We start from the raw sequence: 68,945 nt of genomic DNA, 5'->3' as shown, positions 1-68,945 counted from the left end.
TCTCATGATCATATTTCTCATCTATCTGTTACTTTTGAAATTTTGCGAAAATTTAATATGAAACTCAACCCAGAAAAATGTGCATTTGGAGTTGCATCAGGTAAGTTTTTGGGTTTTCTTGTTTCTAATCGTGGTATTGAAGTGAATCCTTCTCAGATCAAAGCAATAGAAGAAATCCCGGATATACTTACTAATAAAAAGGAAGTACAAAGATTAACGGGAAGAATTGCAGCTTTGGGGAGATTTATTTCCAAATCCTCGGAAAGGTGTTTTAAGTTTTTCTCTGCACTTAAAAAGCAAGATCATTTTGAATGGAATGAAGATTGTCAACAAGCCCTTAGAAATTTGAAAGCTTATTTGTCAAAACCACCGTTGTTGGCAAAACCGAAGGTGGGGGAAAAACTTCTCATTTATCTGGCCGTATCTGAAGTCGCAGTAAGTGCTGTTTTAGTCCGCGAGGACCAAGGTAAACAATCTCCTATTTATTATGTAAGTAAGTCCTTATTGGAAGCTGAGACACGATACCCACAGCTAGAAAAATTAGCATTAGCTTTGATCATGGCATCTAGAAAGTTAAGACCTTATTTTCAATGTCATCCCATTGTAGTAGTTACTGCTTTTCCACTTCGAAATATTTTGCATAAACACGAACTTTCAGGAAGATTAGCAAAATGGGCTATAGAACTAAGTGAGTATGAAGTTATTTATCAACCCAGGACCGCTATAAAGTCTCAAGTACTAGCTGATTTCGTGGCTGATTTTAGCCAGGGGATGCATTTAGAAGCAGAAAAAGAATTATTAGTTTTTAATGGTGCGAACCCGGGGACTTGGGTTTTATACACTGACGGTTCATCTAATGTAAAAGGGGCAGGCTTAGGAATAGTCCTCGTACCACCTGCGGGTGAGACCATTAGACAGGCTATAAAATGTCATTCTATAACTAACAATGAAGCAGAGTATGAGGCTGTAATTGCAGGTTTAGAATTGGCACGAGAACTCGGCATAACACAGATTATAATCAAGAGTGATTCTCAACTCGTGGTTAATCAGATGCTGGGGACTTATACAGCCAGAGAGTCACGAATGCAAGAATACCTCGCAAAGGTACGGGAGTTAATAAAGCAATTCCAAACTTGGAAAGTAGTGCAGATCCCAAGAGATGAGAATGTAGAGGCAGATGCTTTAGCAAACCTTGCATCCGCAGCAGACGTGGCAAACAATACAGATGCTTCAGTCATACATCTATTTCATTCCGTTCTTGAATCTGATAAAAACGAGGTAAATTTTAATCATCTAACATGGGATTGGAGAAATGAAATTGTTGCCTTTTTACAGCACGGAACCGTGCCTAATGACAAAGGAAAGGCTTACGCGCTTCGCAAAAAAGCTGCACGATATTGTTTATATCAAGGAAATCTTTATCGAAAGATGTTCGGCGGACCACTAGTAAGTTGTCTCGGACCCTCTCAAACCGAATATGTCATGAGAGAAGTACATGAAGGACATTGTGGAAATCACGCAGGAGGACGGTCACTGGTAAGAACGTTAATTCGCACAAGATATTATTGGCCTAAGATGGAAGAAGAGGCAACCAGTTTCGTGTCCAAATGTGATAAATGTCTACGGCAATAATATGCACAGACCAGCTGAGTTACTATATCCTGTTTTATCCCCATGGCCCTTTATGAAATGGGGAATGGATATCGTAGGTCCACTTCCACAAGCAAAAGGTCAGGTAAAATTTCTACTTGTACTTACAGATTATTTCACTAAATGGGTAGAAGCAGGGGCATTTAAACAGGTACGAGAAAAAGAAGTTAAAGACTTCATATGGCGAAATATAATATGCCGCTTTGGAGTACCAAAGGAGATCGTGTGTGACAATGGACCACAATTTATTGGAGCACAAGTTACAGAATTTCTTCGAAGTTGGCAGATCAAAAGAATAACGTCTACGCCATATCATCCAGTGGGGAATGGACAAGCAGAATCAACTAACAAAGTTATTATCAATAACTTGAAAAAGAGGTTACAAGATTCAAAAGGTAATTGGCCTGAGGTGTTACCTGGAGTACTATGGGCTTATCGTACAACGACCAAAACAGGCACTGGAGAAACACCATTTTCGATGGTTTATGGTACGGAAGCCTTAATTCCAGTTGAAATAGGTGAGCCAAGCACACGATACGATCAGGCAACGGAGGAATCTAATAATGAAGAGATGCGGGTTAGCCTAGATTTACTTGAAGGAAGAAGAGAAGCTGCTTTGATAAGGATGGCAGCACAAAAGCAAGTAATAGAACGATATTACAATAGGAAAGCACGCCTCAGATTTTTCAAAATTGGGGACTTCGTGCTTAAAAAGGTGTTCCAATTTGCAAAAGCTGCTAACTCAGGAAAGCTAAGTCCAACATGGGAAGGACCATACAAAGTCCGTGGCATTGCGGGAAAAGGAGCATACCAGTTGGAAACAATGGATGGTAAAGTTTTACCCTCACATTGGAATGCTGTCCACTTAAAAAGATATTACTTTTAAGAAAGTACCTACGGTCAGGTATCATCATGTTAAAATTTCTCTCTTGGTTTATTAATATTTTACTAACGATTTTAGATGCTAGGCAAAATATCCTAACTCGTGCCAAATGATGAGTCATAACCTGCAAGGCAAAATGGAGTATTCTTAAATTCCTAGCCCAGGGTTACAATTAATCTGATGGAAATACACACGAGTTAGGCAGTCTTCATCTATAATCGCACCGTCGAGTCCCGTATATCTTTCTGTTTCAGGAAAAGGGCCAAAGTAAAAGAAATAAACAAGTGCTCGAGGCTTCATACTTCACCGCTCAAACACTTGGGAGACTACATATTATACACAGATATGTGTAGAGAAAGATACGAGTATCGAACAAAAATCGGCCACAAAGAGGCAAGTGTTGAGAAAAAGTTACGAAGTCTTCAGCATTCATGAGAACAACAGAGTCATATCTCAAACTCATAAACAAAGTCACCTCTCAAACCCTTCTTAATATGTAAAGATAGGGTCATGACTATGTACTGAAACAGGTTATGAAGAAAAACCTTGTTTATTTTATGTTATTCACAAATCTGTTACAAGAAAAACAGTTACGAGAAAGTTGTAGATGTATTGTAATACATGTAACAGTCAAACACTTGTTAAAAGTTTATAAAAAAACTTGTCAAAGTTGTTTCATACAAAACGTGTGTATTCCTATTTCTTTCATCGTATTATAACACCATTATGAAGTTGAGACGTCTTCTTCATTTAGTGTTGATAAAATAAAAGGGCCCTCTTTTATAAGCTTCATGTTAATAAGTCATGAGAAGAATCATAAAGCATTTTCAAAGGATAAAAATGCTAAACTACTCTATAAGTCCTAAATAAGTAAGGAAAAGGCAAGAATCGAACACATTGAAGTACTAACGAAACTTCTTAATATAATTAAAATGATTAAGTAGAAACTTAGTCAATAAAGGTTTATACAAGTGCTCCATTATGATAACCGGGGACTTTCACCAAAAAATCCCTTAAAAACTAAGGGATAAAACCATCATCCAATTGAAGGGGTTAGCACATCCGAAGTTGCAATATTAATTTCACTTTCAGCCACAGGCACGGTGGCAACTTCTGAAGAAGCGGCAACATGAATTTTCAGCTGAAGCAGGAATTGTAATCCCAATTGCTGCAGTATTCACTTCTTCATTTAAAAGTTCTTCTGTTCCAGGAACTTCAAGTGCAGGAGAAGGAGTATCAGTAGACTGTTGGCTTTTCTCGATGGTATCTACGACTTTGGCCAGTTCAGACTGCAAGTCAAAACCTTCTTGAGCAGCTTTTGTCAAAGCATCACGACGAGATTTCAGGAAAGCCCAACTCACTTCTATGTTAAAATTTTCCTCTAGAAGTCCATATTCCTTTTCCCACATAGCAAGATCGTTTTTTAAGATTTGATATTCAGCTAAATGGGAATCAAGGGAAGCTTCAAGAGAAGCATGAGAACTCTTCAAGGCATGAATCTCGTCAGAAGAAGTCTGTAAGTCAGCCTGAGCTTGAGTCAAGCTTTGCACTAACTCTCCTGCATATTCTTCCTTCCTAGCCAAAAGTGCCTTCAGCTCCCTAACTTCTTCACTAGCCCTGGATAATTGTTCTGACAAAGAGCATTCCAAAAGCTCTTTGTCTCTTTTCAATTGGCTTGAAGAGGCTTTGACAGTTGCCAGTTCAGAAGTTAAACCACGGTTTTGCTGCTCCAGGAGATTTTTATCTTCTTGCAACTCCTCTATGGTCCCTTGAGCATTCTCGAACTGCTCCTTCCAATTGGTTGCTTCAAGCTGGGCTCCCTAGCTATTTCTTCAGCCTCGTGGACAGTCTTTTCAGACTCACGGGCTTTTCTTTCCAATAGGGAAATTCTTCCCATTAATTCCGTGCCAATAAGGTTAGCCTACAGAGATAACTCATAGAAATGAGAGATTGAAGATAATTAAAAAAAACTTGTTGGTAAGAAGAAAAAATACCTTCAAAGTAGAATGAACTACGTCATTCATCAAAGTTAAGCAGCTATGGCTCTCCATCTTCTTCTTCTTGATATCTCCAATTAGAGGTTCGAGCCAAACATCGGCTCTACCGGTCTTTCTCAAGAGGCTATGATTGGCAGGAACCTCCAAAGTAACACTTCTCATAGTCATACTTCCACTGCTAGAACCCGTCTCTGTACGATGAACAGAGGGAAGAGGAGCAATGGAAGGAATGGAAGGAGAAGATGTAGAAACAGGAATAGAAGGAAAAGATGTAGAAACAGCCAAGGGAACGGATATAGGAGCGATAGAAACTGGCAAAAGAACGGAAGTCGTCAAAACTGGTAAAGAAATACTTACGGTTGGCAGAGGAATGGAGGAAATAGGAACAAATGAGGAAAGATGAGCTTCATCAAAAATAGGGTCGCGCTCGCCACTCCCGAAACCACTGTCAAAAAGATGCTGAATTGACTCATTATTATCTCTTGATTCGGCGTCCTCGTCAGAATGAATTAAAACAGGCTCGGTGGTGGAGGTTCGAGCAGGAGTGTTTTCAATTTCATCATCAATAATTATTCGTCTTCTGACCCTTGGCCTGGTAATTAGGGAGGTACCCTCCTCTTCTTCTTCAGAACTTTCCTTTGTAGCTTTCCTTTTAGGCAACAAGGCTCGAGCCTTATCCAAATCAAGAGCAGCATTCGCAGACATGCGAATGGCCATAGCTACTTCAGCCGTCATTCCTCTAATGCCAAATCCTGATTAAAGAATGGATATACATGATTAAAGTTGAGGAAAAAGTGCTTAACATGTAAAAAAAAAATTATACCATGTGTTTTGACCTTCCAACCATGTAAGGAAGAAATTGATTTCCAAGTTCTCTGCTCCTTAGAAGCAATCTTCAAAAGTGAGTCTACCCAACCACAGAAGTTGGGAATAGGTTCCACATCTCCCATGGTTGCTACAAAAAACCAAGAAGGGACGAGGTTAAAAACAACTTTCTTTTGAAATTCTCAAAAGTAGGTACGGTAAATAAAAGGAAACCTACGTTCAAAATTCCACTTCTCAGGGAAGGGAATATTTGTTTCGCCAATCAAGTCCACCGTACGAACAGCAACGTAACGGATATACCATCCACGATCTTTGTCATCCTCAGGATTTACCAAAACTTTTTTGCTCCTTGCAGTTAAGGTAAAAACCCTATGGCGTATTAAGTTAGGATGGTATAGATGAATGAGGTGAGAAAAGGTGAAATTGACATTGGCCTTGGAGGATAAATATCTCAAACAAGCCACTATTCTCCACACTAATGGACCGATTTGGGCCAAACAAATTGTAAAGAAACGACAAAAATCGAGGATAACTGGGTCAATCGGAGGATTAAAACCTAAAGTGAAGGGGTAAGTGTAAACAGAAGAATACCCACTTCTAAAAGAGGAAATTCTTTGATTTGGGGAAGGAATTGACATTCGGAGACTATCCTTCCAGTTACAATCTCTTCTTATGGTGGGGATTGTAAGCTCGGTTACTATTGTTGGGTAAGTATCGGCTCTTTCTAAATTTTTAATTTGTTTTTGAAGAGACGTTTTGTCACTTTCAAAAGACAAATCGCTGGGAACTATATCATCAACTGAGGGTTCTTGAGAAGAATCAAGAATTTCCCTACTTTTAGAAGAAGGGGCTTTTGGGATAGAACTCCTTGAAGAAGAACCAGAGGAGCCGCCTCGCGTAGATTCTAACCCTGTTCGAAGCCTACCTCCTCCGCCTCTTCTGTGTCTAACAGGGGCGTTGAGGAATTGATCTAGAATTGGAAATTTTTTACGGTTAGGGTTTGAAGAAGACATTGTTAAGAAGGAAGTATGTGCTGAAGATTTGTGAAGAAGACAAAGGAAGAAGAAATTATGTGTAAAATGGGAACCGTCAACTTTGGAAGTGTAATGATGAAAAGCCTATAATAAAGGCATGTTATCACTTCGTAAATAGTGAGAATGAAGAAGTCTCGAAAAAGGGTATGAATAGCGGAATCAATTAGATAATGACACATGGACAGAACATTAAATGGAAAAGACTGCTGAGGCGTTAATACTGTCATGAGCATTAATTGTGGCAAAAATTCCTTTTACATGAAGATCCACTTCCCAATTATTTAATTGATAAAAAAATGGAAAGTGGGGGGACTATCTGTATTGGGAAACTGAGTTTATATTAAAAGATGATGTGGCATGACACGTGGATTAGTTAAATGGTCAAAGCGCAACAATTGACTAAGAGGCACGGATGGAAACAGCCACGGGAAGAAGAATTTGAATAGGCACGAGACGACGTATAGATACGAGTCTCGTACCAATTTAAATTATTTACAGCCAACGGATAGAAGGCATTGAAAGCAAAGATCTGATGACAGAAAGGAGTCCAAATTCATTATTAAATACTTGATACGTTACAAAATTGGTATTTAATAGGAATGATTGTATAACGGCTTATTTAATGTCATTTATTACTCATGATTATATCATTAAAGCTGAGGCTTCATTCCTTTACCTAGAATTATCTATAAAAGGAAGAAGTATCATCATTTGTAAGGACACGGAATACTATTGAGAATTTATTGAAATACACATCTATTTGTTTTTACCATCGTTCTCAAAAGTATTTTATTTTTGTCTCCTAATTATCAGTAACCCGAATTTCTTTTTAGTTTTGACCAAAGACTCAGATTTTTGGTTGAACAATAATATTATACTTCAATAAAAATATAATATAATTGAGTTATACCATGTATATTACCTTTTCCCCTATATTATTACAATAGTATAAATAGAATTCCTCTAAAAAGTTATACCAAATATATGTATAATGAATAATTGGACATGTAGTATTAGTTTCATAATGATTAAATGTGTGTAACAGTTAAAAAATGGAATGAAAAATACGAAAACATAACTGAATCCCTAAATTAAAATAGGAGAGAGAGTGTGAAAAGACAAATACCCTATAATTTGTGCGTTTTGGCTGCTCATTAATTATGTGCATAATCTCTATCTGCCATTAATGTAAAAAAATTGCCATTTATGGAATAAACAAAGAGTAGTATTATTTTCTTAAATATTTTTTAAAAAAGTGATCAGCTGTGTATTTTATCCTAATAACTAGGGTAAACGTGGGCTGCCGCATGAAGTTTGAGAATAACAAAAGACTAATCACGAGAGAAATTCAAAAATAGCCAGATTTACAACAGGTCGTTCAAAAATAGTCCAGTTTTAAAAGTAATTGAAATTTAGCCACTTTTCATGTAAAGATAAATCTGAGCGAAAATACTGTTCAAAACCCGAAAAATACGCCAATAAATTATACTGGAGTTCCAGCATAAGTATGCTTGAACTCCAGCATATTATACTGGAGTTCCAGGATAAGTATGCTGGAACTCCAACATAATATGATGGAGTTCCAGCATAAGTACACTAGAACTCCAGCATAATATACTAGAGTTCCAGCAAGTATAATTGTCTAGTATTATATACTGGATTTTGGAGCACCGGTGCTCCAGTCTCCAGTATATTATACTGGAGTCAGCAAAGTATACAGGTCCAGCATAATATGCTGGAGTTCATATACATGTGCACTGAACTCCAGTATATTATGCTGGACCGGTCTTTATTACAGCAAAATAGTGGCTATTTTTCATTGACTTCGTAAACGCTGACTATTTTTGAATGACCAGTCTGAAAACTGATTATACCGCGCTATTTTTACACCAATCATGGTCCAAGTATTACAAATCTAGCTCTACTCCGGACTGAGCTGGGTGATTTGCACAAATAGGACACTTTGGGTGTTACTTTTAATTTTTTTACCCTGCTTATCTCATGGGAACTTCAAATTTAACAAGTGTTAGTCATCGCTTGTCCCATGAGAAATATTTCTGACTTTTTATCTTAAAAGTTTGTTCATAAGACAAGCAAGGATAAAAAAATAAGACTATCTATTTTCAAAGGTCATTAGGTATAATTTTCTAGACTGGGCTCAGGCAACAAATGGCTTTCAGGATGCCTTATATAACATATTTGTCTTTAGATTTTAGAAACTATAATAATAAAGAGCATGCTATCATCAAAATTTTATTCACTTTTTTTTCCATGATCTAAATTTATACTAGTTTTTTAAAATAAAATAAAAAAGTAAGTGCAAATAAGCTTAGTATAAACTAATGGAAAAATGATATTGTATAGCTGCTCTTAAAAAAATAGCCGAATAAATATATATTTTTTGTATATAACATACAGAAAAAAAAATATACAAATTTTATATACTTTTTTCGGATTCAAATATAAGTAGTCTCTGATGCGAGGTAAAAATAAAAAAGTCCTAAACCAAACAGGTAAATGACTAGAAGCCCACACTAAAACCCAGTGAACGGGTATAAAGAAGTCAAAATTTAGTATTTTGATCCAGGAAACCTTTTCTTATTACGGTTTTTGAAACTCTAAGTCACTAATGCAATAGGTAAAAAATTACACGGGGTGTCCTAATTGGTCTCCCCATTTAACCCATGCCTATATTTTTAAAATTATTTAATCTATACCTTAATTTTGACAACTTAAGACGCCTACTCTTCTTCCTCCTAACCTATGCGCTCATTTTCTTCCTCCTCTTCTTTTCTGATGAGGCCGAGAGCAGTTCAGTTTAGGATATGACCAAACCCATTTTTTCCCCTTTTTAAAGAAGTTGTGCTTTTGAGATAAATAGTGTAAAAGGATGCCAGTGATTTTGAGCTGACCGTTTTCCCTTGACCAACCAAAAGTAAAGATCGCAGTTGTGCAATTTCATCACTGAAAATTATGCATAGAATTGTCCTTCAACTGCTGCCAAAATCTCAAAACATCATTGATGTGGAAATTTGCATTACAAATTTTCTGAAGTTTACACTTCAGGCAAAAAAAATCTCAAGTTCAAACTTTAGACATACCCAATTGAACTGAAGTTTTTCCTTGCTATGAACTGAAGTTTGTCAGATTGTCTTTGCAAGTCAGGCCAAACTTCATGCAAAAATATCTGAAGTTTTGCCTTGATAAGGCTACACTTCAGGCAAAAAAATTTTGAAGTTCAAATTTCAGACATACACAATTGAACTGAAGCTTGCCCTTGCACTATGAACTGAAGTTTGCCGTTGCACTATGAATTGAAGTTTATATGATTGCCTTTGCAAGTCAGGCCAAAATTTAGGCAAAAATATTTGAAGTTTTGCACACTTCAGGTAAAAAATTCTGAAGTTCAAACTTCAGATATAAATTTTTGCTACTTCAGACCCGTATATGTGAGGTTACCCGAAAAGTGGGTACACCTGCAATTTTTTGTGCAAAGCGGATATAAGTTAAATGGTGACCCAAAAACTGGGTATAGATGCAAATGCCTCATGCAATGATACATTAAATAAATAAGTATTAGGAAACAACTGCTAAATTAAAAATTGAGTTTTATCATAGGGTATTTAAGTGATAGAATTAAGGATGATAACTTCAATTCATGTGATTGTTAATTATAAGAACCCGAAAAGTGGGTACAACATATTGATTTTTGGCAAAATCTCACAAACACTTGTAAACTCACGAAACATCATTGGGCTAATAACACAAAATTATCCATAGAAAATTTCTTCATAAGTGGGACTCTACTTCATCAACATCATGATCAGAGGTTCTAATTTCAACAGCATTTGCCAACAAACTATCAAGATACTGCTGATACAAATATGATGTAAAACCCCATAACCCTAAAACCAAAGAAACTAACTTCAAACCACTTACACTATCATGCAATAGTACAACAGCTGATATTTGAGTAAGAGGAGCCCCTAGTATTAAAATCACATTGCTGAATAAGGAAGATACCTTGAAAATCAATCCAATAGAACCTAGAGTTTGTGCTTGAGAATAAATAGTTCCTAAACTCAAGTACAAAATATATGACACTTTCCCTAATTTAAACTCTTCCATTTCTTTCTCCAAATTCCTCCAATCCCCACTAGCAAAAAGCCCTGTTAAACCAACAAGAGTTGCAATAAAGCATTGATAAATTGTCATTTGCATAACAACTTTAAAAGATCCATTCTTTAATATCTTTTGAAATGTTAATTCTGTTAAAGAACCAAGTAAGCCAAAGCCAGCAGCTCCAATAATTGTGGCCAAAAAACCTATCAAAAATCCATGTAAAGATATTTCTTTGTCGTAAGTAGACGACTCATTTTGGAAAATAATGAGCACTGAAGATAAAGTAAGAAGCACGACGGAATTTAGTATAGGTGGTGTAATTTTTTGGCCATTGAAATGGAAAGAAAATATGGCGTTGAACGCCAATTGAGTGGAAGAAATTAAGGAATAAGTTGAAGCTGGTAGGTATTGTAAACCAACAGAATATAGCAAGCTGTTTGCTGCTAGAAGTAAACCAAGAAAGGCACAAATTAATGCACAAACCAAATTATAACTAGAAGAAGACTGCTCTATATAATGAACTTGTTGTGGTTCGTTCTTATTAATATCTGTGTTGGAATAAAAGCAAAGAAGAGGGAGCAGTACAGGAAAACCAGCAAAAGGTACAAGGGTAGCTATCCATTTGCTCTGACCACCGTAGTCGTAATAAACTTTACCCAGCAGCGTTACAACTATCTGGCCCGAGAGGACCAAGAATGTAAAGATAGATATTTGGAGCCATAATTTCAGCTTATAACTTGAGTCAGGACGTGGACATGTCTCTGTTTTTTCACACATTGACTCTATATCTTCTGCTTCCTGGCCTGTTTGATTAAGTGAAAATATTAAATAATATACAAGAAAAGGACTGAAAAAGAAAAAAAGGGTGGAGGAATTTACTAGTGAAATGCAGCAGTTTTTGGTGAGGTGATCCTTCCATAGAAGCACCTTGCATTTAATTTTCCGGCTAAAGATGCTATAAAGTATAGGTTGTTTCTTACTATTTTATTTCTTGAAGCTTAATCAGGCTACAAATAACTGGGAAAGATGTTGGAAATCTCTGGGAAGGAAATTCCGAGGCTTAGGATTGTCAAAGAAATAGATAAGATTATTTATTGGAATTTATTACTACCTTGAAATTGCTCAACGTACTAGCTAGTATTCACAAAAGCAATAGATATTCCTAACGAGTTATGCATTGTATTAGGGGGTTCCACCAAAAACTGTCGGCACTAGATATTTTTTATGCTTTAATTAGATCATCCAGAAAAAGAAAATGACCACCATCAACTCTCCTCTAAAGATACTTGAAGGGGTCTTTTGGTCAGTGGGATAAGGATAATAATCCCAAAATAAAATCTGGAATTAACTTTATTTCATATTTTGGTTTGGCATATTAACTAATTTAGGAATAACTTTTATATTAAAATAATAGGATTAGTTATCCCATATAGAAGGTGGGATAGCTAATCTCATTGAATATCCCACCAATGGGATATCATGAGAAATCCCACCTTGTACCAAAGGACCCCTAAGTATTAAATCTGAGTTTTGCTTATTAAAAGTACTGTAGTTAAGACAATTTAAAAATTGTTGGAAACTGATGCTAATATTTTATGAACTTGAATAGGTTTCTCAAATTGTTGAGCTATCTAGTAATCCGCCTTATCATGCTTCTGTTTCGATAATTAGGAAGATCAATATTGCCAGAGACATATCCAATACATAAATCAGCAAAACAGGCAAGTAAAAAAGCACATAACCTTACACTAATGGCAATTTTCTTCAAGTTTTGCGTTTTCACATGGTATAAAAACAAAGATGAAGCATCCGTTTGTCTGACACTTTCAATAGACATGGCGACAGACACACACTGATATTCAGATTAAAAAATAGATGAAGCATATGACTTTTGATGCTTTTGTATGATGAATATGATCATTAATATTGCCAGATGCAAATTCAATATATAAACAGCAGTGCACGTGCAACCACTGTCTATGAACAAGTTATATATGAACAGTTAATTAGTGACTAAACCTTCTCTATTATAGCTTAGAACTATACCTTTCCATTCATCAGAAAGAATACACAATATACATATATATAGAGTAATATTCATGAATAGCTAATTCCAACAGTTGTTAACAATATTACAGATTGAACTAACATAGATTAAACTATCATCCTAAATAAGGGAGGCCTCAAAATCATCATCCTCAACTGATGAGGATTTAGTTTCATCTCCTGCTTTTGCCTCTAAATCATCAAGATAGTGTTGATAGATATATGATGCATATCCCCACAATCCCAATAGCAGCGAAAACACCTTCAAACCACTCATCCTATCTTTCAAGAACACCATAGCGAAAATTGGCACAACTGAAGATCCTAAATTGATGATCACATTAGAGAACAAAGACGACGCCTTGAAAACCAATCCAATTGAACCAACAGCATACATCTGCCAAGAAATGGCCGTAAAAACCAAGTTCATAACATATGACAATTTCCCTGATCTGTACTCTTCCATTTCCTTCCCCAAATCCTTCCAATTGCCACTGGCAAAAAGCCCTGCTGTAGAAGCGAGTGTTACGAAAAGACCAATAAAAAACGACATTTTCATGACGACTTTTAACGAGCCACTCTTGAAAACCTTTTGAAACGCGAGTTCTGTTAGAGAGAACTGCAACGCATAACCAAGAGACCCTATAGTGGTAGCTGCAAAACCTATTAAGAGGGATGCCTGAGATACTTCTCCGCTGTCACTCGACTCGTTTTGGAACATAATGACCGAGGATGAAAAGGAGAGAAGCACGACAGAGTTCAATATAAGTGGCGTGATCTTTTGCCCGTTGAGGAGGAACGAGGTGAGTGCGTTAAACGCCAATTGAGAACCGGAAATTAGAGAATATGTAGAGGCCGGAAGGTACTGTACTCCAACTGTAAATAACATAGAGTTTGCAACTTGAAATAAACCAAGGAAGATGTAAACCGAAGCACGAACAAATATAGAAGGCTGGTGAATGATAAGTTGTTGTTCATTGTGATTTGTGGCTGAAGGATAGCAAATGATAGGTAGAAGAATAGGGAAGCCAGCAGTTTGTACCAATGTAGCAACCCATCTGCTTTGGCCACCTTGCTCATAGTATACTCTGCCCAAGAGAGTTCCAACTGCTTGACCAGCTAGAGCGAAGAACGTGAAGATAAATATTTGGAGCCACAATATGAATTTACTTGATTGAAGCCTGCTGGTCTTTTCAGATGTCTCTATTCCTTCCGCTTCCTCAACTGTCATATGAAACAGGCCAGCAGAAAGATGTCAATCAAACAAATTGGCTACCCATTCTTGTATAGTCTTGAATCTTGATATTGAATAACTTCAAGTCCAGAAAAGGACAACCTAATGGTCACAATCTGAGTAAAAATATCAGGGGTTCGAATTCTAGTGCATTACTTAATTGGAAGTCTTCTCTGTACCTCTATTAACCATTAGACATTTGAAGATTCAAACAGTGTCATAATATTAAGAGAAAGAGAGTAGTAACATGAAATGATTCAGAATCATATTGCATCAAGCATCTACCCATATTTCAAGTGCTGCTCCCTAGACATCAACCTCTTACAAGATCCCCACAAAATGTTATCGTAGGTCATTAAATCCAAACTTGATTCAAACATATAATGGAATTTACAGGACATGTTATATAAAATATTTATCCTTATGTGAATATCTTAATCATGGCCAACCCTTTTTTTTGTTTTTTCCACCTTTTTTCTGGTGGGAGGGATTCTCTAACGTGGTGGCAAAGGAAGAAGAGTGTTTGGTGAATATCAATCGTTTCACCCCCACGACAGCAAGGTTAAAACTTTACTATATTAACTAGTCGTCTTCTTGTCTAAAAAGGAATCAACCCAATATGGAAGTGATAGACAGACCAAAGATTCAACTAAACGAATATACTTCCTTCAACTCAGAACAACTTTTTTTTTTGTTTCATTTTCGACCCAAATCAGTTGTCTTTTTCAGTCCTTAACAGTAACTAACTCATACTATTTGACTTATGCTTAACAATTTAACAACTTAGTAGTAAATTCTAGTTTTTAAGAAAGAAAAAGAAAATCTATTCGATATATAGTTTTGAAAATCAAAAATAAATGCCAAGAGTGAAAAGCAAATTTGAATGAATAGATTAAACTTATAGACCATCGATAAAGATGAAGCGATCTATTCAAAAGTTCTCATGCAAGACTTTAGAAAATTGGATCAAAGTTAGAGATGGAAAAATAATTGAATATATACCTTAAGCCGTAACAGAACTAATTAACAGTCAAAACAGAACATTTTTTTGCCATATTTGGAGCAAGAGAAATACCCAGCAGGGTGTGATGGAACAGCGAATCTTGGCTAGCGAATTGTTTTAATCTTTAGTAAATCTTAGCGCGATGCAAATACGAATTAGTCGAACCACCGGAAAAAACAGAAAAAAACATCTTTCCTAAGTCACACTAATCAAATTAGGAACTAACTTTTTCAACTCCAATTTAATGAAAGCAGATATTACTAACTTTTATCATTTCTTTCTTTTGTTGATCTTTAATTACTCTTAATTAACACCCGGAGATGGCGATACAAACATGGAGAAAAAAATTATATGTACAAGGAATTACAACTTCAGATGACAGGATTTTCCCGTAAATTAAAGGCTGAAAGTGGGGAGAAGACAAAAAAGGGTATACAGACATGAAATCTAGCTACTACCCAAAATCATTGAAATTCCAATTTTGTTTAAGTAATATATACAGCCGTACACACCTGATTTGACACAGAGAATTCAGAAGACTAAGAAGAAGAAGAGTAGAGAGTAACTGACAAGTGAGGTGCAGCAGCTTTTCATGAGCTCCTTCCATTGATAGTTGAAACGCCTGAAAAGTTGGAGAAAAGTTTGAGTGAAGTAACGGACAACCAAATAGAAGTACTCGCTTATATATAGAAGCAGACCCACCCGAATATAGGATTTAAGTTTTATGGGTTTAACATATAAAGTTTTTACCGCTAAACCCATTATATTTTTAAAATTATGGATTCATATTGCTATATATTGTAATATTATTAAAATTTTACACATAAAGTTATTGTTTCGCATCAAAAGTACTAGGTTCAGTTGCACCCGATACCAATGCCCTGCATCCGCTTCTCATAAAAGACAAATGTTTTACTATAAGTACACTAACATTTCCTTTTCTACATTTTGCTTCCCTAATATTATGACATTGCTTTTTTTTACACTCTCTTCTTTTCTTTAATTTACAATACAATGATTGCTTCTTGCTATATGCATATTGTTCGATTTTTTCTCCTTTTTTAATTATTTAAATTTTTTATTTTAATGATTGGTTTCTTACTTTATGCATATTGTTTTTATGCGCTATGTCATTTATTCTTTTCCCAATTTCCTCTATAAAATATGCCCTCCTTTATTTGATTTGTATGTACCCTGCGGTTCGTATACTTGTAGAACATTTTATATTAAGGGAATGGATCGGAGTGCACCAAGCTCATCTAATATATTCACTTCGCTTGCTTGCACGACCGCCACACTCCTCTTTGCTTTTATAATAAAATATTTCTTCGCTATCTTTCTTTGTGAATAATAATACTCTCTATTTTATTTTATAGGACGTATTTTGCTTCTCGAAATTCAAATTGTGTGAATTTTGATCAATTTTAAAATATATTTTTTATCATATTGACATGAGAAGAGTACAATTTGTGTTTTTCATATAGTTATGAATATCTAAATTTTAATTTAAAATATCGAATTAAATTAATCCGATTTAACTTCAAAGATTAATCAAATTGACTCTCGATAAGTAAAATGTGTCATGTAAATTTAAACAGATGAAGTATATTATAGAACATTGTAACATTGTAACAACTATGAGATGTCTCTTTATTCACTTTCTATAACATCTTCAACTTTATTTTCTCCTAAATACGTGCTCCGCAACATTTTAGATTTCCCACATTATATTATCTTCTACTTCATATTGCTGACTTCTTCAGCTCCGCAAATCGCGATAAAATTTGCTTTAAAAAATGGCACAAGTTTCTTCAATATTCACAAAATTTCACATGTACATTATGTACTTCTATTCATATGTAAGTAATTTGGACCCAAAAAAAAATTCATATGTAAGTAATCAATCTCCTTAAAGATGAAATTTTATCATAACCTTCAATTAGGAAATCCTTGGATAATACTATATGTTTTTAGGTTAAAAAGAAAGAGTTAAAGAATAATGGTCACAACTTACAAGGACCCCTCCATTTTTTTCGACTGTGACTTCTCATGAATTGTTACTGGTTAGGTAATTAGGTTACGTTCTTGGTTGCAATATTTATGTCGCACCGATTTCTCAGATTAAGGTGCTCATTTCTGGTGTCACACTCATAAGTCATAAGCATAGTTATGGGTGTTCATGGTTCGGTTTGAATCGGTTTTTCCCTATAAAAAAAAATCAAACTAAGTAAGTCGGTTTTTCAAATATTAGAACCAAACCAATTAAGTCGGTTTTTTCTCGATTTGGTTTATGTCGGTTTTTCGGTTTTTTCGGTTATTTATCGGTTTTTTTCTTAAATATAAGACATACACTACCAAACACATATTTCGGCGACCACATTTTTAACGCAACACTATCAAATCAATTGCCCTTTGAGAAATCTATTATTTACCAAGATATATTGATGGTAATTGAATCAAATAATGATGAATAATATAAGGACTCAATTAAAAATATATTATTTTTAACATGAAAAAGATTCTTACACTTAACAAAAGAAAACTACCAATCAAACTAGAATGTAAAGGTAAAGAACCGTACTAAAAGTGCAAACGATTAACATTTACTATAAAATTTTTGAAACTTTGTATAAAAGTATACATATATATAGGTGTAATTTTAAATTTAAAATAGCTACTCCTATATTCGGTTTGGTTCGATTTTTTTATTATTAAAACCAAAACCAAACTAAATTTGATCGGTTTTTAAATTTCAAAACCAAAACCAAACCAAACAAAAAAGTATCAATTTTTTTGGTCGGTTTAATTTGGTTTTCGATTTGGTTCTGTTTTTCGGATTCTTATGAACACCCCTGAGCATAGTTCTTTCAAACAGTGAATGCAGGGACTAAACATTTTCTCTTGTTTTGGCTGGCCGATTATTTTTCTCTTGGACGCCTTAAATTTAAGTGTCTTTTTAAAAAGAAATTCTAACTGTAAAGTAACACAGACCGTATTGATCTCTTTACGATGTACTTGATCCGTTTCATATTATATAAGGTAGTTTGACTCGGCACGGAGTTTTAAAAAAAAAATTGAAACTTGTGGTCTTAAAAGCTTAAGGGGTAAAAAGTTTGTGGGCCATGACATTTGTGTGGCTATAAAAGCTTCTCATTAAGGATAAATGAGTAAAATGAAAGAGTTTAAAGTTAAACTATTTTCAAATTTAGAAATGTGTCATTTGTTTTGAAACAGACTAAAAAGGAAAGTATCTCATTTAATATGAAACGGAGGGAGTAGTAATTTTTTTTCGTACTTTAAAAGTAGCATTGATAATGACGCTTTTAAAATAAATATTAACTGCACAATTAAAAGAAACTCGCACCGGTTGATTGTGCAAATGGAGTGATTTTGGTATATGCATCAGTGGCAAAATAAGTGATTTTTTCACACATTTTTAGCGTTTGGAAGGTGAATAAAAAATTAAAAATATTTAGTTGGCGAGAAAGAAAAATAATTTCCTAACTATTTGTCAAAAAGCGAATTTCAGTATCTCTAATCTTACCCCTAAACCACACCGAAAAACAAGATATGCGTCCATTAAAGATACAACTTGATGAGAAAGAGAAATAATTTGCAGAACTTAGTCTTGCTAATCTGGCAACAAAAATAATTTGCAGAACGTAGCAAGCACAATTAATACTTGGCTAATCCAAATTGCAATCTGGCAGTGGGAATAGTTTGCAAATTATTCTTTATTGTGCAATAGAGCTTTCAACTAAATGAAAATGTTTAATTGATACTTCCAGGTCAGCAATTATTATTTTTCTTCGCCACGTGGTTGTCTCTGAAATGTTCAATCTTGAATGTCAGCAATGCACATGGCAAGTCATGCCAAAGTCAATGAAACAAGGTTGAATATACATGTGATGTGTAGCTATAATTTCATAGTTTCGTACATTATTTGCATTGCATTATACATGCTTTAATGATAAATTACATTTTATTTGTGAGTAATGAAGTCTATTTTATATGTATGTGAATTGGAGATGAAAGTAGAGCTAAAGGGATGCTTTATGATGACCCAAAAGGTCATCACTTGTTTTGGAAATAAATTCTATGTTCCGAGGCCTTAAAACCTCCTTTTTGTCTCACCTCGATTTGCATGTGCAGTCCGGACGTGTATCCAGAAAAGCCATTATATAAAAATATATGAAAAATGGTAAATTTTGCTTTTAAAATAAATTTAAGTTGACTTCGGTCAATATTTTGGGTAAACGGACCCGGACCCGTGATTCGATGGTCCCGTAGGGTCCATAGGAAAATATGGGACTTGGACGTATGTCCGGAATTGAATTCCAAGGTCTCAAGCCCGAGAAATAAATTTTTGAAGAAAATTGTTTAACTGAAATTATAAGAGTTTTTAGAAATTTGAATGTGTTTGCATTTGATGGTATCGGGTCCGTATCTTGGTTTCGGAGCCCGGTATAGGTCTTATATAGCATTAAGTTGAACCTGTAAAATTTGGTAAGAAACGGACTTGATATGACGTGAATCGGACCATCGGTTGTTAAAAATGGAACTTAAGAGTTCATAAGATTTTTCTTTGATTTTGATGCTAAATTCATAGTTATTGATGTTATTTTGATGATTTGATTGCACGAGCAAGTCTGTATGATGTTTTTGGACTTGTGTGCATGTTTGGTTTGGAGCCCCGAGGGCTCGGGTGAGTTTTGGATAGGCAACGAAGTGTTTTAAACTTGGGAAAAATTGTTGTGTGTTGCAGGTTTGCAGACTCCTGGCTCGCAATTGCGAGCTCGCATTTGCGAAGACCCATCGCAATTGCGATGATTGGCTGAGGCAGGAACCTTCACATTTGTGAGGCTTATGTCGCAAATACGACTTCAACAGGGACCGCAAATGCGAACAACAGTTCGCAATTGCGAAGAAAGCAGGATTTGGCTTACCTTCGCATTTGCGAACCTGACTTCGCAAATGCGATATCTGCACCTGTGCAAATTATAATTTAGCCGAAAATCTTTCATTTTTCAAACCCTCTCAAACCTAAAACACCTTTGGGCGATTTTTCATAGACAACTACTCTTCCAAATCGACTGTAAGTCATTTCTAACTCGTTTTCTTTAATCTTTAACATCGTTTCACATGATTTCAACTCAAAATCAAGGGTTTTCATGGGGAAAATTGGTGTTTTGGGTAGAACTTAGGTTTTTCAAATTTTGGGAATTTGGACTTCGATTTGAGGTCCGATTTCAAAATAAATTATATATTTGGGTTAAGTCGTAGGTGAATGAATAATCGGATTTTGGTTCGAACCTCGGGTTTTGACCATGTGGGCCCGGAGTCGATTTTTGACTTTTTGGGAAAAACTTTAGAAAACCTATTTTCATGCATTAGAATTGATTCATTTAGCATTTATTGATATCGTTAAGTAAATTGTGGCTAGATACAAGCGAATTGGTGGTGGAAACACGAAGTAAAGCGGTAGTTGAGGTTTGAATTGTGTTCGTGGCATCGAGGTAAGTGTTTGTTCTAACCTTAGCTTGAGGGATTAGAAGTTGCGTCTTATTTGCTATGTGTTAATTGTGGAGTACGACGTATAGGCATGGTGACGAGTATCTATACGTCGGTGTCAAGCATGCCCGTGAGTCTTGTATTATAATTATTGTGACTCCGTTGTGATTTATTCATGCCCAATTTGATGATTATCATTGTTGGTTTCCTTGTCGGGATGTTATTATTTATGGTATTGTCTCCCTTGTCGGGATGTTATTGTTTATGGTATTGTCTCCCTTGTCGGTATGTTGTTGATATACTCTTGTTCCCTTGCCGGGATTCTTGTGTGATTGATGTTGAATTGTATATGGGATCGGGTGACACACCGCCACGGTAATACACAAATGGGAGCGGTGGCACGACGCCACGGTAATATATGAAATAGAGCGGGTGGCATGCTGCCACGGTAATACATGAAATGGGAGCGGGTGGCATGCCGCCACAGTAATACATGGAATGGGATCGGGTGGCACGCCGCCACGGTAATATATGAAATGGGATCTGGTGGCACGACGCCACAGTAATATACATGAAATGGGAGCAGGTAGCACGCCGCCACGATGACATATGAAATGGGATCGGGTTGCACGCCACAACGGTATCATATAAAATGGGATCGGGTTGCACGCCTGCAACAAGAAAGAAATGAAAGTGAATATTGTGTTTGTTTTCTTAATTCTTGTTGGCAATTGAATTATGGGTTTTCTGTACATTCCTCTATTGGTATTCTGTTGTTATCTGATACTCCCTGCAGCATGTTTTTCCCTCCCATCTTAAACTGTAAATATCTACTTTTATTTTTCCGATGTATATGATATAACTGTATAAGTTTATTTGGAAGTCTGGTCCTAACCTCGTCACTATTTCGCCGAGGTTAGGTTAGGCACTTACCAGCACATGGGGTCGGTTGTGCTGATACTACACTCTGCACTGTGTACAGAGCCCGGTGCTGCAGCTTTTGGACCGCAGTGAGGTTGCTGCCTTCAGTCCATTCAGGCGACCTGAGGTAGTCCTGCAGGCGTCCGCAGGCCTTGGCGTCTCCTCCTATCTTTCCCTTCTATTTTTTTTATGTATTTCAGAGAGTGTTGTATTTATCTTTCGGACCCTTGTTTGTAGTACTCTTAGACAGTCTGTGAAATTGTGACACCAGATCCGGGTAGTTTTTGGTTTATGGATTTTGTTATCAGTATTAATATTAAATTGTTATATTTCATTGTTCCGCCTTATTAATTACGCTGATTGTGCAAATGTTAATTCATAACTGTTTAAAGGATTTAAAAATGAAAAAAGGCAAATAATTGTATTGGTTGGCTTGCCTAGCTTTCACAAGTAAGCATCATCACGACTCCTGATGGTGGAAAATCCGGGTCGTGACATGCTTAAACCTCGAAAGCGCGCTCGAGAATGGTGAAAAGGAAAAGCTGGACAAAAGTCAGATCGACCAGGCTTTAGCCTGGCGAGGCCAGCTTAAAGCCAGGCTGAGGTTGGCATTAGCCAGGCGACGCCGGGCCTAAGGCCAGGCCCAGTCCGAGTTTTGAAGGTTTTATTATTTCCTAGCTTGACTAGGAGTTGAGCTATACGTTTAGGTCTTGTCCTAAACATATAAATAGACCTAAAAACGTCACTTTTGAGGGACTTTAGATAGACGGAGAAGGGGAGATCGAGTTTGGACACACTTGAGACCTACGGAGGCAAGAATACACTAGGAGCAAGGCGGAGAATTCTTCTACGGGTTTTTCACTTTCTTCTTCCTATTTCAATTTTTGGTTATGAATTCTAGTATTGTAGTTATGCATACTAGTATGAATATCTAATTTGTTATCTGGTGTTTTGATGGAACCTCTTGAAGGATGATTTTCCTGTTACGTTAATATAGATTTGCTGTAGTATTTTCTCTATTTGTTCAACTTCATTATTATTGTGGTTGGTTGAAGAGCCCTCAATCGACTGTGCCTATTCAGTGTGTATTACTCAAGAGAGAGTGCATATTTAGGTAGTTATTGAACAACATCACTCCTAACGTATATGAGGGATCAATACGGAGGGTTTAAAAGTATGATTAGGAATAACGAAACCTTGGGTGCAATCGGAGTGAGCCGTACTTAATGCCAGCTAGCGTAATTTGGGAGAATATGTCTAGTAAATTGTGGTAATTACTCGGGAGAGAGTTACGACAGTCAGAGTGCTCATGATTGGTAGAGAATACTTAGGCGAATTTATAGAAAATATAGCGGGAAGGATTCCGACAATTGGAGAAATCATAATTCTAGACCTCCTTAATCTTGTCTCCAACCCTTAGTATCCCTAGTTGTTAATCTACTAATTTAATTTGTTAGTTAATTAGATACCAGAATCTTAATATTTATTACATAGGAATTATTCGAACAACTTGTAAACCGGATTATATTTGTAGCATATTATGCTAGAATTTCCGAAATTTTAAGGTTATTTTTGTTCAGATTTTATCTTTACATAAAAAAAAGTGACTAAATATCAATTATTTTTAAATTGTGACTATTTTTCGATTACAAGTAGTAAATATGGCTATTTTTTATTTTTATACGACGAAATGAGGGGCTAAAAAGGAAATTATTCCTCAATAGTCTATGTTTGTTTTCCCTTTTCTTTTTTTTTTTCATAAAGAATTATTTACTGAAAAATAAAACGAACAAACAAAAAAATCGGGCAAGAGTTATTATCAAACGACACCGTTGTTCGAGTGTTTTTACCCATATGAGAAAGAGATGATAGTGCAGTAACATGTTAATTATTCTAATCAAACATAGAGTACTGCTGCGACGTATTTAATTAACGAAAAGATTTTAAATCAAATAAGTTGACAGTCAGTTTCTTGTGGATAATTAAAGTATTGTTAGGTATCAGAGAAAGAGTTTCATAGAGTGTGGAACTGTGGTTAATATCAGATTATGAGGGTATTTTATTGGTTTAGTGGAATAGATAATGAACAAGTTGGGCACCACTGCTTATTGGGGTGCGGAAAATGATATTTCAACCACCAAATGAGGTAAGCTATTTCATCTGAATGTTTGATAAAAGGGCTTGAGTACTTATTTAAAGGAAAAATAAATTCGATAAATGGATTTTAAGAAGAAAAAAAAAGCTGGACAGAGAGTATAAATATATGGAGTCTTCACCCTTAAAGAAGATTAGATGAATATTTACACTTAATAATTTTTTTATTAATGAATGCCACTTTAATACTTCCAAAAGTGACAATCATTTACAAATATGGCTTTTGCTGAAATTAATTCAGAAAACACCGGACCGTATCATTTTGTTAAAACAAATATGTAGATAAATTAAAAAGTATTTATAAATTAAATCTGATCAATTTATACGCTTTCTCAAATACTTTCAATTACTACTCCCCTGTCTCATATTATGTGTCATATTTCTCTTTCACGCCCCTTAATAAATATTAATTGGGAAAGAAAATGGATTATTCTAATTTTATTTATGTCTTATGATATAATCTCTCTTCATTGAATATTTATTCTATTTATTTGTTATCTCCATCATCAAAAACAATTATTATTAAGGGTAAAATGGGAAAAAACAATCAATTTTGTCTTGAACTTCTAAAATGACAAATAATTTAAGACAACTATTTTTAATAACCACAACTGTTAATATTAGACGGATGGAGTATCAATCTATCAAATTCAAGTCTTTTAAGCAAAAGTTGCAGTCAAATAATAATTAATGTAATTTTATTTAGTTTAAGTTCTCTGCAATGACGACTTAAAACTTACTTGCATTAGATCATTTATAATGTTATTATGTGGAAGTTATTATTGTAATAAATGTTAATCATTAATTTGAAGAAAAAAATGACAACCTACTATTCACATGTACAACACAATATTGTCCCCGCTTCTTTTGTAAAATCAAATATTGTCCCCACTTCCATTCAATGCCAATAAATATATAACATGCCATCTTTACCATTTCCTAAAATTTTAATATCTAACTTGGGGCCTCTAGGTGGGGCAGCCCTTTTGATCCTTTTAGGATTAAAATGCTAATTAATTTGATTCTCATTATGAAATATTAAAAATCAGCCCTAACAAATCAATCCAAATTAATAAATAATATTACTATATGGAGAAGTTGGCAGTTAATGCTAAAGCTTGGGGAAGATTTAGTTTTGATTTGTTTGCTAAATTTAAATTTGTCCCACAAAATTTTAGAAATAGACAAAGGCATGTGACCATACTTAAACCTGATTTTAATATTTTCATGGGCAAAAAATAAAAAGTAAAGAAATTAAGGTCCAATAAATGAAAAAAAGACTTGTAGAGGACAAACTAAGAGGGTGTTTAGCTAAGCTTATAAGCCGGTCAAATTGGCTTATAAACATTTTTTGGCTTATCTACGCATTTGGTAAAATTAAAAGTGCTTATAAGCCAAAAATCATAAGTTTGTCTCCCCCAACTTATCAAATTTCAGCTTATAAGCACTTTAGATTTGACCAAAATATTTACTATTCTATCCCTAAAATACTTTTTTTAAAACAAAACTCTTCATATACCCAATTCTTCAGCTGCTTATTATTTATTTCAGCACTTTTATCCAAACACGTGACTGCTTATTTTTTAAATCAGCTTCAACACTTAAAAGTACTTTTCAACACCTAATGTTTATCAGCTACTCTAAATCAGCTAAGCCAAACGGGCTCTATTTCTTCCATCTAACTTGTAGCCTTTTCTTACCGAAGTTCCTGTTTGCTTATTTATGCTTTCTTTCCGCTAAAGGAAGTTTTTAATTTAATAGGCCTCATGTATTTGCGGAGGTTTAAATTTTAATCACTCAGATCTCAAATATTAAGTGTATTTATTTTTAAATTCTGAATTTTAATTATTTAGATCTTGATCATTAAGTGTGTTTATTTTTTTAACTTCACAATTACTTAATGAGTTTGAATAGATCTATATGATTAAGATCTATAACAAAGATTCAATTTCATTAAGATGTTATCATCCACATTCATTGAATAAACATCTTAATATTTGATTGTGTATTCAGATCCAAATGTCTTAGCTTTAATGCATATCTTGATATTCAGATTCAGACATCTTAATTTTAAAAAAAACAAATGAGGCTATGGTTAATTTTTTCAAATTAACAGACAGCTACATAAAATTTGCTATAAATTAACTTGGTTTAATTCATGAAGGTGGGAAATAATTTTTTTTAACATAAAATAATTATTCCAGTGGTTCAGCTGGACATAGAATAATTCTCTTTTTAAAAATTAAATACAGAGTATTACATTAAAATCGGTATAAAATTAGTATTAAACTTATGCAAATTTATGTCAAGGTTTTATTGGAGAAATCACTTTATTTGACTTCATTGAATACTCGGAAGCACAATTCTTTTTGATGATTTAAACAATGAGAAAATTTCATGGATAGTTACTCAAGTTATATTTTACTATATTAAAATTGCTAAACTATTTTACTTGTAACCAAAAAGTCATTAAATAAATTTTTATAACAAAAAATACACTTAATTTTCATAAATATTGTAGAAAAAATTTCATTTATTTCCTCCAAGTAATTTTTGTGATAAATTATACAAAGTAAATTGATTTTTTTTTTGGTTAAAAAAGAGTTGTGAGAATTTTGCGATACCTAAATATAAGTAAAGTAAAGTAGTAAACTTTTTCAGTACTATCCGAATTGAAGCAGTTAGATATTTTGATTCCTAGAGATATCAACAAAGAAAAGATGTAAGGCTGGAATAGGAGCTGCAGGCCAAGTAAAGAAAAAATCTGAAAAGTACGGTTGCCGTGGGTCCCAAGTAGGAAGGAATCTCAAGGGAGTGTATCTTTGAAAAGATTCTAAAGTTAGTGACAAGTTATAGTCCACACTCCCACAATCTTTTTGGTGATAAGCGACAAACCATCTATGAGTCGCAAATGATCATATACGTCTGATTTTTTTTTTTTTTATCAAAGTCATATAATTTTATTTTCTCACACAAAAATTATATAACTATAACTTTTTTTTTTACCAAAATTATATAATTATGTTTTCTCATATAAAAATTATAAATTTTTTACTAACTCACACAACAATTATAGTGATCGCAAAATACAAATTTTCAGTAGTATTTTCTTATTTTGTAATTTTTATTTTTTATTTTCAGTCTAATAAATAATAATCCAATTAAAATAGGGATGATCCAACCCGACTTGGCCCACCCGATCCAATACTCATATATATAAATTAAAATAATACTAAAAGTGAATAGTAAATTCTTTAAAACATGATACTTCTATCTTTTATTTTATTTTTCAAGATTTTTATTCAAATTGAAAGTATTTTTATTTCAAGTGCTCTCTAATTATACTTTTATTTCTTTATTTTTTGTCAGAATCTCATGCATTTCGAACTACATTTTTTATGGGAAAAGAATCCACTTTTCGTATTATTTTAGCTTGCGTATATGGTTATTGGGTCAGACTAGGTTGGGTCATTCATATTTAAGGGAAAAATATAAAATTAACCGACTAGTCGAAACTAATTGCATTTGCTAGCCAATATATATATATATATGTATATATGTACATAATAAACACATATATAAAATATATTTTGACGGCTATTATTTTTGGGATGGCTAAAAATATACTTATATTTCTCCTATTTTAATTGGGTAACTATTTATTATACTGAAAATAAAAAATAAAAAACGTAAAATTAGAAAATAGCGAAAATTTTGTTTTTCGACCTCTATGTTTTTTATGTGAAAATTTTATGATTTTTGTATGAGAACACAAAGTTATATGACTTTTGTGGGGAAACAAATCGTAATATATGATTTTTGTGTGAGAAAATAAAGTTATATAATTTTAAGAAAAAAAATCATAATTATATGACCATTAGTGAAATTTACCCTAAATGTATAATATGGGTTTTGCACATGAATTTAAGCACTTAACTATGGTGAAATTGTATATATTTTTATTTTATTAAATCAGTTAATTATAATAAATTAATATAAACACCACATACTTATACGTATTTCCCCAATTATATTATTGTGAGGGTTAATTGCGACTTTGTGTCTTGCATAAACGGACAAAGTAAGGCACATTGACACGTGACGTGTGAAAAAGTCCCACTTGGCCCCGCTCCGTTGCTCCTACAGGCTATAGCCACTCATCTAGCCCACTAAAGTTTTATCCTCAAACAGTTTATGCATCACAAAAGATTAATTTATTATGATTAAGTAGCAAATGAATATAAAAAGTAAATAACAATAGTGACTTGATAACCTAATATGAAAAATTATGTCCACTTATTAATTTGGGTGTATAAATTTGCCGCAAGTAGTTTTCTCTGTTCCATCCTTGAGGGGATTAATGACTCTTAGTCTATTTTTTGATGATCTAACAAATTTTTTTGTATAGAATCAGATAAAGGACCTGCATGCCTGGTACAATCACTCAGCAATAAACTCAAGATAATCTGGACAGTGTGCCTTTAGATTCACAAGAACCAGATTAGAGACCTGATTTCTTGGTGTTCCCCTGACAGAAGTATAAGTCAACTATACAGCTGGAAAGCAACTGCATAAAGTGACTGCCTGTAACTGTGCACGCTATAGTACAACAGTCATTTCCCTACCAACCAAGGATAGACATCATCCTTGGGATGTCTTTTGAAGTATAATAACATTGTGTAAGGCATAAGATATTTACTTGAGCATTTAGTGATATTCTCTCAAGCATTGAAGATCTGATCCAGCATTGAAGTCACAAGTGTGCCAAGAACAAGAAGACAACTCCACTACTGACCAGTTTCACTAGGTGTCAATGTATGTCCTTAGTTGAGTTGTAATCTTGTGTTTTGTTCTTCATTGTAACTCCTATCTTGCTTTATTAGAAGTTTTGTTTTAGGAAACTCAAAATCATAAACCGTCTGAGTTTGTGTTGTGACTAGAGTTAGTTATAGATTGAAGTCTTTGTAACTAGTGAGTGACAAAGTGGCTAGTGATAAGTGTATTACAAGTTAGAGTGATTGAAGTCTTTGTAATAGAGTCATTACAAAGTGGCTTGTAATAGTGTATTACAAGTTAGTGAAGTTGAAATCCTACCAGTGTAGGTCGCGGTTTTTGTCCCCTTAAGTTGAAATTTTTCCACGTAAAAATCATGTGTCTTATTTACATATATATTGTTTCAGTAGCGAGCACTGAGGGAATTGATATAGGACTAGGTCTCTATACAGTTGGTGGACTCATATAAACTATCAATCCTAGATTAAAAATAGAATCAGATACACGAATAAAAGAAAGGATATCTAAGAATTATAAATAAATAAAAAACGATATGCTTGTAACCTTGTATTTCTTTTTTACCCTAATATTTTTATTTTTTAAGATTTTCGTTTTGAAAAAATGACATTGTATCTCTCAAAATAATAGCCGAAATATATATATTTTTTGTATATATATACATTATGTATGTTATATACAAAAATTATACAAATTTAAATAGTTTCTGACGCGGGCTAGAGTGATAATACTCCTTGTTTTGTACCTCTTCCTTTACCCTTCCATATGTCATCTTTATCTCATCTTTTTTTTTCTTTCCCTTTTTTCATTTTGTTTCTTTTCTTTTTTCTTTCCTTTTTCTTCAGCTTTTTCTTAAAGAATAGAAACCTGTTTTTTTTTTTTTTTTTTGCCAACTTGAAGTTTAAGTGTATATACGATCGAAATGTATTGTTTATTTTGAGAATCATTGTTATGGATACCTTGGCGGTTAATTGCAACCATTTCATTTTAATTTGATTCAAGTATTTTTGAGGTGCAGTATAATTGTATTCTTAAAGATCCTCTAAAATTTAAGAAAATATTAGATCTGAATGTACAATTTTAAATGAACAGTTAATTTAATGTTAGAAGTTTTAAAATTTAAAGTTATCAAGTTTAATTCTGGATCTATTTCCGATTGATGGAGTTTTCACATAAGGAATTTTCTGTAGTTCCTATTTATTTTTGTAATGAAAGAATATTCATAAGTTTGAAAGAGATGTAGACAAGAGATTCAATGACGAAGGAATCAAGGAGGGACATGTGGGGTATGATGAAGAAATATTCCTAACTCGGACAAAAGAAGGTGAGCGATTTACTAGTGCGATGTGAACTATATGTGATAGGAACGAATCCACAATTGACAAACATATATAGCAAAATATGCAAATTGCACAAGTACACATCACACTTCTTTAGCTGAATCCTTGGATGAATAGCCAGCTCAATGATAGCTTTTGCAAATATATTGGGAAAAATGGACACGCAGAAGGTGACCACAAATTGACCCCTTTTTTTGCATCTTTATCAGTAAAAAAATAAGGATCTATAATACTTTTTATGTAAGTTTTAATTTTATATTCAGATTATGTATCAAAATTATTAAAAAATTACTGTCCAAATTGACGTAAAAATTAAACTAATTTTTAAACATGACTATTCTTTTTGGGATGGGACAGAGTACCATCCAAGCGGATGTGTTGTAATTTTCATGATACTTTTCCTTTACTACCCGATTAATCTCTCTTATTAGTCTCATGGTTAAATATATGATGTAGCAATGGGTGAAGTAACATAAAGCCTTTAAAAAGTCATTTCAAAGCTCTTACATAATTGAGGTGGGAATAATATGTAGTGACTTAATATCATATTAGCAATGATACTAACCTGATTTTGGGAATTCACATGGGAATGATAAAAGCGAGCTTACGATTGTGAAATTAAATGTACGTAGGATTAGTTCTTATACCACATGATTTTTTTAAAAAAAATTCATACAAAATCTTAAGACAGTGACTAAATTAGCTCAATATTTTTATAAACTTCTTTGGAATCCCTTACAGCGGACAACAAAACTGTAATAAGGAAAGAGAAAAGAAGGGCCTTAGAGTCTCGAATCCCTTTTATTACACATTTTTTTCTTCTTTTAGTTCATATTCTTATTATGTTTTCTAGTTTTACGTCAACCACTACATTAAGTAAATTCCTCCATTTTTCCTGTTTTATATATAATAATCTACATCCACACAACCAATTCTATCGAAGCATGTCCATAAGATGGATCTGGACTCGAGCCCAATCTGCCTATTTAAAAGGGTATGGGCCTAAACATTGAGCATCTTGAAGAGGTAGATGCTTCGACTTTCCTAAATGAAAAGACGATAAAAGAATATAACCAAGGTCACAGCAGAAGTATGAACAACTCAAAAGATCTAAGGGGCCATTTGGTTGGAGGAATTAAACGTTTTATCCTGATACAAATTAAATTTTAGATTAATCTATAATGTGTTTGGTTGTATTAACTAAAATCAAGATTATTTTTATATTACAATCATAGAATTATCTATTTCATATGGAAAGGGATAATTAATCCTGATTATAATTCAAAATATTTAGTGCGGGTGGGCTATGGGATCGAGTTAGTGTGTGATCAAACACATTTCAAATAATATTACCTAATTTAAAAAATTAAGTTCATTACATGTTAGTACTCTGTATTATTATATCTATCATTAACATGGCAATTTTTTTTTATTTACAAAAAATACTTTCCGTAATTAATTTAACCTCAAAATGCCTTCTTGACTACACCTGAAGGTACAACATCTATTCATCAAGTGGTCTTAGTCCTAGTACTGTAGCAGTAGTGGAAGTAGATTTTGACAAAGTCATGTATTAGATGACAAAAGTATTTTCGTAAGTAATATTTATGGACTATCAAAATTATGACATATAGTCCTCCGAATACTTTGACTCTTTTGTCCTCATTTTCTTTTAATGCGTTTACGTCAAATATTTCTACTTTTAGCAAATGATTGGATCATTCGATCAATATGAAAATTTTCCTTATTTTTTTGGTTAGAGAAGTCATTTAAATACATCAAGAAAAAAAAAAGCTCTTAAGAAATAGACAAAAACCAAGGAAATTCATGATTCAATATATATATATATATATATGTGCGCACGCGCATGCGTGTGTATGTGTGCGTGTATGTGTCTACGCAGTGGCGGATCTAGAATTTATAGGTCATGGTGCGTCACTAATTTTAGTGTAAATTCTAAATGGTCAAACATGATCATGTGGGTGTTCATGGTAAATATTAAATTTTTTAAGTATTATCCATGAATATAATATACAATTTGGCCAAAGCCAATATGGGTGCTTTAACACCCATATCTATAAAGGTAGATCTGCTACTGTATATACGTGTGCGTAGAATTTCAATGTTGTTTAAAATAATTAGACTAAGAAATTGAATGGTAGCCAGGGGCTAAGCTACACTTTGATAAGGGTGGTCAATTGATCACCTTTTGTCGGAAAATTACATTGTATATATAAATAAAATATTTTAGAGATATTGAATATCCTTTGACGAATTTTTTTTTCCTTATTTCAAATTTGAACACTATTGAGAAAATTCCTGGCTTCTCCACTAATAGTAGTATACATGTCTTTATGAATAGCATGCATTACAAACATTAGAATACGTGATGACCGATATTAGGAGACTAAGGCATGTTTGATATGAAATAAATAATTTTTTTATTTATTTTCTGATGTTTAGTTAGGTATAGCAGAAAATATTTTTTGAAAAATATATGGTTTGGGCAATAAAAAAGTATCCTCTAGAGTAGTCATATATGTATAAACATTACATCTCGTGCAAGTGTTACAAAAATATATAGAAATCATTACGATACGTAATTATTGTTTTATTGACACCATTATAGAAAATGAAAGCTATCCTAAAATTATATATTATTATCTTAGAATATCTATTGTTCGACGTGTAAAATGAATTTGCCCATTTTCTCCAAAAAAAAAAAAAAAGCTTAGGCCTCATTTGTTTTTTTTAAGATTAAGACGTCTGAATTTGAATACACATCTGAATATCAGAATGTGCATTAAGATTAAGACATCTGAATCTGAATATATTAAGATGTGTATTAAGATCTGAATAAAAATAATTAAGCCTATTAGATTTTTAACATCTGAATGTATAAAATTTATCTTTATTCGAAATTAATAAATATAAAATTCAAATAAAATACTAACTAATCTAATATTCTATCAATAAAATATATAGTTTTTTTAAAATATGATAGTTGTTGGTGGTGATGGCTAACGGATGAATGCCGACTATAGGCGGTGGTTGGTGGTAGTTTTGGTTGATGATGGTGGTTCATACTAGTAGCTAGTAGTGATTGGTAGTGGTGACGATTATGATTGAGGATGGTGGTAGTGGGTGGTGATAGTTAATAATATCGGGTGGTGGTAATAGTTGTGATTGAGGAAGATGGTGGGTGAGTGGTGGTAGGTTATAATGATGGGCAGTGCCGACTGTGGTTGTTGATGGTGATGAGGTGGTTAGTTGTGGTAGTTGAGGCGAATGAATGTTGATTGTGGGTGAGAATGATGATGGTTGGAGTGGTGGGGATAGTAGGTGGTGATGGTCGATAATGGAGGCTATGATTGAGGATGATGGTGGCATGGTGATGGTGGAGGTGGCGATGGTGGTGGTGGTGGTGGTGGGGGTATGGTGGTGGTGGTGGTGGTGGGGGGGTATGGTGGTGGGGGTGGTGGTGGGGGGGGGTATGGTGGTGGGGGTGGCATGGTGGTAGTTAATAATGGTAGGCGGTAGCGGCAGTTAATAATGAATATGTGATAGCATTTTAATGAAATTAAGTCCGTGTTATAGATCTTAATCATACAGACATATTCAGACGCATTAAGTGGTTGTGAAATAAAAAAATCAACACACTTAATGATTAAGATCTGAATAATTAAAATTTAGACTTTAAAAACAAACGCACTTAATATCTGAAATCTGAATGATTAAGATTCAGACCTCCACTAAATGCAAACAAATAAGGCCTTAATTACCGTTCAAAATGCAGATTACTGCTCGCTATTATAAGAGCCACAAATGAGTAAACAAAATGACCTAATGAGATAGAAACCTTATCTACCTCAAATTTTCTGTGCTTTATTTTCATTCGAAAATCCATGCAAACTGATACAGTGCATATAACACAACATGAGATGCGGAAAGTTTATATACGATCTTAATAAACTATACAAAATGCCATATTTAATTAAATTACAAGATTAACTTCTTTCAATGAGAGAAACTTCAGAAAGCTCCACAACTTGAACATTTTTTGCAGCCTTGTCTTTTAAATCATCAAGATAATGCTGATAAATATATGATACAAAACCCCATATAGCCAACAACATTGACATCACTTTAACACCAGTCAACTTGTCATGAAGAAATATCACAGCCAAAACAGGAGCAATAGGCAAACCTAAAATGCTAATCACATTTGAGAATAATGAAGACACTTTGAAAATCAGCCCTATGGAACCAACTGAAAAAGCTTGCCAAGAAATAGCTGTCCCAATTAAATTCAAAACATATCTAACTTTCCCTAATTTATACTCATTCATTTCTTTCTCCATATTTTTCCACTCACCACTCGCGAAAAATCCTACCAAAATTGCCAATGTCGCAATTAATGACTGGTAAATAGACATCTCTATAATTAAACGAAAACTCTCCCTCTTAAAGATTTTTTGAAGAGCAAGCTGTGTAGTAGAGAGCATCAATGCATAACCAGCAGATGCAGCAACAGTGGACAAAAATCCAATTATGTATTTTTTTCTAGACTTTTTATTGGACTGATCTTCAGAATCGTCGTTTTGGAGTACGAGGAGAGAAGAGGAAATAGTGAGAATTACTAATGAGTTGACAATATAAGGGGTGAATTTTTGTTTATTTAGGAAGAAGGAAAAGAGTGCATTGAATCCTAATTGACTAGCACAAATAAGTGAATAAGTTGTGACAGGAAGGTATTGTAAACCTATTGTATATAACATACAATTTCCAGCTAGGAATAACCCAAGCAAAGTATAAAGTGAAGCAACAATATAAAAAGATGGTTTCTGTATTTCAGTGATTACTTCATGATTAGTTTTAGCTGATTTGATTAAGAGGAAAGGTATGAGAATTGGGAAGCCTATATTTTGTACTAATGTAGCTAACCATTTGCTATTTCCTCCTTTGTCAAAATATAATCGACCTAAGAGTGTACCTATAGATTGGCCAGATAGAACAAATATTGAGTAAATAACCATTTGGATCCACCATTTGTACTGATGAGTTACATTATGAGAGGTTGCTTCCATTGTAGCTTCGTCATCTGCTGCAACAAAATGCCATAAAAAGGTGCTGTAAATTAATAAATGACTAAGAAGATGAAAACGAGTAACAATTTTTGGTCTTTCGTGCATATGATTGTCATTGAACTTTGTCTATTATAATAATAAAACCGCTAAATAATCTTTATCACATTGAAGTATATAACTCAACTATATATATGTGTGATTTTCTCTATAAATACATATGAATTTTACACACTATAACACGAAAAAGTCAGCAAATGAACTTTACCTATACTTCAGTTACTAACTGAACTTTACTTACTATAACGAAAAGTAATTAGACTTTACCTGCTATAAAAATAGTTTAATAACTTTACGATTACAATGGATAAAATAGTGGCTATAAGTGAAATTAACCCTTCATCATGTAAGCAGGGGCGGAGGTAGAGTGCGGGATGCGGGTTCGGCCGAATCCGGTAACTTTTGTTCAAACCATATATTTGTCTTAAGAAATCCATTGAATATGTACAACTTATTAATTTAGAACCCAGTAACTTAAAATGATTACAATCTCGAACCCATAAAGTTTAAGTCTTGGCTCTGCCTATGCATGAAAGAACCCATGGGCGAAGCTACATTATGATAAGGGTGGTCAATTGACCATCCTCCATCAGAAAATTACACTATATATATTAGGTTTTAAAGGTATATAACATGTATTGAACACTCTTTTTCGGCGTTTTTTTTACTTTTTTCAAATTGAAACACCCTTAAAAAAATTCCTGGCTTCGCTACAGTTCTAAGAGGATTAGAAACAGCACACAAGATTAAAAGATTGTGATAGTTAGATGACTTTTGCTAGCTACAGTAAATCCATTTGCTAGAAGATACAAGGCTAAAACATTAGGAAATAAGAGCTAAGCGTGTGATAGTTAGCACTTTTTTGGTAAGTCTATTCTTTTGCTTTTGGACTGCCATGAAATATTTACTTTCCCTAATCTATTTGCGGCTAATAAGTTGATATATTATACATATGACCAAAGAAAATATTTGATAATTAGAAAATTGATCCTGAGAAAAGAAGCTCACCTTGGACTTGTGATTGCACTACTACTGAAGTATCCCCCATCTTATAGAGTAGAGAAAAATCAAAAGAAACAGAATACTTGTCGAAAACGAACCAAGAATAAGATTGTGCAAAAATAAGGGTTCTTTCTTCTTTGATTTAAATAGCCATTTGCTTATTTAAGTCATAAATGACGACTTGAATTTTTATTCAATTCTCATTGAATCTAAGTCACAATTTATTGTTTTGTGGTGGCTAAATCTTGGCACATCATCAGTAGATATGCATGCTGTCCTTTCTCAAATTAGTAATGCCTAGTTTCGCGGTCCTTCCAGCTGAGTAGGTACTAATATTTGTTGTGCCATAAATACGATGTCACTCTCTATGTATAGTATCTTCATTTCGTTATCCGTCTTGGAGTTAATACGTTTTTATAAGAATAATGGAGGATCCAACTCCCCCCATTTTCTAGTTTTTTCATTTCTTCAAGTTCCTTCTTAGATTGGAGACACTTGTCATGATTAAATATTAATGGATGAGATTTAATTGAATAAAATAAAGTCCTAAACCATAATTAATAAAGTATTTAATTCCTGCTTTTATTTATTCTCAAATAATATCTTTTATAATCCCACAGTTATAGCTACACATTATATAAGATTCCTTCTTTCTTTCTTGTAGTAATTTTCTTTCCAACCAATTCTAGCAGCGTTTTCTTTCGTAGTATTCAACTATTCATATGCAAGTCTAAATGAATCAAATTTTATCCCAAAGTTTATTGGTACAAATGAATGAGAAATATCCATATGTTAATTTTGAGATGTGACCACAAATCTACCATTGAAAAGGAGAAAGTAAGACAATAATAATTCAAAGCTCTCCAATACATGGTTCTGCTAAGAATAAAGTTTAATTTTTCGGTTAAAATTAGATTGAGTTTTTAAATAATTGTTTCAATTTTTTTTAAAGGATAGTGAACTCCAGAATAATGAAGAGAAAATTGTGGAATGTGTTGAGGAAAATGTCACTTAACCAATAAGGGCTTTTTAGTCATTTCACACTAAGTTAGTTAATCTGTTATTTGTTAGTGATTAAGTCGGTTAGGTAGTTAAGCTCACTAAGTATAATTTAGCTCACTTATATATTCTCACATGTATACACCATATCAGACTAATTTTGATAATGAAGATTACTCTCTCTCTAACTTCTCTCTATCGAACAATTGCTTCTTCTCTCCTCTTCTTCATTCTCTTGTTTTTAATTTTATCTTCTTTACTTCAAATTTGAGCATGATATCCAAGCAATCAAAGCAAGATAATTCAGCTTTGAATGGATCTAATTCTGCTACCGCAATTTGAATTCAAATTCTGTAATTTTTGTTTGTATCAACGAATTCAAGATCTATGAAGAGGAGTTTAAACAATGAACAAAATGATGGTAATTTGAGTCAAACAGCTGAGACTTCAACTCAACCTGCTGGTATGGATTATAATCATCCTCTTTTCCTTCATCCCTCAGACGTGAGTGGAATACAAATCATTTCCTTTCAACTAATAGGTATCGAGAATTATTTAATTTGGTATCGATCTATGCGTATTACTCTATTAGGAAGGAACAAAATAGGGATGGTAGACATATCTTATAAGAAAGAAAACTTTCCTGCCACTGTGTGGAATCATTGGGAAAGGGTGAATGCTATTGTGCTATCTTGGTGTAATAATCCGACCGATGGTTTCATGAGTTACCGCTCTGTTTACCCTATTTATGCTTTTTATTGCCTTGTTCAGCTGTATTTTGTGTTATCGGGTTGGTTGGCTCAGGTTCGGAGGGGTTTTGGTAAGGTTTGAGACACTTAGTCTCTTTTGAGTAAGCTTAAGTTGGAAAAGTCAACCGGATATTGTCTTATGTGTTAAAGGGATCGTATATGATTTTCGATGGTTCGGATAGCTTCAGAAGGAGATTTAAGACTTAGAAGCGTGATCGGAATGTGTTTTGGAGGTACGGAGTAGATTTAGGCTTGAATTGGCGAAATTGGAATTTTGGCGTTTTCCGGTTGATAGGTGAGGTTTTGATATAGGGGTCGAAATGGAATTCCGGGAGTTGCAGTAGGTCCGTTGTGTCATTTGGGATGTGTGTGCAAAATTTCAGTCATTCGAACATGGTTTGATAGACTTTTTGATCGAAAGCGGAATTTGGAAGTTTTTAGAATTCTTAGGCTTGAATCCGATGTAAATTTGGTGTTTTGATGTTATTTTGAGCATTCTGAAGGTTGGAACAAGTTTAAATGATGTTATGGGATAGGTTGGCATGTTTGGTTGAGGTCCCGAGGGCCTCGGGTGAGTTTCGGGTGGTTAAACGGACCATTTTATGTTGAAAAAGATTGCAAAAAAAATCTGTTGTAGTGTTGCAGACAACAGTGCTTCGCGTTCGCGAAAGGCTAGAATGTGAGGCTGAAGGTTTGGCCTTCGCGTTCACAAGGGAGGTCCCGCGTTTGCGAAGGGTTGGGGTCGTCAAGCTACGCGTTCGCGAGAGGAGAACCGCGGTCGCGATGGGCTGGGAAGCTGAGCCTTCGCGTTCGCGAGGGTGTAGACGCGTTCGTGTAGGAGGGATTTTGGTCAACTTAAATTTATGCTTCGCGAACGCGAGGCTTTGACCGCGTTTGCGATGAAGAAATGTTAAGTGCTGGGCAGAATGTTTAAAAGACCCATTTTCGCGATTTTGGGTCTAAGTTCCTGCATTTTTGGGCGATTTTGAAGCTTTTTTAAAGGGGATTGAAGAGGGAATCAAGGGGGAACACTTGGAGGTAATATTTATGGACTTAATACTCAATCCTAATGTGATTTCAACCTAATTAATCATGGAAATTGTTGAATTTAAACCTAAATATTGAAGAACTAGGGCTTTTAATTGGAGACCTAGAATTTGGGATTTGACGGGTCGTTTGTGGTTGGATTTTGGTGATTTTTATATGAATGAACTCGGGGAGTGATTAGGAGTCTATTGATGTAAATTTTATTGGATTCCGAGATGTGGGCCCGGGGGTCAGGTTTGGCCAATTTCGGGATTTGTGTTGTAATTTGATTTATTTTGAGTAGACTTTATTCCCTTAGCATATTTTGATGGGTTTGCACTGATTTTGGTTAGATTTGGAGAATCCGGAGGCCGATTCGAGAGGCAAAGGCATCGCGGGTTAGAGTTTAGACCGGATAGAGGTGAGTAATGATTGTAAATGCTACCCTGAGGGTATGAAACCCCGGATTTCACTTCGTTGTGTTATATTGAGGTGACACACACGCTAGATGACGAGCGTGGGGTCGTGCACCGTTCGGGGATTGTGGCTTAGTCCATCCCGAATGACTGTTTTACTGCGTATTTGATTGAAAATTGTTTGCTATCATCATGTTTTGGGCTGAATCCCATATTTGGGCCTCGTGCCAACTATTTGGACCCTTAGGAAATTTTTACTGCTATTTCCTCGCTGCTTTGATTTTATATCCGTACTCAGTCATGCTATATTATACTATTTTCATAACTCAGCCATGTTTACTTTGTTTTAAACATTTTAAATGATATTTTGGGCTGAACATCATATTTTACTGTACCCAAGTGGCTTTTAGAGATTTCTGACTTAGAACGGCCAAGGACCTGTGTTTTGAGGATTATTATGGATCGGGCTGCACGCCGCAGCAGTGTGGTACTAATTATGATTATGAGGCCGAGGGCCTGAGTTGTACGCCACAAGGTGGCTTGATATAAGGCCGAGAGATTATTGATTATGCCACGAGATGGATTGATATTGCGCTTGGGCCGTAAGGGGCCCCTCCTAGAGTCTGTACACCTCAGTGAGCGCGGGTACCTAGTGTGATATATGATATAGCCCGAGGGGCTGGTGTTTTTCCATGTTATTGCCCGAGGGGTGATTCTGTTGACATTGTGCCCGAGGGGTGGATTTTATGTGTTTATCTTTTCTAGCTGCTTTTCATTTACTTGTTTAACTGTTAAAAAGGTGTTTTAAAGAAGCTTATACTAAACTAACGTGTTTTTTATAAGATTTCACTGTTTTATTGCATTTTATTGGTTTTACACTGCCTTTTTATAGCATGTTGTTGTGTTTTACGTGATTTCTTATCGCTCAGTCTTCATTTATTTTTATTACTCACTGAGATGGAGTACTCACTTTACTCCCCTCACCCTGTGTGTAGATTCAGGAGCTTCAGGTCCCGCCAGTGAGGGTTGATTGTTCCCAGCAGGCCATTCGGAGTCCACTAGGTAGCTGCTCGACGTTTGCAGTCCAGTGTTTCTATCTTCTATCTTACTTTTGTTTCTACTTCTGTAATAGACTGTATAAACTCTTTCAGACTCTTAGACACATGTTTAGATGCTCATGACTGGTGACACCTCAATGTCGGGCTGTGTTTGTTTTTGCAGTTGATATATTTCACTCTATTTTGGGATTTATCATTATTAATGACTTAATTATGAATTATTATATCTATTAATGTAATTGAGGGTTTGTGTCGGCTGACCTTGTCTTCACGAGAGGCGCCATCACGATCGGTTCCGGATTTAAGGCCGTGACAAGTTGGTATCAGAGCCTAGGTTGCATAGGTCTCACGAGTCATGAGTAGATTTAGTAGAGTCTCGCGGATCGGTACAGAGACGTGTGTATTTATCCTCGAGAGGCTGCAGAACCTTTAGGAAAAATTTCATATTCTTTAAATTCTTATCGTGCGAATCTGTTGATCCGAGTACTAAACTTCTGTTATTCTATTCTCTCACAGATGATGAGGATATGCGCTACCGGTCAGGATAGACGACCACCAGTACCACCAGCTGTGGCCACTAGAGGCTGAGGATGCGATCGTGGTCGCGATAGAGGTAGGGGTGTGGCCCGCACAACAGCTAGGGCAACACTTGTAGATCCACCAGTCGCCCTAGTTCAGGATCAAGCCCTAGTTGTGGATGCTCCAACAACACCAGCTGTGCCCATTGTGATTTCGGGTCTTCATGAGGCCTTGGCTCAGATTCTATCAGTATGCACTAGCCTAGCTTAGGCGGTTTCAGTTAGTACAGCCGCAACTACTTCTCAGGCCAGGGGAGGCACTCAGACTCCCGTCGCTCGCATACCTGAGCAGGTCGTACAGGGACTTCAGACACCGGGGACATATTCAGCCTAGCCGGTTGCAGCTGCTCAGGACTATGTAGCTCCTGCCATGGCAGAGGACGAGCAACACAGGTTGGAGAGGTTTGGTAGACTTCAGCCTCCGACTTTCAGTGGTGCAGAGGGCGAGGATGCCTAGGGTTTCTTGGACAAGTGTCAGAGGATTCTTCGTACAATGGGTATTCTTGAGACCAGCGAGGTCACTTTCACTATTTTTCAGTTTTCTGGAACTGCCTTCACTTGGTGGGAGGCTTATGAGAGGTATAGGCCTATTGATGCAACACCCCTTACTTGGAAGCAGTTCTCCGTTATCTTTTTGGAGAAGTATGTGCCACAGTCTCGCAGAGAGGAGCTGCACAGGCAGTTCGAGTGGTTACGTCAAGGCGATTTGATTGTGAGTAGTATGAGATGAGGTTCTTAGAGCTAGCTCGTTATGCTATTTGGTTGGTTCCGACAGAAAGAGAGAGAGAGAGAGAGGATTAGGAGGTTCATTGATGGCCTCACTTATCAGCTTCGTATTCTCATGATCAGGGAGAGGGTGTCTGGTCCTACTTTTGAGGAGGTTGTTGACATTGCTCGTGAGATCGAGTCAGTTTGTTGCCAGGAGCGATATGAGAGGGAGGCCAAGAGGCCTTAGGGATCTGGTAGTTATGGTGGTGCTCCTTCGAGAGGTCAGTTTCAGCACGTCAGAAGCCGTCCATTCAGGCATGCTCAGCCAGCTTGCTCGGGTTATCGTGGGCTTCATCGGGTCATAGTTCTCATAGTTCTCATTAGGGCCAGTCATCACTCAGTGCCCTTCCAGCTCAGAATTCGTCCCGTGCTCAATTAGTTCAGGGCTTTTCTATGCCAGGTGCATATGCTAGTCATTACGGTGCTAGGGGTTCCCTTCAGTCCCCGTCTCCAGCACCCAGGAGTTGCTATGAGTGTGGAGAGATGGGTCATATGTGGAGGCAGTTTCCTCGCCGTCTTTGGGGTTCATCTTAGCAGAGGAGTCAGCCATCGGCTTCAGCGCCAGTTACTTCACCATCACCCACCCAGCTAGCTAGGGGTGGAGGTCAGTTAGCTAGAGGTCGCCCTAGAGGGGGAGGTCGATCAGGTGGTGGTCAGGCCCATTTCTATGCACTTCCAGCTAGACCCGATGCTATTGCTTCAGATGCTGTGATCACAGGTATTGTCTCAGTCTGCCACAGAGATGCCTTTGTATTATTTGATCCCGGTTCCACTTATTCTTATGTGTCATACTTTGATCGTTATTTGGATATGCCCTGTGAGTCTCTTGTTTCATCTGTTCATGTATCTACTCAGGTGTGCGATACTGTTGTTGTAGACCGTGTGTACCAATCGTGTGTGGTGACTATTAGGGGTTTGGAGACCCGAGTGGATCTTTTGTTGTTATGTATGGTAGATTTCGATGTTATATTGGGAATGGATTGGCTATCTTCGTGTCGTGCTATATTATACTGTCATGCTAAGACAATGACGTTAGCCATGCCGGGTGTGCCACAGATTGAGTGACGAGGTTCTACTGATTTTGTCCCCAGTAGGTGATTTCATTCTTGAAGGCCCAACGTATGATTGTGAAGGGTTGCCTTTTGTATTTAGCCTGTGTGAGGGATGTCGGTGCAGAGACTCCTAGTATTGATTCTGTTCTAGTTGTGAGGGATCTTCCCAATATGTTTCCTATAGACCTGTCGGGTATGCCACCGGACAGGGATATTGATTTTGGTATTGATCTGGTGCTGGTCACTCAGCCCATCTCTATTCCACTGTATTGTATGGTACCAACAGAGTTGAAGGAGTTAAAGGAACATCTTCAGGAACTCCTTGATAAGGGGTTCATTCGACCTGGTGTGTCGCCTTAGGGTGCGCCGGTTCTATTTGTGAAGAAGAAGGATGGCACTATGAGGATGTGCATTGATTATAAGCAGTTGAACAAAGTAACGATTAAGAACAAGTATCCTCTGCCTCGCATTGATGATTTGTTTGACCAGCTTTAGGGAGCGAGGGTGTTCTCCAAGATTGATCTCCATTCAGGTTATCACCAATTGAAGATCAGGGACTCGGATATTCTTAAGACAGCTTTCAAGATCCGATATGGTCACTATGAGTTCTTGGTGATGTCTTTTGGGCTGACCAATGCCCCAACGACGTTCATGCATTTGATGAACAGCGTGTTCCGGCCTTATCTCGACTCGTTTGTCATAGTCTTCATTGATGATATTCTGGTATATTCGTGTAGTCAGGAGGAGCACGTGGCACGTTTGAGAGTTGTGTTACAGAAATTGAGGGAGGAGAAGCTTTATGCAAAGTTCTCCAAGTGTGAGTTTTGTCTCAGTTCAACGGCTTTCTTGGGGCACGTGGTGTCCAGTGAGGGTATTCAGGTTGATCCGAAGAAGATAGAGGCGATTCAGAGTTGGCCCAGACCGTTCTCAGCCACAGAGATTTGCAGCTTTCTTGGTTTGGTGGGTTATTACCGCCGGTTTGTTCAGGGATTCTCATCTATCGCATCGCACTTGACCAAGTTGACTCAAAAGGGTGCTCTATTCAGGTGGTCGGATGAGTGTTAGGAGAGCTTTCAGAAGCTCAAGACTGCCTTGACCACAGCTCTAGTGTTAGTTTTGCCATCAGCTTCAGGTTCATATACCGTGTATTATGATGCTTTGAGAGTTGGTATTGGGTGTGTATTGATGCAGGAGGGTAGAGTCATTGCTTATGCTTCTCGTCAGTTGAAGCCCCATGAGAAGAACTACCCTGTTCATGATTTGGAGTTGGCTGCCATTGTTCACGCGTTAAAGATTTGGAGGCATTATTTGTATGGTATGTCTTGCGAGGTGTTTACTAATCATCGTAGCCTCCAACACTTGTTCAAGCAGAAGGATCTCAATTTGAGGCAACGAAGATGGTTGGAGTTGCTAAAGGATTATGATATTACTATTTTGTACCATCCGGGGAAGACCAATGTGGTGACCGATGCCTTGAGTAGGAAGGCGGTGAGTATGGGGAGTTTGGCATATATTCCAGTTGGGGAGAGACCTCTTACAATTGATGTTCAGGCCTTGGCCAATCGGTTTGTGAGGTTAGATATTTTGGAGCCCAGTCGGGTTTTGGCTTGTGTGATTTCTCGGTCTTCCTTATATGATCGCATTAGAGAGTGCCAGTATGATGATCCTCATTTTCTTGTCCTTAAGGACATAGTTCAGCACGATGATGCCAGAGATATGACTATTAGTGATGATGGGGTGTTGAGGATGTAGGGCCGGATATGTGTGCCCAATGTAGATAGGCTTTGGGAGTTGATTCTGGAGGAGGCCCATAGCTTGCGGTATTTCATTCATCCAGGTGTTGCGAAGATGTATCAGGATCTGAGATAGCATTATTGGTGGAGGAGAATGAAGAAGGACATTGTGGGATTTGTAGCTCGGTGTCTCAATTGTCAGCAGGTGAAATATGAGCATTAGAGACCGGGTGGCTTGCTTCAATAGATGGATATTCCAGAGTGGAAGTGGGATTGGATCACCATGGACTTTGTAGTTGGGCTCCCATGAACTTTGAAGAAGTTCGATTCTATTTGGGTGATTGTGGATCGGCTGACCAAGTCCGCACACTTCATTCCTGTGTGTACTACCTATTCTTCAGAGCGGTTGGCAGAGATTTATATCCGGGAAATTGTTCGTTTGCATGGTGTCCTAGTTTCCATTATTTTAGATATGGGCACTCAGTTTACTTCACAGTTTTGGAGGTCTGTGCAGCGAGAGTTGGGTACTCAGGTTGAGTTGAGCACAACTTTTCACCCTCAGACGGACGGGTAGGCCGAGCGCACTATTCAGATATTGGAGGACATGTTGCGTGCTTGTGTCATTGATTTCGGAGGGTCATGGGATCAGTGTCTACCGCTCACAAAGTTTGCTTATAACAACACCTACCAGTCGAGTATTCAGATGGCTCCATATGAGGCTTTGTATGGGAGACGATGTAGATCTCCAGTTGGTTGGTCCGAGCCGGGTGAGGCTAGGCTATTGGGGACAGACTTCGTGCAAAATGCTTTAGAAAAGGTGAAGGTAATTCAGGAGAGGCTTCGTACAACGCAGTCGAGACAAAAGAGTTATGCTGACAGAAAGGTTGGGGATGTGTCCTACATGGTTGGTGAGAAGGTTATATTGAAGGTTTCACCCATGAAGGGTGTTAAGAGATTTGAGAAGAAGGGTAAATTGAGTCCTCGGTTCATTGGGCCCTTTAAGGTGCTTCAGAGGATTGTGGAGGTGGCTTATGAGCTTGCTTTGCCACCCAGCTTGTTGAGTGTGCATCCGGTATTTCATGTCTCTATGCTCCGAAAGTATATTGGGGATCCGTCTCATGTTTTGGATTTCATCACAGTTCAGTTAGATGATGATTTGACTTATGATGTGGAGCCAATAGCTATTTTGGAGCGTCAAGTTCGAAAGTTGAGATCAAAGGATATAGCTTTAGTGAAAGTGCAGTGGAGAGGTCGGCCCGTGGAGGAGGCTACCTGGGAGACCGAATGGGAGATGCGGAATATATATCCTCACCTGTTTGAGGCTTCAGGTATGTTTCTTGACTCGTTCGAGGACGAACGCTTATTTAAGAGGGGGAGGATGTAACGACCCGTCTGGTCGTTTCATGATTTACCGCTCTGTTTCCCCTATTTATGCTTCTTATTGCCTTGTTCAGCTGTATTTTATGTTATCAGGTTGGTTGGCTCAGGTTCGGAGGGGTTTTGGTAAGGTTTGAGACACTTAGTCTCTTTTGAGTAAGCTTAAGTTGGAAAAGTCAACCGGATATTGTCTTATGTATTAAAGGGCTCGTATATGATTTCTGATGGTTCGGATAGCTTCAGAAGGAGATTTGGGACTTAGAAGCGTGATCGGAATGTGTTTTGGAGGTACGGAGTATATTTAGGCTTGAATTGGCGAAATTGGAATTTTTTGCGTTTTCCGGTTTATAGGTAAGGTTTTGATATAGGGGACGGAATGGAATTCCGGGAGTTGCAGTAGGTTTTTTGTGTCATTTGGGATGTGTGTGCAAAATTTCAGGTCATTCGGACGTGGTTTGATAGACTTTTTGATCGAAAGCGGAATTTGGAAGTTTTTAGAATTCTTAGGCTTGAATCCGATACAAATTTGGTGTTTTGATGTTGTTTTGAGCGTTCCGAAGGTTGGAACAAGTTTGAATGATGTTATGGGATAGGTTGGCATGTTTAGTTGAGGCCCTGAGGGCCTTGGGTGAGTTTCGGGTGGTTAAACGGACCATTTCATATTGAAAAAGATTGTAGAAAAATATGTTGTAGTGTTGCAGACAGCAGTGCTTCGCATTCGCGAGTGGACCCTCGCTTTCGTGAAGGGCTAGAATGTGAGGCTAATGGTTTGGCCTTCGTGTTCATGAGGGAGGTCCCGCATTCGTGAAGGGTTGGGGTCGTCAAGCTACCCATTCGCGAGAGGAGAGCCGCGTTTGCGATGGGCTGGGAAGCTGAGCCTTCGCTTTCGCGAGGGTGGAGACGCGTTCACATAAGAGGGATTTTAGTCAACTTAAATTTGTGCTTCGCGAACGCGAGGCTTTGACCGCGTTCACGATGAAGAAATGTTAAGTGCTGGGCAGAATGTTTAAAAGACCCATTTCCGCGATTTTGGGTCTAAGTTCCTCCATTTTTGGGCGATTTTGAAGCTTTTTGAAGGGGATTGAAGAGGGAATCAAGGGGGAGCACTTGGAGGTATGATTTATGGACTTAATACTCAATCCTAATGTTATTTCTACCTAATTAATTATGGAAATTGTTGAATTTAAGCCTAAATATTGAAGAACTAGGGCTTGTAATTGGTGTCATACCTCCTTTTTCCCTACACCCCGCAGAAGAATATAAGGAAGTTTTTCCAATTAAAGGACAATCGAAACGGGATTATTTATTTAAACAAAAATCAGAGTCGCCACTTGGGATGATTTATGGTGTCCCAAGTCACCGATTTAAATCCCGAATCGAGGAAGGATTGACTCTGTTTTACAGTCCGCGAATACAGAAATCCGGGTAAGGAATTCTGTTAACCCGGGAGAAGGTGTTAGGCATTTCCGAGTTCCGTGGTTCTAGCACGGTCGCTCAACTGTCATTATTGGCCTAATTATCTGATTTTAGAACACTTACGAGCCTATGTGCAATTTTACTTATTATCCACTTTTAATTAATTTAAGGAAGTTTCAACGTTATTTAAAACACGTCTTGAACCACGCCACATGAAATGCACCCGCGGTACACGTCACATTTTATTTAACGTTGTTGAGATTTGGATTTGGGTCACATGAAATGCACACCCGAATTTAAGAAAATTAATTTAAATTACGCACCTAAAGCAAACTACTCACTTTCAGGTTTGCGAGGGCCATGGGAAATTCAACTAAATGGCACACCTCGATTCCTAAAGATTCACAATTAATTAAACGAGGGTCATGCATTTTGAGATTTTATTTGGCACGACGCACCTCGATTCTAATTTTTTAAAGGAAATTCAAACTACGCTTTAGAGGGCCATAACTACATCTTGCCTAATATGGCGCACCTCAAATCTACTTTCAAGAGCCCAATTAATTAATTAAGGAAAGGCTTAAAGAAATTACAATTACTTTCGTCTAAAGTTTAAACTTAATTTGCTAATCAAAGAAAACAACACACGGAATCCGTTCTATTTTAATCCAAGGGTTGGCCTGGCCTGAAGCCCAATTGTCAATGGCCTATTACTTGACAAACATGAGCACCATTGGGCTCACAATGCCGCACAAATCGAGAACCGAAAATGCAGAAAGGGGGAGGGGGAGTTTGGCGCAAAGGGACTGATGCTGACAACCCAATTTGATGCGTCAACCTTAACAAATGAGGGAACACTACATCTTTCATAAAATCTTTGAACATGAACCAAATATTGACTCCCTTAATCACATGCAAAGCACACTTGGAGACCACATACATTCTACGTTGAAATATACTCCTAGTGAAGTCACGGACCTTATGCAAATTATGCATCATTTAACAACAAGGTTTAGAGACCTAAATTCATGCAAAATTCCAACATCAGTCCAACACTCTTAACAAAACTACATGGCTCGAGACTTTCTAAAAAAAGCAAGTGCAAAGAGTTAAGCCAAATTCAAAGATTCTCAAATCTGATTTCAAACTCAAATTCCATTTAAAATCCTTTTAAAATCCAAAGGGGCTATGCATGAACAGAGGCAATACTAAGTTACAAACTTCTGAAATAAATAAACTATACTTCAAGCTATATATATAGGCGAATCTGAACACATGATTGATGGGATAAACAGACTTAGCTCAGATTCATCAGTCCAAACATGAATGATTTAAACTTGCAAGTACATAACCCATAGCTATGTAAAAGACACTCAAAAACCAACCAATCTCACAATCAAGCTAAAGAATCAAAGTCCTCAGTTAATACATATTACGTAAGATCTAAGAGATTTCTGAATTGACTACTTTCAAAACAAGACCCATATTTAATCTTAAGATAAACATGCAGTATTGATTACATGATTAACTACACATGGGAAAACTTGGCTAGGAGAAATCATAAAACAAAATGCAACAAACTTGAAAAGAAACTGGTAACACAACAGAGAAGTAACAATGGTCCATTTCTTCAACTGGAATAACATATCTTCACACAATAGGCTAAACAAACTTTATTTCCATTCATGTTTCGAAAGAGATACCTGGGAATAAAGGGAAAGCAAGAAGAAGTGAGGGATCAGTAGGCAGCAACAGGATTAATTTAGCAAGGAAGAAACAGGCAGCAGGAGCAGTAAAGCCCAGATTCAACCAGTTGAACAATGAAATCAATTTGTGAAATCCAATGAAACAGTAACCAGACAACATAACTCAACCTAGAACTTTCAAAAACCAGTTTTAAACCATTTCTTCGATACCAAAGAGAAATCAGAAACTGTTTCGAAATGCCAAAAACCTCCAGATTTAAAGGAAGATCAATGGAACAGTAGTTCCTTTGTAGTATACTGTATTTTCCGGGAATTTTTAACTCTCTCAAAATCTCTTCAGTATTTCTTTTAGTATTTTTTAGAAAGTGTCCTTCTTCATTTCCAGTATTTCAGAATCTCTCCCTTTAACTCTCTGTATTCTTCAGCCTTTTATAGTCAACCAATTAGTGCAATCCCCATTACGAGTGTCCCTTCCCTATTTTAATTATCCTCATTGACTTAGTTTTTAAATTAATCAATTAGTGTCATTTCCATTATCAATCCCTTTTTCCATTTTAATTATCTCCACTAGCCTAGTGCCTTTAATTAATTCAGTAATGCAATTTCTATCCTACCATTATTGAGAAGCTTCCTTAAGTTAGGTAAACACTTGAATTAAACTTACACTAATCAATTCTTATCAACAAGAAATTAATTAAATTATCAGATTAATGTTAGTTAAATCGACTAAGTGATTAACAAGATATGATTGATAATACCATTAAGGAAACAAATAATATTCACAATCAACAAAACCCATGGACGGAAGCTATTTTAAATCTACCGATTGGTCGAGTTTCAATTGAAATCGACCAGAAAAAGAAAAAGAGACGAGGAAGGAGGAACAACAGAATATTACTAATCGAGAATAAATAATAAACTCGGAAAACTTACCGGCCAGGTTCAAACTTGGAATTGGCACTCTAAATCAACCCAAAATAATACCAAACGTTTGTTCTTGGTGGAGAACAAACGAGCATCATTATTTTGTGATGAAACAGGCTTGAATAAGCCTAGAAATCCAACAAAATGACCTTTCATACACTGGTCAGAATTTAGGGTTCTAAGGCTCGAACTCATATTCGATATTCGAAGAGTTCTAGGCGGATTCGAAGGAAACTGAACGGGTATTTGGACTGAGGGGGTTATGGAGGTTATGAGGTGTTAGTTTGGGGTCGATTGGGTAAACTAGGGTTTGGTGTTCAAACTTCGATCGAAGATTCGACGAGTTCAGCTACGATTCGAAGGAAACGGTTTGAGGATTTAGGATGAGGAGGTGAAGGGGATTCTGGGGTGTAATTTTGGAAGGGATTGGCCGCCAGCCGCCGCTGTAGGTGATTTCCGACGGCCGGCAGGCGGTGGTTTAGGGCGGGGCTAAAGAGGGGGGTCTCTGAGAGATGGTGAGCGACAAAGAGGTAGGGGGTTTAGTTTGGGGTAGGGGTAAGGATTTTGGGTATATTAAATTAGCTAATTAATTTGGGCCGTTGGATTCCTACGATTAACCTTTTAATGAAACGGGGTCGTTTGGTGTAGCAACTGGTGCGGTTCGGGTATGGGAACAAGTCGGGGTGTGAGGAAGGCTTTGGACTATTCGATCAGGTTGATTCAACGATCCAGATTGAAACGCCTGAAACGGCGTCGTTTGGTTGAGGCTGGAGACGGACCGGGTATTTGGGCCAGTTCGAACGGGTTTGGATAGTTTTCTGATGGGTTTTGGACTGGTTTTGTGTTTGGGTTGGGGATTTTTGGCCCAGATCTAGTTTCCTCTCTTTTATTAATTCTTTTCTTTTCTTTTCTTCCTTTTTCTTTCAAAAATTAAAACTTAAAAATCCTAAATTAATCTATAAAAACCCAAATTATCTTAAAATACTAATTATCTCTAAATAATAATTATCACACATAATTAATACCAAATTAAAAGAAAATCGCAAAATTTTGACATTAAACACTAAAATGCAAAAATACGTTATTTTTTGTGAATTTTTTATTTTTGTAAAACAACATTTTACTAAATTAACCAAAAATGTAAAATCAAATCCTAAGTGCAGATGCTATATTTTTTTTTAATTTTTTAATGCATTAATAAAATTAAATATGCACACAAAGATATGCAACAATCAGGAAAATCGCACAGTAATTCCTAGAATAACACATAATTAAAGAAAAGACCTAATTTTGGAAATTCTTTTGGAGTAATTCATGTGAGGCAAAAATCACGTGCTCACAGCTGCCCCTCTTTGCCCGGAAACATGAAGAGTTTTCGTGCAAAGATAAAGTGCGCGGATACGAGCGATTTTTGCCCATTTGAATACTCTGTGGGAAGCATTTTTTGAAAGATTTGACCAAACCTCTACTTCAAAGGTTTCCTACATATCCTTGGCTATAAAGGAATCAGGTCAATGTAGTTCGGGAAGTTTCAGTAGCTGGGACTACCATAAAGCTGTGATTTTACTGTTGTTGCTGCTGTTGCTACTGCTTACTGATCTCCTTATTACACCATGACAAAAATAAAGAAGCTAGACTAAAATATGATCTACGCATTACAAAGATCTATTCTATACTTCTCAAGCTTGATCTTGTGATTCTTGTTGCCTCATTGACTTGTATTTTCCAGCGGAAGTTCCTTTGCTGCTGACTTGAATTGTATTTTTGAGATGCTTTCTCTTTCCTCCAGGCGGGCACCTCATTTCTGAACCTTTAAATGTCTTCCTTTGACCATTGTTGCCTATCCTCTGTTCTACAGGCGGGTTCTTGATTACTTGAAATTTGAATTGTATTCCCTTGTTCTCCAGGTGGGCTCCTGATTGCTGAAACTCAAAATGTATCCCCTTGTTCTCCAGGTGGGCTCCTGATTGCTGAAACTTGAAATGTCTTCCCTTGTTCTCCAGGTGGGCTCCTAATTGCTGAACTTGAAATGTATTCCCTTGTTCTCCAGGTGGGCTCCTGATTGCTGAACTTGAAATGTATTCCCTTGTTCTCCAGATGGGCTCCTGATTGCTGAACTTGAAATGTATTCCCTTATTCTCCATGTGGGCTCCTAATTTCAACAAAATACACAAAACAAAGAAAATTTTCTGCCCCAATTTGGTAGCTGGACACATATGTGAGTGTTAACCTGAATCATATTACCAAATATCAATAAGAACTTGAAAGCTGAAACTTGAATTGTACTCCCTTGCTCTCCAGGTGGGCGCCTGATTGCTGAACTTGAAATGTATTCCCTTGTTCTCCAGGTGGACTCCTGATTGCTAAAACTTGAAATGTGTTCCCTTGTTCTCCAGGTGGGCTCCTGATTGCCGATACTTCAACTGTTGTTCCTTGTTCTCCAGGTGGATGCCTGATTGATGATATTTCAACTGTCTTTCCTTGTTTTCCAGGTAGATGCCTGATTGCCAATACTTGTGCCAATCTTTCTTGAAACTTGATTTGTTTTCCCTTATTCTCTAGGTGAGCTCCTGATTACTTGATCCTGAACTGCTTTTTGTCCTTAACATCCGTGTTGCTCTTCCCTGTTCTTCAGATGGGTATCTTACTTTCAACAAAATAGACAAAACAAAAGAAAATTTTCTGCCCCAGTTTGGTAACCGGGCGCATCTATAAGTGTTAATTGAATCCTTTTACCAAACATCTCTAACAATCTGCAAGCTACATCCCATTATCCAAGAGGGTCCTAAAAATCTCTAGCAAGTTTCTAAAGCTACATTATATTTTTTAGAGGTATGATTTCCGTCGAATCTTGTTATCTAAGACAGTCTTAAAACTACATCCCATTATCCAGGAGGATCCTGAAATTTCAAATTAAAGCTTATCTTACGAATGACAATTTCAACGCTAAATTGTATTCTCTTATAACAACACTTACTTATCTAATGGAATGCTTAAAGTTACGTCCCATTATTCAGGTGGGTCCTGAAAACTCTTATGCGAACTTTGAAGCCAACTTATATCCCTTTTGGTGCACATTTGTCCTATATTCACTACTTATGTTTGTTTTGGATTTTAACCTAGGTCCCATTTTCCAGGAGGGTCCTGAAGTGAAGTTTCGAATTGAGTCTTGTCTTAAAAAATGAAAAATTTAAACCAACTTATATTTTCACAAAGTAGAGTTTATTCTAGATATTGTACTCATGAATATTTCGAATTAAAGATGAGTCCCATTATCCAGGAGGGTCCTGAAAATTTCCAATTAAATCGGGGGGAAAAGGTGGAAAAAAATGGTGTTTCTTCTTGGGGAAAAAGGTTGAGGAAGTAGAAAATTATAACCACCAGTCTGGGAAAGAAGAGAAGTCAGAATCTTTGTTATCATAGGGTAAAAAGGTGGAAAAAGATGGTGTTTTTGCTTGGGGAAAAGTTGAAAAAGATGTTTTTTTTACAAAATAAAGCGGAAATGGGTTCTTTTTGGTCCCTTTGTTGGCCAGCCCGAGAGACCAGGGCTATGAAGGTCTCCCAAATTATACTAAATTTTGAGGCCTCTGGGGATAATGTCCAAAATGTATCTCAAGCACGCAATACTTCGAAGCTCCACTTGTAATCCTGCTACTCATGATTATTTTAGATTTTAAACTAAGTCCTATTTTCCAGGAGGGTCCTGAGAATTCTGCGACCAAACCTGCATAGTACTTGCTTTTTTTGCAGGATGCTTCCTGAAACAAGTGCCATCTTTGCCCCTGTTTCAAATCAAGGAAAATCTTGTCAGTTTAAAACATGGTGCTTAGTTGTGGCATTTTTGCTGGGGATGGTTTTTTCTTTGCCAAGCTTTGCTTCGTCCGACTGCCTCGCATTGGTTGAAAGATTGTTTTGACCTTCTGACTGATCCTTAACTGCAGGATCCCTCAGCTGTTGTTTTTCACTTCTGATCGTTTTATTCGAAACCATACATCTCCCACGACATTACTGAACCACTCCACCGATTTAACTTTTGCTTACACCCTATGTCCCACTTTTCATCATATTATCTCTGGCATGTCCTAGTCGCATTTTGCTTTGTGCAATTTTGAATCTGGTAGTACACCTTGACATTCTTTCTTATTTGTTGAAACAAAGCTAACCTTGGAAGAGCTTTAGAGGAGTAAAATTAACAGCAATGAAATGCAACGATTTTGAGAATTAAGAATAAAGAAGAAAATTCAAATTTGGATGACTGTTGGAGATAGGAAAAGGAACTTATCTGAGTGGAGTCACTGGCACCGATGATCATGGTATGCATTTTGGATTAATCAGCCCAGTCTATTTAACCAATCTCTTTTCCAATTGTTTTACTTTGTGCTCTAAGATCTCCACAACCCAATTTACTTTCCGCCAACTTACGGACCTTGTTCGACTTGCAGTGCCCTGAAGGGTTTTCACCGACAAACCTCTCTCATTTGTTTATTCCTCAATTCCTTGTCGCCTTATGGTGCCCGCGAAGGTTTTCACCAATAAGACTCTCTCATTTTTATTTTCTCTCGGCTTTCGTCGTCTCATGGTGCCCATGAGGGTTTTCAGCAATAAGACTCTCTCATTTTTGATTTCTCTTGCTTTAAACTGAAGTGTTGCCCCTGATATGAATTCTCTTTACATTGCTTGACTTGGCATCTCTCGAAGACTAATCGGAAGGTCTTTCTTTGGACAACAATGTGGGTTCTTGGATATGTTTGGAAAGAAAAGGGTATAAAACGGGCTCAAAACAACTTCAAATGGGTTAGAATTACAACTTTTGGAATCACATTTCTTATTACAATCACAACTTCTGCCCCAGTTTCTTGCTTGGGGATCTTTTGACTTTTTATTTTACTATGACCGAGCTGTGAGGCTGCCTACATATCCTTAACAGGAATCAGGTCAAATGTAGTTCACACCTGAATTTCCTTGTTGTTATACTTTCTCTTTTCACTTCTTTTCTTTTCTCTTTTTCTTTTCTTTCTTTTCTCTCTTTTTCGTTATTGATTCCAAAAGAGGGGTATGAAAGAAATAAATAAGGCTCAAAAGGGGGAACAAAGGGTAAAGTGTTTAGATAGCAGAACAAATTGCCTTCGTCATTTCAATCTTCAAAACAATGCCAAATACAAACAATCAACAATTATACCAAAGAAATCATACATAATATCTCTTGTCTGCATCAGAATTTATAGCCATGTCTATGCATTTTCCTTTGATATCTGTTAAACATAAAGCACCATTGGACAATACTCTAGTTACAATGAATGGTCCTTGCCAATTCGCGGTGAACTTGCCTTTTGCTTCAGCCTGATGTGGAAGGATATGTTTCAGCACTTGCTGACCCACTTCAAACTTTCGGGGATACACCTTTTTTGTTGTATGCTCTTGCCATTCTCTTTTGATATAACTGGCCATGACACACTGCTGCCAATCTTTTTTCATCAATCAAGTTCAACTGCTCCAAACGGGTTTTGACCCACTCATCATCATCAATCTCAGCCTCAGCGACAATCTGAAGGGACGGGATTTCAACTTTCGCAGGTATCACTGCTTCAGTTCCATATACCAACAAATAAGGAGTTGCACCTACTGAAGTATGAACAGTAGTGCGATAATCCAGCAACGCAAATGGTAATTTTTCATGCCATTGCCTGGAACCTTCTACCATTTTCCGAAGTATCTTCTTTATGTTTTTGTTGGCTGCTTCAACTGCTCCATTCGCCTTGGGACGATATGGGGTGGAATTGCGGTGTGTAATCTTAAACTATTGACATACCTCTTTCATCAAATTGCTGTTAAGATTAGCACCATTATCCGTGATGATCACCTTTGGGATTCCAAATCGACAGATGATATTTGAGTGAACAAAATCAACCACTGCTTTCTTGGTTACAGACTTGAAAGTTTTAGCCTCAACTCACTTGGTGAAATAATCAATGGCTACCAGAATGAACCTATGCCCATTGGATGTTGCTGGCTCAATTGGTCTAATGACATCCATTCCCCAAGCAACGAAGGGCCATGATGCCGACATTGTGTGCAATTCCGATGGTGGAGAATGAATCAAATCTCCGTGTATCTGGCACTGATGACATTTGCGCACAAAACTGATACAATTTCGCTCCATGGTGAGCCAATAATAACCTGCTCGGAGAATTTTCTTTGCCAGCACATATCCGCTCATATGTGGTCCGCAGACTCCCGAATGTACTTCAGACATGACAGCCGTAGCTTGTCTAGCATCTATGCATCTTAATAATCCAAGGTCTGGTGTTCTTTTATACAAAACTCCTCCGCTTAAGAAGAATTCACTTGCCAACCGTCGAATTGTTCTCTTTTGATCCCCCGTGGATTGCACTGGATATATCCCCATTCTGATGTACTCCTTGATATCATGGAACCATGGTTCGCCATCAAGTTCTTCTTCAATCATGTTACAATAAGCATGCTGATCTCGAACTTGAATATGCAAAGGATCGACATAAGCTTTGTCCGGATGGTGCAACATTGACGCCAGGGTAGCCAAAGCATCGGCGACCTCATTATGGACCCTTGGAATATGCCTGAACTCCACCGATCGAAACCTTTGACAAAGATCATGCAAACATTGTCGGTATAGTATGAGCTTCAAATCTCGCGTTTCCCATTCTCCTTGAATTTGATGTACCAGAAGATCTGAGTCTCCCAAGATCAAGACTTCCTGGATATCCATGTCTGCAGCTAGCCTTAGACCCAAAATACAGGCCTCATACTCAGCCATATTGTTGGTGCAATAAAACCGAAGCTGAGCCGTAATAGGATATCGATGCCCTGTTTCAGAAATAAGCACAACTCCTATTCCGACTCCTTTCATGTTGGCAACCCCATCAAAGAAAAGTTTCCAACCTGGTTTTTCAATTTGCTCCAGTTCATCGATGTGCATCACTTATTCATCGGGAAAATAAGTTCTTAATGGCTTGTAATCTTCATCGATCGGGTTCTCGGCCAAATGATCAGCCAATGCTTGGGCTTTCATCGCAGTCCGAGTCACATAGATGATGTCAAACTCTATGAGCAAAATCTGCCACTTCGCAAGTCTTCCTGTCGGCATAGGCTTTTGAAAGATATACTTCAACGGATCCAAGCGCGAAATGAGGTAAGTAGTGTAGGATGACAAATAATGTTTCAATTTCTGAGCCACCCAAGTTAGGGCGCAACATGTCCTTTCCAGATGAGTGTACTTAACCTCATAAGCCGTGAACTTCTTGCTAAGATAGTAGATGGCCTGTTCCTTTCTACCGATGATGTCATGTTACCCCAATACATAGCCAAATGAATTTTCCAGGACTGTCAAGTAAAGAATCAAAGGTCTCCTTGGTTTTGGCGAAACCAGCATGGGTGGGTTTGACAAGTATCCTTTTATCTTATCAAATGCTTCTTGACATTCATCAGTCCACCTGACCGCATCATCCTTCTTCAGCAACTTGAAAATCGGCTTACAAGTTGTCATGAACTGAGCAATAAACCTGCTGATGTAGTTCAACCTCCCTAACAGACTCATCACTTCAGTCTTGTTCCTCAGGGGTGGCAATTCTTGGACGGCTTTGATCTTTGATGGGTCCAACTCGATGCCTCACCGGTTGACTATGAACCCTGGTAGCTTTCCGGATGGAACACCAAATGCACATTTGGCAGGGTTAAGCTTGAGATTGTATCTATGAAGCCTCTAGAAGAATTTCCTCAAATCCCTAACGTGGTCGGCCTGATGCTTTGATTTTATGATCACATCATCTACGTATACCTCAATCTCTTTGTATATCATATCATGAAACACAATAGTCATCGCCCTCATGTAAGTTGCCCCGACATTCTTCAAACCAAATGGCATTACCCGGTAGCAGTAAGTCCCCCATGGTTTGATGAATGCCATCTTTTCTACATCTTCTTCATCCATTAAAATTTGATGATACCCGGCATAACAATCCACAAAAGATCCAATCTCACGCTTGGCATAATTATCGATCAAAATGTGGATATTGGGTAGTGGGAAGTTATCCTTCGGACTTGCTTTGTTGAGATTGCGGTAATCGACGCATACTCTGATCTTTCCATCTTTCTTTGGCACAGGCATGACATTAGCCAACCAAACAGGATATCGAGTGACCCGAATAACCTTTTCATCCAACGGCTTGGTGATTTCTTCTTTAATCTTCACACTCATATCAGTTTTGAATTTCCTCAACTTTTGCTTGACAGGAGGAAACGCTGGATCAGTGGGCAATTTGTGGACCACTAAATCAGTGCTCAAACCCAGCATGTCGACATACGACCATGCAAAAACATCTTTGTATTCGATGAGTGCTTTGATTAATTCTTCCCAGATTTTTGGCTCGAGATGGACACTTATTTAGTCTCTCTGATATTATCTATGTCCCCTAAATTGACGGCTTCTGTTTCATTCAGGTTGGGTTTGGGTTTTTCTTCGAAGTGAATTAACTCCTTACTAATCTCTTCGAAGGCTTCATCATCATCGTATTCTGATTCGTATCACAATCTACTTCTTGAACTATTATTTCGGAATTAGATTGATTTTTAAGACTGGGCAGAGGATACATTGTGCATGCCATGTCATTAGAGCCAGCGTAAAAAGAGTTGTACAGAAAAGAAAAGAAAAACAAAAAGGAAATAATCAAGAATGACAAAGAAAGGGGAAATTGCATTTCATTGAGTCTTAAAGATAACAAGGTTTAACACATCCAAATGGACGGAACATAGAATTTGGATTACAACCCTGGAATAATCCAGATAAACTGAAAGAAAAATCAAAGCCCACTACCAAAGCTCCTTCCGAGTAGGAAGAGGAGTAGCTTCCCAATTACTGATCTTTGCACTTGGCCCAATGAATTTCACATCCGCTTGACTTGATCCTTCTCCAATTTCCACCATGTTAACATCACTGAACAACCTCTCGAACCCCTTATCTAAATCTCCATCAACATCAATCAATGAAACGGGAACCGTTGCTGTTGGGCACTTTCTGGCACTGGGCCTAACAAATGATCTGGATAGCCGCGAGATGGGCTTTGGAAGGACCCACGCCCTTTGCCTCAACTTTCTAGCTTTTCTTACATCCACAGTTGTGGGCTTAAACACCAAACCAAAGGTATCTAAGTTTTTGGGCAGAGACACTGGCTGTACAATGCCCTGCAACGAAGCACCCAAACCCTTGCCAGGTATGAAGCCATTCTTCAACATCTCAGAAACCACCATGACTGACGCGACTGTTACTTTAGGAACTGGAATGCTTTTCCCCTCTAGGATCTTTTCAACTGATATTGCGTCAAAGACCTGATATACCCATGGCCCTTTGTCGTCTTCAACTTCGATGAAAGGTATGATGGCATCACTTTGGGCACACATATTATCCTCACCGTGAACCACAATTTCCTGTTTATCCCATTCAAATTTAACCATCTGATGCAAAGTAGACGGTACTGCCTTGGCAGCATGAATCCAGGGTCGCCCTAGCAAAAGATTGTAAGAAACTGCCACATCCAACACTTGGAATTCCATAGTGAACTCAACGGGCCCTATTGTCAATTCCAGGATAATATCACTTACTAAATCTTTGCCCCCGCCGTCGAACCCCCTAACACAAATGCTATTCTTGTGAATTCTATCATTGTCCACTTTCAGCTTGTTCAACTTGGAGAGAGGGCAAGTGTTTGCACTAGACCCATTGTCGACTAGAACTCTGGTAACCATAGAATCTTCGCACTTTACCGTCAGATAAAGGGCCATATTATGCTCAGTACCCTCTTCGGGCAACTCATCATCGGAGAAAGTAACTCTGTTTACTTCGAAGATTTTGTTGGCTATTCTCTCCAAATGATTCAGGGAGATCTTATCGGGAACGTGCGCCTCATTCAAGATTTTCATTAAAGCTTGACGGTGCTCATCCGAGTGGATTAGTAATGAAAATAGCGAAATTTGAGCAGGCGTCTTTCTTAATTGTTCCACGATAGAGTAGTCCTGTAGCTTCATCTTCCTCTAGAATTCTTCTACTTCTCCTTCAGTTACGGCCCTTTTTACCAGCGCTTGATTATCTTTTGTTCTTCTTAACTCCTCGGGAGTAAAACACCTTTCCGAGCGAGTCAAACCCTGGGCTTCACAGACTTCTTCTCTAATTTCTTTCCCTTTATACGTAACTACTACTCGTTCATAATTCCAAGGAATGGCCTTGCTGTTGATTATTGGCAACTAGATTACTGGCTTGATAATAACCCGATCTATGTGGGCACCTTCCACAATTATGACAGGTTTGCTGGTAGCTCTTGGTACAATTACCTTCACCCCTTCCTGCTTCGTTGCAACCTTGCTTGAAGATCCCTTCTCAATTGCCACAGATGGCCCAAAAATCTTTTTGCTCTACTTGCGCACCAACTCCTCACCTGCTGATTGTTCAACTATCTTGACTCCACTAGACCGAATCATCATGACAGTTTGTGATGACTTCTTGGGTTCTCCCTCCTCATGCACTATTTCAATCATATTTGCCTCCTGATGGGCTGGCATCAGATTCCTATTGATATTGGGTGCCTCGGGAGCTTGAACTTCAATTCTATTAGTATCAATAAGCTCTTGTATCGCACTTTTCAAGTGCCAACACTTCTCTATATCATAACCCGGAGTACCAGAACAATACTCACAGCGGACAGTATAGTCAAGATTCTTTGGAGGAGGATTTGGCAGTTTGGACTATACCGGCCTCATCATATTCAGCTGTCTTAGTCTGTGGAATAGACTAGTGTACGACTCTCCCAACGGAGTAAAGGTTTTCTTTTTCTGCAACCTTTCACCCTTAAATAGTTGACTAGGTTGGAAACTTGGTTCTCGTGGATGTGGATAAGTATTTTGTGGAGCGGGAGTATGCCATTGCGTGTGGGCAAGAGGTTGGTTGTATGCTTGTGCATGGTGGACGAAAAAATGAGGTTCTAGTAGGGGATAATAGTGTTGGGGTGGATTGTGATGGTAAGTTTGTTGGTGGAGTCGAGGTTGATTGTAGTGGTAAGGCGAGCCTCTAGATCTGGACCAAGTTCCTGTATCAATCATTGCCGCGTCCTCTCTCTTCTTTTTCCCAATCCCTCCTATGCCGCCCTGAATAGCCTGATTAGTTGCTTTGATGGCCGAATAGCTCATAATTTTATTTGACTTGAGGCCTTCTTCTACCATGACTCCCATAGTAGGTAGGTTCTAAAGCCTGTAGAAAGTAATCCACCATCTCACTTTCCTTCATTAGGGGGTCTACTCTTGCTGTTTGCTCCCTCTATCGAAAACCATATTCCCTAAAACTTTCGCTGTGCTTTTTCACCAGTTTAGTCAAGGACAGTCGATGTGGAATGATCTCAAGATTGTATTGGAAGTGACAAGTAAATGCTTGTGCCAGATCATCCCATGTGTACCATCTTCCATGGTCTTGGCGGGTATACTATTCCAATGCTGATCCACTCAAACTCTGACTGAAGTAAGCCATTAACAATTCATCCTTTCCTCCCGCTCCCCACATCTTGCTGCAAAAACCCCTCAAGTGGGCTACTGGATCACTGTGCCCGTTGTATAGATCAAACTTGGGCATCTTGAAGCTTGCCGACAATTGCACATTCGAAAATAGACATAGGTCCTTGTAGGCCACACTTACTTGTCCTCCCAATCCCCGCATGTCCCTGAATGATTGTTCTAAGCTTTTGCCTTTCCTGAACATCTCTTCCTATTCAGGATTTTTGGATGGTTTATCAGCTTCTATCGGGAAATTAAAGTGAAGAGTATATGAATGGGCTTCTAGAGCTTTAAAGGTGGGCTCCGAGGGGTAGTATTGGTTATCCGGGGCTTGGAACATTGGCTTGCTAGGAGATTTGTGGAGTGTAGCTGGTGGGGGTGCTACGAAGATAAGAGTTACTAGTGGAGGAGGGTATGGAATTGGTTTAGGGGGTGGAGACTGTGGCGTATGAGAAGTGATGCCCGGTAGTGTTGGTAAATGGGAAAGCTCGGGGACAGATCAGTGACAGGATGATCTTGAGACTAAGCCGGGGGTGGGGTGAAGGTAGGGTTAGCCGGGTAAGCTGATGGTGGTTGTACTTTAGCCCAGGCCTGATACTTTTCGGCCATTTGTTGTTTCAATTTGTACATCTCTTCTTTCATGGCATTAACATCCAACTCTTCTTCTTCTCTCGAAGGATCAATGACACTAGTGTCTACATTTGGGATAGACATGATTATTTCGCCTTTGGACCTGGTTTGGTATGGGTGAGTTGCCAGTATGCTAGGTGAACTAACTGCTTGAATTTTGGGAACAACAATAAAACTTGTTAGTGATTAGAGCTTAACAAATAGGCAACCACACATAGGAATGTAATGCACCTAAGAAATTAGTCCTTCCTATCATGCATTTGCTCGGTTGCTTGTGTCATCCCGGCTTTTCCTATTTGTGACCTTTCCCTTTTATTGTTACTTACGCCTATCCTTATTCCCCTTTTTTCTTTTTCCATTTTATTCTTTTCTTTTGGTTGTGGTCGAATCCTATGGACATTGCCTACGTATCATGACCCCATATGAATCAGACCGAGTGTAGTTCTGGCGCGATAAAGTGTAAAAATGAATAACAAAATATTTTCAATTCTTCTCATAAAAAGGAAACTCATTGCATTACAATGATTTAAAGCTAAAAGACTCAAAAGGGAAAACAACAGACTCCAACAGAAAAAGAAAGGTACAGACTCAAGTAAAATCAAGAATACATTAATGCTCCTGGTGCTCGCGGGACATCATTCGGTATCGCCACGGGCCTAAAGGCGAGATTCCCTTGTAGTCGCTCCAAATCACTCATAACTTGGCGGACAAAAGTCATCACTGCAGTGAAAAAGGTGGTACGAGTCATGTCCTCACACGCCTGGCACTTCATGGTAATGTAGTCAGCGATTGTTCTGATCCTTTCTCTAATTCTGCCTTTTTCCTGAAGCAAACGCCCTATTTGCTGATTCCGGGCTTCTAACACTCGAGAGTCATGAAGGTGTTAATTTTGCAACTGCTGCATTCCTTCCTCTATCTGAGCCATCAGATCATAACAGTGTTCCCTATCAGCTTTGAAATCTTGAGCCTGTTTGACTGCCTCATTCTCCAGAGTGGCTATCTTTCTTCTTAGGATAGTGATGGTCCCTTCATAGTTCCTCTTTATTTGTTGTACAAACCGTGCCCGCTCTTCTGCCTTCTTTGTCCATTTTGCCTGGATTTTTGCTAGATCAGCTTAAGATTTTTCCAGGTCTTCTTGATACTCAAGGGCTTTTTTTTTCAGACCGTTTATGAGTCGTTTATCTGCTCGGCTTCTTTCTGAGTTTCTGGCAGCTATTTTCATCTTCTGAATCTGAGCTTTGAGGGCCTCATTTTCCTGAGCTAGTTTTTTCTTTTCTCCCTTGTCTGCAGCAGCTTGAACACTGTTTTCAAACTGAAGCCCCATGACTTGTCTTTCCAACTGGCTTATTTTGGCCCTATACTCGTTTTCTTTGGCCAACCAGTCTCATTGCACCTGTGCCCCATCGGTGAATTGTTGGAACCTTTTTCCAAACCAGACAATGTACTTAGGGTCCACTTCACCTCTAGCTAAATCTCGCACCATGGTCTTAGGTTCAAGAAACCTACATTCAATCCATATCTGGCGAATTTTCCCTTTTGGAAATGCGGCTTTTGGGCCAAGTTCAATGGCATATTTACTCAAATCTTCATCATTGGGAACAGTCTGAAATCTTCCTAATTGGCGCAAAATGCTGAAGGGAGCATAAGGCTGGATGCTTCAGATGCCTATTAAGAGGATATAACATACTTCAGCTGACGTGTACACTGCTTTGGTGACAGGAAGCCATTCGAATGCCCACTCAATTTTATCAGCAGTCAAGGATATCAAATGTGTAAGCCAAGTTTTAGTACCTTTGGGGAATTCAATACCTGCCACTCGGCTTCCGAATTCTTCAATGCAGCTCAAACTGGTCAAACCGTAATTTATTTACCCAACCCAGTGGCAGAGATGTTCTTGCATCCATAATTGTAGCCACAGATTGCAACCTTGGAAGAACTTTCCCCCTTCCCGACAGATAGTCAAGGCTCCGTAGATTTCAGATAAGATCAGAGGAACCACAGTGCTGTTGCTTTTCTTAATTGCAACATCGATCATTTCCACAAGACCTATCTCTATATTACCATCTTTTCTTGGACACACCACAACACCCAAGAAGGCTACCATAAAAGCTAAACCTCTCCTTGCCTCCCATTTGTCTATATTTCTGGCATGTATTAGACCAGTGTTCGGTTCTTCAAAACCTCGGGGGTTACCATATCGATGATACAAAAACTGGAGCGTGCAATACCTTTAGATAACTTTCCGTCTTGAATATCCCGACTAATACTCAGCAAATCCAGAAATCTGTGGGGGGATACCAGTCTTGGTGCCAATGGATATCGAGTTCTAAGGTTTCCGTTAAGGCCCGCATAACCCGCAACTTCCTCCAATGTGGGTGTAAGCTCAAAGACAGAAAAGCGGAACACATTGAGAGTCGGGTCCCAAAAAGGTATTAAAGCTTCAATTATGTCCATCCTTGGCTTGACATCCAATAATCCGACGAGGCCTCCCAGAACTTTTACCATTGTGTCTCTACTGCTTTTTCCTAGATCATTCCACCACATACTAAGCTTTAAGGGGATCTCATTAAGGACTGTAAAGGGTTCAATTTCATTTGTGCTCATCCTGCACATTTATTAAGGTGGTTTAATAACTTATTTAGACCTAAAAAAAAGATAATACCATTTTTTTTCAAAATTTTTATTACAAAAACAAAGCCTGGTTCTGCAGATACGTCCTTTTAGCACTTCGGGGAAGATTTTAAGGCTGTGCCGCTAACCATTAAAAATGACCCAAAGTGGCTGTTCTTGCAAAAACAGCCTTCCGGCGCCCTTTTGGGGACATTCGGCTTATTTTAAACAAGAATGACATCACCCGACCTATTTGTGACACAAATTAGAATTTTGTTGTTTTTGGGCTATTCTTGCAAAAAAGGAAAGTTGGACCCGACGAGGGTTGCCTATGTATCTCACATCCGGTGAGAATCAAACTGGCATAGTTCGGGCAAATAAAACTGTTTTGAAAACTCTCTTTTTTTTCATTTCATTTTTTCTCAAAAAAAAAAAAAAATTGGCGGAGTTTCAGAACTATTTAGACATTGGTTTTTTTCAAAACAGGTGATTAACTCACTCAACTCTTATACCGCTATTTTTCTTTTCCGATTTTTCTCTCATCATTCAAAAGCCGGTCAACATGCGAGCCCAAAGCAAATAAATGCACAATATGTATTAGTATGGTCTTTGATTATTTCGGGTACACCTGTCCTAGACAGACCCAAACCCTGTGTTGAGTCTCCAAAGTCAAATGCACGTGACGCAACCAAACGTTCCTACTAGGGATCCGACATGAGGTTTTGTTATACTAGGTTTTAAAATATGGGTTTATTGTTCTAGACCTGGCTTATCTGAGCGAACAGCTTGAGCCGGGGGGGGGGGGCAGCGTACCGGGAATACAGAAGCTTCACCGGTTTTGCAACTTGTCCGAACCTCGTTCTAAAATTGGGAAATGACTCTAACAGAAAAGAAGTCACACGAAGTGCACACTTCACAGATGATTTAGAAGACTCAGAGAGAAGAGGGTTTCGTAACAGTTTTATATACAGTTCAACAATATCAAAGTGGTAAAAAGCAGCATTTAGCACATTAGGTTCAGATAAAGCCAAATATAGCAGTTAATCTAAGCTCAAATTCTTGAACCCTGAACCGGAGATTCTAGGTTCGTTGTCCCCAGCCGAGTCGCCAGAGCTGTCATACCTCCTTTTTTCCTACACCCCGCAGAAGAGTATAAGGGAGTTTTTTCAATTAAAGGACAATCGAAACAGAATTATTTATTTAAACAAAAAACAGAGTCGCCGCTTGGGATGATTTATGGTATCCCAAGTCATCGATTTAAATCCCGCATCGAGGAAAGATTGACTCTGTTTTACAGTCCGTGAACACAAAAATCCGGGTAAGGAATTCTGTTAACCCGGGAGAAGGTGTTAGGCATTCCCAAGTTCCGTGGTTCTAGCACGGTCGCTCAACTGTCATTATTGGAATAATTATCTGATTTTAAAACACTTTTGAGCCTATGTGCAATTTTACTTATTATCCATTTTTAATTAATTAAGGAAGTTTCAACGTTATTTAAAACACGTCTTGAATCACGCCACATGAAATGCACCCGCGGTCCACGACATATTTTATTTAACGTTGTTGAGATTTTAATTTGGGTCACATGAAATGCACACCCGAGTTTAAGAAAATTAATTTAAATTACGCGCCTAAAGCAAACTACGCACTTTCAAGTTTGCGAGGGCCATGGAAAGTTCAACTAAATGGCACACCTCGATTCCTAAAGATTCACAATTAATTAAACGAGGGTCATGCATTTTGAGATTTTATTTGGCACGACGCACCTCGATTCTAATTTTTTAAAGGAAATTCAAACTACACTTTTGAGGGCCATAACTACATCTTGCCTAATATGGTGCACCTCAAATCTACTTTCAAGATCCCAATTAATTAATTAAGGAAAGGTTTAAAGAAATTATAATTACTTTCGTCTAAAGTTTAAACTTAATTTGCTAATCAAAGAAAACAACATATGAAATCCGTTCTATTTTATTCCAAGGGTTGGCCTGGCCTGAAGCCCAATTGCCAATGGCCTATTACTTGACAAACATGAGCACCATTGGGCTTACAATGCCGCACAAATCAAGAACCGAAAATGCAGAAAGGGGGAGGGGGAGTTTGGCGCAAAGGGACTGATGCTGACAACCCAATTTGATGCGTCAACCTTAACAAATGAGGGAACACTACATCTTTCATAAAATCTTTGAACCTGCACCAAATATTGACTCCCTTAATCACATGCAAAGCACACTTGGACACCACATACATTCTATGTTGAAATATACTCCTAGTGAAGTCACGGGCCTTATGCAAATTATGCATCATTTAACAACAAGGTTCAGAGACCTAAATTCATGCAAAATTCCAACTTCAGACCAGCACTCTTAACAAAACTACATGGCTCGAGACTTTCTAAAAAAAACCAAGTGCAAAGAGTTAAGCCAAATTCAAAGATTCTCAAATCTGATTTCAAACTCAAATTCCATTTAAAATCCTTTTAAAATCCAAAGGGGCTATGCATGAACAGAGGCAATACTAAGTTACAAACTTCTGAAATAAATAAACTATACTTCAAGCTATATATATAGGCGAATCTGAACACATAATTGATGGGATAAACAGACTTAGCTCAGATTCATCAGTCCAAACATGAATGATTTAAATTGGAAAGTACATAACCCATAACTATGGAAAAGACACTAAAAAAACCAACCAACCTCACAATCAAGCTAAAGAATCAAAGTCCTCAGTTAATACATATTACGTAAGATCTAAGAGATTTCTGAATTGACTACATTCAAAACAAGACCCATATTTAATCTTAAGATAAACATGCAGTATTGATTACATGATTAACTACACATGGGACAACTTGGCTAGGAGAAATCATAAAACAAAATGTAACAAACTTGAAAAGAAACTGGTAACGCAACAGAGAAGTAACAATGGTCCATTTCTTCAACTGGAATTACATATCTTCACACAATAGCCTAAACAAACTTTATTTCCATTCATGTTTTGAAAGAGATACCTGGGAATAAAGGGAAAGCAAGAAGAAGTGAGGGATCAATAGGCAGCAACAAGATTAATTCAGCAAGAAAGAAATAGGCAGCAGGAGCAGTAAAGCCCAGATTCAACCAGTTGAACAATGAAATCAATTTGTGAAATCCAATGAAACAGTAACCAGGCAACATAACTCAACCTAGAACTTTCAAAAACCAGTTTTAAACCATTTCTTCGATACCAAAGAGAAATCAGAAACTGTTTTGAAATGCCAAAAACCTCCAGATTTAAAGGAAGATCAATGGAACAGTAGTTCCTTTGTAGTATACTGTATTTTCCGGGAATTTTTAACTCTCTCAAAATATCTTCAGTATTTCTTTTAGTATTTTTCAGAAAGTGTCCTTCATTTCCAGTATTTCAGAATCTCTCCCTTTAACTCTCTGTATTCTTCAGCCTTTTATAGGCAACCAATTAGTGCAATCCCCATTACGAGTGTACCTTCCCTATTTTAATTATCCCCACTGACTTAGTTTCTAAATTAATCAATTAGTGCCATTTTCATTACCAATCCCCTTTTCCATTTTAATTATCTCCACTAGCCTAGTACCTTTAATTAATTCAGTAATGCAATTTCTACCCTACCACTATTGAGAAGCTTCCTTAAGTTAGGTAAACACTTGAATTAAACTTACACTAACAATTCTTATCAACAAAAAATTAATTAAATTATCAGATTAATGTTAGTTAAATCGACTAAATGATTAACAAGATATGACTGATAATACCATTAAGGAAACAAATAACATATTCACAATCAACAAAACTCATGGACGGAAGCTATTTTAAACCTACGGATTGATCGAGTTTCAATTGAAATCGACCAGAAAAAGAAAAATAGATGAGGAAGGATGAACAACAGAATATTACTAATCGAGAATAAATAATAAACTCGGAAAACTTACCGACCAGGTTCGAACTTGGAATTGGCACTCTGAATCAACCCAAAATAATACCAAACGTTTGTTCTTGGTGGAGAACAAACAAGCGTCATTATTTTGTGATGAAACAGGAATGAATAAGCCCACAAATCCAACAAAATGACCTTTCATGCACTGGTCAGAATTTAGGGTTCTAAGGCTCGAACTCAGATTCGATATTCGAAGAGTTCTAGGCAGATTCGAAGGAAACTGAGCGAGTATTTGGACTGAGGGGGTTATGGAGGTTATGGGGTGTTAGTTTGGGGTCGATTGGGTAAACTAGGGTTTGGGGTTCAAACTTCGATTGAAGATTCGACGAGTTCGGCTATGATTCGAAGGAAACGGTTTGGGGATTTGGGATGAGGAGGAGAAGGGGATTCTGGAGTGTACTTTTGGAAGGGATTGGACGCCGGCCGCCGCCGTAGGCGATTTCCGGCGGGCGGCAGGCGGTGGTTTAGGGCGGGGCTAAAAAGGGGGGTCTCTGAGAGATGGTGAGCGACGAAGAGGTAGGGGGTTTGGTTTGGGGTAGGGGTAAGGGTTTTGGGTATATTGAATTAGGTAATTAATTTGGGCCGTTGGATAATTGGAATCCAACAGCTACGATTAACCTTTTAATGAAACAGGGTTGTTTGGTGTAGCAACTGGGGCGGTCCGGGTATGGGAAAGGGTCGGGTTATGAGGAAGGCTTTGGACCGTTCGATCAGGCTGATTCAACG

The 68,945-nt window shown here is 37.3% G+C and overlaps 3 protein-coding genes across 5 annotated transcripts; all 3 read right to left on the bottom strand.

The window, feature by feature from the left end:
• Positions 1 to 10,140: 10,140 nt before the first annotated feature.
• On the bottom strand, positions 10,141 to 11,715 carry LOC104231309 (probable purine permease 10). 2 transcript variants are annotated; one of them, XM_009784283.2, is made up of 3 exons: positions 11,391 to 11,636; positions 11,097 to 11,314; positions 10,141 to 10,558 (listed from the first exon to the last, which is right to left on the bottom strand). In XM_009784283.2, the coding sequence occupies exons 1-3, from the start codon at positions 11,443 to 11,445 to the stop codon at positions 10,499 to 10,501; spliced, it is 333 nt and encodes a 110-aa protein (XP_009782585.1). In that variant the 5' UTR covers positions 11,446 to 11,636; the 3' UTR covers positions 10,141 to 10,498. The 2 variants fall into 2 exon arrangements, with proteins under 2 accessions (XP_009782585.1, XP_009782584.1); XM_009784282.2 differs by having other exon boundaries at positions 10,141 to 11,314; positions 11,391 to 11,715.
• An 823-nt stretch (positions 11,716 to 12,538) lies between these two features.
• On the bottom strand, positions 12,539 to 15,446 carry LOC104231308 (purine permease 21-like). The gene is made up of 2 exons (XM_009784281.2): positions 15,365 to 15,446; positions 12,539 to 13,781 (listed from the first exon to the last, which is right to left on the bottom strand). The coding sequence occupies exons 1-2, from the start codon at positions 15,399 to 15,401 to the stop codon at positions 12,679 to 12,681; spliced, it is 1,140 nt and encodes a 379-aa protein (XP_009782583.1). The 5' UTR covers positions 15,402 to 15,446; the 3' UTR covers positions 12,539 to 12,678.
• Positions 15,447 to 33,289: 17,843 nt separating this feature from the next.
• Positions 33,290 to 35,830, bottom strand: LOC104231307 (probable purine permease 10). 2 transcript variants are annotated; one of them, XM_009784279.2, is made up of 2 exons: positions 35,664 to 35,830; positions 33,290 to 34,615 (listed from the first exon to the last, which is right to left on the bottom strand). In XM_009784279.2, exons 1-2 carry the CDS (start codon positions 35,701 to 35,703, stop codon positions 33,519 to 33,521), a joined length of 1,137 nt encoding a protein of 378 aa, XP_009782581.1. In that variant the 5' UTR covers positions 35,704 to 35,830; the 3' UTR covers positions 33,290 to 33,518. The 2 variants fall into 2 exon arrangements, with proteins under 2 accessions (XP_009782581.1, XP_009782582.1); XM_009784280.2 differs by having other exon boundaries at positions 33,290 to 34,612.
• Positions 35,831 to 68,945: the final 33,115 nt, after the last annotated feature.

This window comes from Nicotiana sylvestris, chromosome 2 (genome assembly GCF_000393655.2).
Source record: "Nicotiana sylvestris chromosome 2, ASM39365v2, whole genome shotgun sequence".
Taxonomy (NCBI): Eukaryota; Viridiplantae; Streptophyta; class Magnoliopsida; order Solanales; family Solanaceae; genus Nicotiana; species Nicotiana sylvestris.
This window is presented reverse-complemented; position numbering and strand designations above follow the sequence as displayed.

Excerpts from the sequence above, each read along its gene's own strand:
- LOC104231309 (XM_009784282.2), bottom strand. The coding sequence starts at position 11,445 with ATGCAAGGTGCTTCTATGGAAGGATCACCTCACCAAAAACTGCTGCAT. Across the intron at positions 11,315-11,390 it reads AAAACTGCTGCATTTCACTA|GCCAGGAAGCAGAAGATATA; the intron begins GTAAATTCCTCC and ends TTAATCAAACAG.
- LOC104231308 (XM_009784281.2), bottom strand. The coding sequence starts at position 15,401 with ATGGAAGGAGCTCATGAAAAGCTGCTGCACCTCACTT. Across the intron at positions 13,782-15,364 it reads AAAGCTGCTGCACCTCACTT|TTGAGGAAGCGGAAGGAATA; the intron begins GTCAGTTACTCT and ends TTCATATGACAG.
- LOC104231307 (XM_009784279.2), bottom strand. The coding sequence starts at position 35,703 with ATGGGGGATACTTCAGTAGTAGTGCAATCACAAGTCCAAG. Across the intron at positions 34,616-35,663 it reads AGTGCAATCACAAGTCCAAG|CAGATGACGAAGCTACAATG; the intron begins GTGAGCTTCTTT and ends ATTTTGTTGCAG.